The 62,580-nt window shown below is 45.2% G+C and overlaps 1 protein-coding gene across 1 annotated transcript; it reads left to right on the top strand.

Moving 5' to 3' along the window:
- Nucleotides 1-9,496: 9,496 nt before the first annotated feature.
- Nucleotides 9,497-47,887, top strand: LOC127238068 (alpha-2,8-sialyltransferase 8B-like). The gene is given in 8 exon segments (XM_051206525.1): nucleotides 9,497-9,513; nucleotides 9,873-9,935; nucleotides 14,100-14,136; nucleotides 14,138-14,229; nucleotides 18,368-18,625; nucleotides 23,955-24,132; nucleotides 24,134-24,249; nucleotides 47,445-47,887. Coding segments are annotated over 8 exon segments (1,047 nt in total). The 3' UTR covers nucleotides 47,731-47,887.
- The last annotated feature ends 14,693 nt before the right edge of the window (nucleotides 47,888-62,580 follow it).

The raw sequence follows: 62,580 nt of genomic DNA, 5'->3' as shown, positions 1-62,580 counted from the left end.
ATGTCTCATGCTGTGCTCTACATCCTGAAATGGTTTCATGACCAATCTAAAGGGGATCAGACAGACTATGAGCTAACCTCGCTTGACACCTATGCTAGATCTGTAATATAAGCTAGTCCTAAGGCACAAACATGTTCCCAGACGATAAGGAACATCATATCTAAAAAATAGGTCAATACAATAATGGGAATATTCTATAGCCAGCAGGTCATATCTGGCCAGCTCCCTGGTACCAATTTCTGTCTTAGTCACTATTCTATTGATTGAAGAGACACCATAAACAAGGCAACTCTCACAAAAGAAAGGATTTTAATTTGGGCTGGTTTACAGTTTCAGAGATTATTCATTTGCCCATTGTGTCATCCATAAGCAGACATGGTTCTGAAGCACATATATAGTGAGAATTCTTACCTGATCCTCAGGCACTAGAAAATAGGAAGCACAATGTAATTGGATTGGGCTTTGAAACCTCAAAACCCACCCCCCAGTAACACACTTCTTCTAACAAGGCCACACCTACTCCAACAAGGCCAAATTCCCTAATCATTCTAAAGTACTGCCACTCCCTGATGACTAAGTAACTAAGTATTCAAATATACAAGGTTATTGGGCCATTCTTACTCAAGCCACCACATGGTCCTTAGGTAGAGAATGGGAAGCAGTAAAAAGAAACAATATTCATATTGTATGGTTTATAGTATGCTCTGGTTTTGTGGGGGGGGGATCTTTGCATTAGGTCATGTAACCTTTCGACAACCATACCAACCAGATACTATTTCTCAACCTATCAATATGGAAACACATAGAAGCTTCTAGATAGGTAAATGATAATCTTAAGACTGGAAAGAGAAACCAGACATTAGAGCTTGCTCTCAGCCTGTTCCCCATTACTGTAAGGGCAAAGCCCAAGTTCCAAAAGACAGATTAAGGTGACACATGAGTTCACAGAGGAAAGATAAAGATCTCAGAGGATCAGGAAAGAGTATTAGGAGAATGAGGCCTACTACTCCATCACAAATACAGGAACAATAATATTTAATTGAGCAAAACCTTATCCATCCTTGTCCCCCCACCAAAAGAATTACATTCTTCTCATTAGTAGACTGGTGAAACTTCTAATATAAAACACAAAAAATTTACCAGAATTATTGTTATTTAATGTCATCAATAAAACATGTGTGGAATTTTTTTCTCCTTATTTCTGAAGGATGTGCATATCTTTAATTTTCTCTAGTTCATAAAGCCTAAAATACTTACTGTCTGGCTCTTTAAAGGAAAGCTTAACTGACACATACCCGAGAGGAAATGAAACCTTGAAGTCACTTGGATTGTGATTGGAAGCCAACCACAGTGTGTGGGTCAGACCACTCCTGCACCACAGTGCACTCAGGCAGGTCAAAGGACCATCTAGGGTGTTGGTCCTTGCCTCACATCTTGTTTGAGATAGATTGCCTTGTTCAGTAAGAGCACTGGGGCAGTACTGTATCTGATTCTATGTGTGTTGTGGGATCTGAACTCAGATCCTTATGTCTAAGTGCCAAGAGCTTTCCCACTGAGCCATCTCCCTAGTTCCACATTTAATGTAGTGATGGGCAAGGTCATGAGAACTTGCAAACCTTAGAGTTTGGGAGGGATGACTGAATTTCTTGTCTCCTGATGATCCCAGCAGTTACATCACTGAAGTCTAGCTTGAAGACAAATCCAAATCCTTCATCAAGGATTCTCCAATGCCTGGCGACAACCAAAGATGGCTTGGCCAGGATTCCTGAGATGGGATACTTTAGAGCAAAGTGTCGCCTAGTTCAAGCCACATCCCGAAGTAGAAGCATTCTTCTTGATGTGACCAAACCAGTGGTGGTCCCCAAAGGCAGTGGCACTATTAAGAGTTGTGGCCTTGTTGGAGTAGATGTGGTCTCATTGGAAGAAATGTGTCACAGTAGAGGTGGGTTTTAGGTCTCATATATACTCAAGCTACGTCCAGTGAGGCAGTCTACTTCCTGTTTCCTGCATGCCATCAACATGGAGTCGCCCCTCCGGCACCATGTCTGCCTGCATGTCCCCATGTTCCCAACCGTGATGATAATGCTCACGGTGTCTCTTCACAGCAATAAACCCTAACTAAGACACCACCTCAATCCAAACAAGCACACGTGAACCACCTCCCACTCATATTAAGTAAGCAATGTAGTTATGGTTGCTAACTTTATGTTCAGGAACTGTACTGAATCAGTTAACTGGGTTCCTTGCTCATCTGAGCAAGGATATCCGCCTTTCAGAAGACAGAGACAGGCAACTAATTAAAACAATTTTGGGCAATTGTGTCCCTGAGCCATCACATGTGGGTCACCAGGTGCTCCTGTTCAAACACCAAATGGAGGATGGGGCTGTCCCCTACAAAGCATCTTTGTGATGTGCCCTGCCTCCCAGAACTTCATCATCAAATGCCAGATCTCTATGGCACACTGGTAGATGGATAAACTTTGAAAACATGACATAAAGTCAAAGAAACCAGATGTTGTGTGATTTTATCCACCTGGAATATCTAGAATAGGCAGATCCATAAGTGTTAAAGACAGTGGAATCAAAGTTATGGGCACGATGGAGGAGGATTGCTTAATGGATGTAGTTTTTCTCTTTGGGATGAGATGTTCTGGGATGGATGCTGGTGATGGGTGATAACACCATTAGTGTTTCTTACTATCCCTGTGTTGTTGTTGAAAATGACAAATATGGCCAGTTTATGTATACAGAGGAAAGGGCATCTTAAAATCAAAAACCTTGCTCGACTCTCAGTGGGAACCCGAGGTCTGTTCCTGTGACTAAACCAAATTGCCCCCCATCACCTCTTTCCTGTCATATGCCCATAGGACCATAGATTAGTGCCTATATGGGAATCAGTAGGTAGGAGCTCAGGAGTTTTATGTTTGAATTGGAAAAAAGATATTCAGTATCCTCCCAACAATGTGAAGCATCTACAAATCATGAATTGCTCTGCAGTTTAATCTTCTACTTCAAGATTAATCAACTGTTTAAGTTGGGTCCAGACTCTTAATTAAAGCTGTCAGCACCTGAAAGCTCATTTTCCGGGCCCAACTCTCTGGTGAGAAACTGTAAATATGGGAAATTTAACATAGACACTGGGCATGACCTGGAGTGTAAGGAGCCTGATGTTCAATTATCAGAATAGCATATTGTACCTCACTAATGTATACATTAGTGACTTATCTGCTGAAATAAAAAAAAACAGTTAACATGAAACTTAAACGCATGCTGGGATTGCAGCTTCTTCTCTTATGGGCAGAGTATTTGCTAACATGCATGAGGCCCTAGGTGCATCATTAGCACTACAGAAACTGGGTATGTGGGGGTACATCTGAAATCCCAGCACTCCAGAAGCAGAAAGAGGAGGATAAGGAGTTCAAAAAACCTAGGGTTACATAATGAGTTCAGGGCGAATTTCTAGACTATGTGAGACTCTGACTCAAAAGAAATACATAATTTTACATAATTGAGTTCTGATGCAGAAGCTGAAGCAGATCCAACGTGTGTGGTTTTGTAGTGTTTTGTTAACATGCCATTCTCTTGTCTTAGTTACTATACCTCTCCTAGAAGAGAACATCACTGGCTGTTGCAGGGAAACACTTCTTTTAAAAGCTGTTTATTTTATTCATTTTCCTTATTTTACATATTGATCCCAGTTCCCTCTCCGGTCCCTCCTCCCTTCCTCTCTTTCACCCCCCCCCCATGTTCCAACCACCCTCCCATCGCATTCCCCCAACACTCCACATGTAAGGTGATGCCTTCCAGGAGGGGTCATCTAAATCTGTCAAGTCGTTTGGAGTAGGGACTAGGCCTCCCTCCTGTCTCTAGGCTAAGGGAGTATCCCTCCAAGGAGAATGTGCTCCCAAGTCCTTCATACATCCGGTTCCACTGTCAGAGGTCCTTTGACTGCCCAGGCCTCTAACTGAGGACCCATGTTCAGGGGCTCTGAGCCTGTCCAAGCTGGATTCCCACCCATCAGTGTGGGGCCCATTAGGTCCTCCTTGTTCAGGGTCAGCCGGTTCTGGGTTTCTGGGTAGCCTGGTCTTTGTCCTCCCTCTCTGCATCTGGATTCTAGTCGCCTCAGCATTCAGCTGTGGATGTCTGCAGGAGGCACTCCTAAATTGAAACAAACTTTCAAATGCCCAAATCCTTTGTCAACATTCTAGCCAAGAATATGGTAGGAAAGATCAAAGGGCATGAGTATTGCCTGATATTAGGACTTGTTTTAGAGGCTTTATGATATGCAAGCTCAGAGGGTTGTTGCTGTTGGTGGTGGGTGATGATTTGGGTAGTCTCAAGCATCTGTGGTTTTATAGTTCAAGTCTGTGAATTATTTCTTCAGCAAAAATTTTCATCCGATCATATTCTTCCCTCAACACAAGGCATTAGTTTATTTTAATAACATTTGAGGCAAATGTAATCATAAACTAAAACAAACCCCTCATCAGTTTGTCTGCTTCCTTCTCAAAGTCAAATTACATTCCAACTCCCTTGGGTAATTGGAGAGTAATGCCCTGCCCTAGGTATTATGGCAACACGGTGTCTTGAATGGGTGTAATAGAGGTGTAGGATCAGCGGCAGAATTCCTGGATGAGACTCTCATCATTCAAAGTCTAACTCAGTTCACTAAGCTCTGGAGCCAGGCACTCTGTGAGCTGCAGGAGTGAACAGGACAGCTCCCCTCACCCCATGTGGCTTATCATGTAATAGTCCCACAGGGAGAGTGCCACACCAGGGTGGGCACTCAAGGAAAGACCGGGGCAGGTCAGGAGACAGAGTGAGAGGAATAGATTGACAAGAGCCTTTAGTGTGGCTTCTGTAAGAAGGCAACGGGCAAGGCTGGTGAGCAGGCTAGCTTGAATAATTTCTGTAGGCTGTGGAGTATAGGATATGGTCCTGGTATTCTCATATCTGGGGTTAGGGTGTTATTGTACAAAGGAAGAATGGCCTGTAGTGGGACCTCCATAAACCAGGTGATGGATGTAGGCTGTCATGGCTGGCTGGTACTTGAAGGGCACATACCAATGCAAGCCTTGATTATCTGTAGGGTTAGTTAACCCTAGGAGGGGAAGATATCTGAGACAGCAAGACTCAAATGTCAAAACACATAATATGGAAAATAAACTACAAGGGTTACCATTCATCCTTGAGAGATGCACACTGCAGTGGGTCCAGAAGGCAAGGAAGATGAAACTGGAACAAAACCTCAGAACCTGTCCTCTCAGCTGTGAGATGATGGAGTGAGGAAAACAAGCTGAGAAAGAAGCAGCTGCTCTCTGAGGAGAAGCCAAGAGTGCCTAAGAATGGAAATCCCAGGTAGTTCTGAGGGAGGTCCAGGTGTTGGGCTTGGGGGTTAGCATGCACGCACAATAAGAATGATAGGGTTGACTAAATTTGCTGGGAGGCACTAGGCTGCAAACAATAGTCACAACACAGGTGATAGGTAGCAGCAAGTGCCTGCCCCACAACCCAGGTGATGCTGGCAACAGTTAGAGACATTTTTTAATTGCCACAACTTGGAGGTGAGGAAGAATTATACAGTTAGAGTGCAGTAGACAGAACTCAGAGGTGCAGCTGGACATAATGGTGCACGCCTTAATCCCAGAAGGGAACTAAGGCAGAGATAGGCAGATCTCTGTTTGTTCAAGGCTAGCCTGGTCTACATAATGAGTCTTAGGACAGCCAGGGCTACATAGTAAGACTCTGTCTCAAAAAAAAAAAAAAAAAAAATCAGAGGTACTATAATATAGAGATAGATGTCCCACTCCTAGCCTCACCAACAATGAGATGTCTGACTGAATGTCAGGAGTGCCAACAAGGGAGCCCCAAGTTAGAGGAGGGATTGACAAGGGAAAGTACAGGGATGTAATTGCTGAAGTCTTCAAGATTCCATGTTCTCTGCAACCTGGCTTGAGGCAGAAAAGGAGAAAGGTGGCATCTGGTATTGGTAAAGAATCTGATCCCTCTAAACTTGTCAATTAGGGGCTGGGAACAGAGGAGGGAGATGTTGGTCTAAGGGCACAAAGATAAGTTAGGCAATTTTGAAGTCTCCGTTTTGTAGCCCAGCTACTACCAGTTAACACCATATGTAGTCAAATGCAATGCATTATGCCTATAGCCCCAGCTATTCAGGAGGCTGATGCAGAAGGATCACAAATCCAAGTCCACCAGGGCAGCATGGCAATACTTTGCTCAAATAATATAACAACAGTAGTAATGTATACTTGAAAATTGCTATCAGATTGGTATTCTATGTTCTTATCAAAAAAAGACAACTATAAGAGGTACAAGATATGTGGATTTATCTTAATCATTCCACAATGAACACATATCTCAAGGCATCACAATAGACATGATGGACACACACAGCCTTCAGTAATTGTGGGTAATTGACTGCAGAACTCTCCCACAGATACCAAATCCACAAGTGCTTGAGTCCTTTATATAAAGTGGTGCAGTATTTGCCTGTGATCTATGCACATCCTTCCATATACTTTGAGTTCATTACTGCTAATTTCTAATATACGTGTAATGGTGTACTATTTGGGTACCAACAAGAAAAATATCTGTTCAGCTTCACTAAACACACACACAAAAAAAATTTCTGTTGTTTTACTAGACAGGGTTTCTCTGTGTAAGAGTCCTGATTGTTCTGGAACTCACTCTGTAGACCAAGCTGGTCTCAAACTCCAGAGATCCACTGGCCCCTGCCTCCAGAGTAGAGAGTTTAAAGGCATGTGCCACCATTGCCCACATAAAATTTTTAAAGCATATTCTTATCCTAAATCGGTTGAACCCACAGATGTAGAAGCCATGAACACAACGTGTGTTTATATATATTTGCGTGTGTGTGTGTGTGTGTGTGTGTGTGTGTGTGTGTGAGAGAGAGAGAGAGAGAGAGAGAGAGAGAGAGAGTGAGAAAGAGAGAAAGAGAGAGAATCTTGTGGTGTCCCTGAAACACTGTACTTTAGAGAGGGCAGGAACTGTATGTGTTCAGCTTTTCCAACAACCCAGCTATTACATCATGCAAAATTTTTGTTGAATGGTTTTTTTTAGATTTTTAAATGTTAAATTAGATGCAGCATCCTCCTCACCTGAAGCCCTTGTAAGTTTGATGGAAGCCTCTCCTCCCCCCACCCATGAACTGGGTTTGCCTTTTGAATAAACAGTATTTTAGATTGTGATGAAGGCAGAGCATTCTCCTGAATCTGTTATCTCATCTTACCCTTCACATATACTCCTGGGCTCCCACCAAACACTTCATGAATACACCGTTTTTTAACCCATTTCTTACATTTCTTTAACTTTGTATTTATATGTTGGTACTTTCATATGGATGCAATATATTCAAATCATGCCCAGCCACACTCTGCTCCCTGTTCCAACTCCTGGTGGGACCCCCGCCTGCCACACATCCTCCCAACTTCATGTTTGCTTTCTCTTCTAAGTATTTTCCTCTTTTATCTGGTCTTTTCTAGAAGGAGATGCAAGTATCCCCCGCTATTCTCCGTGGAGATGTGGGATGATTTGAGGAATTCTTCTGATAAATATTTCCTCATGATGGTTTCGTGTGTTTTGTAATTAAGTACATGGCCCTGTTTCCTGGATGGTCTTGTTTAGGACAAAGGTGCATTTTTAAAGATGGGTCATTTTAAAGTTTAAATAAATGATAGTAGTCATAGATGATAAAGGAAATTGGTTATAGAGATTTAAGAATACTGGTTTGGGGAACGTTAGCATGCTGGCTAATGTTTTGCCAACTTAATACAAACTAGAGTTATCAGGAAGAGGGAACACTGATAGAGAAGACCTTCTATCAGGTTGACCTGTGGGAAAGGTTGTGGTAATTTCTTGATCAATGATTGATGGGAGGGCCCAGGACATTGTGCATAGTGCTACCTCTGGAAAGGTAGGTGGTCCTGGGTTACATAAGAAAGCAGGCTGAGTGAGACACAGAGAGCAAGCCAGGAGACAAGTTCCTCCATGTGTCTGCTTCAGTTCCTGCCTTGACATTCCTCTACTTACCTGAGACCTATAAGAAGAAATAAATCCCTTTTCCCACCTAGTTGGTTTGGGTCTATGTTTCCTCGCAGCATCAAACTAGGGATAACCATTTAAACCCATTTGAAATTCGTTTTACTATCCACAGTAAGGTGTTCAAGTTATTTCTTCCAAGATTGTTAGCCAACCATTCTAAACCATTTACTTAATTACCCTTTGATAATGCTTTTAAAAATCATTTATTAATTCTTACACATGCAGTATTTCTAGACAATCTCTTTTGTCTCGTTAACCTTTGTTAGTCTTGTACTACTGCATTTTAAAATACCATGTCTGACTTACTACCTGGCCCAACAGCTCTTCCCTCCCTATGAGAAGAGCAGCTTTGACGACTGGGAACTGAATGAGGGATGTGAATGGACAGTTATAGGTGGGAATACCACAGCAAATGAAACTCTTGGGGTCAACCAGACTGTGGATCAGAACTGCGACCTGTGAGATGTTACGAGAATCCCGATCGGAAGGTCCAAGAGGCTCTGCCTTCCAAGGAAAATGGAAAGACAATAAACCTAATTAATTAATTAAATACTAGGCATTAAATGAGAATAAGTTCAGTGTTACTTTGTGTCATGAAGAACTTAGGCTTGGAGGGGTAAAACTTGATGGTGGGAAAATCTTAAAGGCCCTCGTGCCTCCTACAATTATCTGGCCAAGGAATAGGATTATTGGCTGTCAATAAGTAATGCTGAAACTGCATATCAACAGATCAGAAAAATACATACATACATAATACATACATGCATATATATATATGCACATACAATAATATCTGTAGAAACCCAGTGTGCTGCTTTGCTATAACTTCTTCACAAAGAACTCTCATTTAATGACAGTTTCCCCAAATATATAGCTTCCTGGGGATACCTGTTTCTTTGCTGTACGCTAACCCCCTGCTCTAAAGGGCTCCAGTAGAACTTTAAAATACAAGTAAAACTCAAAAATGCCTTCTTAGTTGCATAGCCTATAAATCAAGGAAGAAACTTAATGAGTAAAAATATTTAGTCTCCTGTATGACTTTTTTTCCAGCACAGGCACATAGTGGGGAGCCAAGAGCATGCACTTGTGCTTTCCTGGGCAAATACAGTAACAAAGCAGGATGACGCTGTGTGGGTCAGACAATGGGATCTGACAACTGAATAGGAAATGGACTAAAGTCCGGAGCTTTTCAAGAGCCTGTTCTCCAGGACAAAGGATCCCTTTCATTTCCCACTTGCCTCCTGTCTCCTCCATACTACACGAGTAACACTATTAATGTTATGCATCATGCCACTAAAAGTAAACTGTCACCACATTTGCTTAGGGGCACTGCTGAGTTAGTTCATCTTGATGCCTCTGTTGAATTTCTGGTGTCTTCAGTTTAGGGTGACTGTGATAAACAACAATCTCACTACCCATGAATGAAAGGAAGAGGTGAGAGTGAGTGATGCTAAGTTATACTGGTGCAAATGCCCCATTGTGCTGAATTGTGCCATCGTGTGGATTAGTAAAGAGTCTTTCCAGAGTGGTCTATTAGCAGTCTAAAATGGGTGTCTCAACTTGAAGTGTTCAACTGGGAGATGGATGGGAGGATCTGAAAGACACAAATTTTCGTAAAAATTCCTGGGCTGTGCCTAAGACCAAGACAAGGCCCATTATGGAAAGCACAGAGTCAAACATTGTCATCTTCCTGTGGTTCCCCCAGGTGAGCCTCCTAGGGTCTCCTGGTGATTGAAGAGGACTTTAAAGAAAGAGCTGCATTGATAAATAATGCATTTCCTTTGTCTTGCTAGGAATTCTGGAGGCAGAGGTACAATCAGATCAGCTGTGAACAGCTTACATAGCAAATCTAATAGGTTTGTAAGATTAGATTTTGTGTTCATTTGTTTTTGCTGTAAGGCAGCTATTAATCTGCCTCTCCTCTTTGCTGGGTGGTGCTCTTCTTACTTAGCAAATAGATCTGTTTTTCATTTTTGCATTTCACTTTGGTTTTACATTTCCTTAATCACTTTTGAGGGGAGCTGTCAGTGGGAGATCACATGAAATGGTCCAGGGGCTAGGGAGGCTGCAGAGATGGAAAACACAGGTGGGTAAAAGTTACCTTCTGGAAAAGAGTCCACCCACTTTGTAGAGCTTGAACCACCACCAACTTTCTTGTAACCTGCATTTTTGCTGGGAGCAGTGGAGCCCCTGGAAGCCCAAGCCAGGACTTTAATCCAATTTCATTGTAGTTGATGGCTGGTCTGGAGAGGTTGAGATGGGGATAAAAACATTCAAGAACTTTGCTGGAGACATCTTGTAGAAAGTCAACTAAATAATGTGAACTCTAATTATTGGATGTGCACTCTAAATTCTGGAAGTGCACTCTTACATTGTGTGACTGAAAGCCTTTGGGACAGCAGAGAGATGGGTCAGGGAATAGTGCAAATGCTTTGCAAGGCAACAAACCCAGATGCACTGCAGAGACCTCATGCTTCTTTTCTCCATTCTCCATTAAAAGATGAGTACACAAAAGCTCACTCCTCTGTCTCAAAGTCCAAGCTTAAGGAGGAGCAAGGAGACAGTACCAAGACCCTTGATATGAACCAAGGCTACTGTTCAATTGAAGTTCTTGTTTTACCTCCTCAGTGTCTCCTATTTTGGTACTGTTGGGAATGAAAGGTCCTCAACATCCAGAAACCACCACATTCAGTTTTGTTATTTACTCTTTCCATTTTTCTCTATTTAGGTCTTTTGACCAGACCTGACCTGTAAAGTATGTCTGTTCTGGACCTTGCATAACTGGCTTGAAAAACTGTCCCCTCTTTGTCCTTGACATCATCGCCTCTACAGCTCTAGTGGCCTCAATCATATGGCACTTCAAAGGAAACTTATCTTTTGCCTAAAATGCAAATACAGCAGAAATAAAAAGTCACATGCCCTATACTTCTCTCTGTTCTTCTATGAAAAAATGCCCCCTTTTGGAGAAAGGTGACCCTATCCCCAAGGCCCAGGTTTCCATGGTAACATGAGTGGAGGCACTGCCAGATTGAGTCTAAGAACTGAGCAGAGTCTTGGGAACCAAGCAGCCCTGGATTCAACCCTGAGTTTTCTAGGTAGGGCTTTGGGCGGGGCAACATTCTTAGTCTTAGTAACCCATTCAATTACAGTGATCAAGCAGCAACTTTGAACTGCTGGCAATAATACGGCTCTATATAGTCTACTTTCTGAGATGATCAAGGTAGTCAGTGGATGCTTCCTGCTGTCACTGGATGTATTGAGTAGCATCAGAGGTTGGTAACTGTAAGCAAGTTCCTGGCAGTTGAAAGGGGATGCAACTCAATCCAAAAATGTACCTGTAGTGTTTGGAAGGTCACCGGGACCTGAAGAGCACATTAACAGAAGAGAAACGAATCTCCCTTGTTCTTGCTGGGTTGGATAGCACGGAACGTTATAAAACAGCAAACAGAGGCTGTCCCCTTTATTGTATCGATGAAGGCAAAGGCCAGACACCTGAAGGGCTTCCCATGCCTCCCTAGCCAGATAGTCGTCAGAGCCAAGATTGAAGTTCAGCACCAAGGTTGTCTATGCAAGATCTCCCTGATAGCTAGGAACTAGGGTCGAGTGACACATTACCATTATCAGCGCCTGAATCCTTCACTTACTTCTTTTACCATCTTGTGCCTAGGAGAATCCGAGAGACCCCATCTAGAGATTTCTGAGCAGGTTCCCACTACATGCCTCCATGAGTCCATAGGCTCTGCAGATGTTTTCTTCCTGAGTGTGCCTGATGCCATGCAAAATGCCCAGTTTCGGGGAGCATCACCAGGGACCAAATCTACCCTAAAACTACAAGATGCCAGCCACAATGCTTTTAGGAAAACCATACCAGTAAAATAATTCCATCCCTCACCCCTACTAATGTAGTTTGCTGTGAATATTGGAGGTCTTGGGGTGTGACTGCTGTACTCATGGTCCTGAGTTTACTGCCCTTTTACCTCTAGCCACACATAAGTAGGCAGTGGGTACCAGGTCTGGGAAGATAGCTCAGTGGAGAAAGTGTGTGCTGCACAAGCATGAGGAGATGTGTTCAATCTGAAGAACCCACATTACACAACAACCAAATTACAGCCACTTACGAGGTAACTGAAATCCTAGTCCTTGGAAGGCAGGTCTCTGGAATGGCTGGCTAATGAGTTCAGATGAACTGGGTTCAGTGAGAGACACTGTCTCAAAAAGTAAGATAGGGAATAATTGAGGGAAGATACCTGGCATCCTTCTTTTACACACACACACCACACCCCCCCGAAGGGATGTGGTCCTTACCAGCCTTACTGAAATCCCTTGGGAAGAAACACAACAATCTTTGAAGAACTCTGGAACCTCTAGAGCTTGGTGTGTTCCTCTTTAGATCCCTTCTTCCTGTGAATATCTAGACCCTACGTCTTAGAGGGCTAAGGTGATTTGCCCACAGATGGCCAGTTTCAGAAATAACTCTATGACATATCCTACTTCCCCATGAAACTATAAAAATTCCAAAGTTTGGGCTTTCTGTTTTCTCATATAAGATCCCTTAAGCCCAAGTGATAGATAAAGTACATTAATGCACTCTGAACGCTTTCATGGTCTGTCCTCTGCAAAGCTACAAGACAAGTGCTGAGAGCCAGAGGAGTAAGGAATGTGGAGGGATGGAGGTGAGCAGACGGGGCAAATTACCATACAGTGTAAACCCCTAAAAAGAATTACTTCTCTGCCTACATAAAGCAAAACAGAGTATTCAGTTCAGGGGCTTTGCTATCGGGATCTCAACTTTTTGAACTTGACTGTTCCAAAGATAAATGTAGATGACAGAGTTGTTTGGTTTGAACTCTCAAAAAGCTCTAGAATTCAGCATTGCAGACCCACTTATTCTAACCGGGAGAATGTGCTGCCAGCTAGACAAAGGAACTTGGGACGTGACCCATATGTATCTGTGTGTTTGGCAGGGAAGCAGGCTGGCTTCAGACTGCCTTCACAGCTATCAGTGAAGCCTTGTTTCTTAGAAACCTCCTAAGCATAGATTTCAAGTAAGTACCTGAGTTCAAAAGTCCTCCCATGCCTGCTGCCCCTGAGTTGGACAGGAAGATGGTTTATATCCAGCATAGTGATCTGCCTCAGCAGGAATACAAAACCAGACAGCTCCTTCCTCCATGTCAGGGTTCTCAGAACCAACTTCAATGTCAAATTCAACAAGTGGTTATTTATTGAAACCTACTATGCTGAACCAGTTATGAAATGGAAACATGAGTGAGCAAAATCCCACACTTAAAGTCTGGTAAGACAACCAGATACAAGACTAACAAACTCAATCACATAGATGGGTATTTTTTTCTATGAGCAAGGAAAAGGGATGGGGTGAAGGGCCAATGAGATAGCACAGTAATCAAAGGGACACTCCACAGACTGACAATCTGAGTTCAATCCCAGAACCCACATGATAGAAAAAGAACCGTGACACCCCCCCACACACACACACACACGGTGGGGGAGGGAGGGAAGGAAGGAGAGAGAGAGAAATGTAATTTGAAAATGTTTTAAAAAGAAGACAGTGATAGGAATTGAGGGGAGGAAGTGGGGAAGCCACAGGCTACAAGGACATATTGTCCTGTGTGGGATTTAGCTATCTCTTTTAAGTTTGTGGGCCATCATGTGATAGTCTGCACTGTACCCTTGTGAGCTTCCTTTCTCTGTAGCTTAGGAAGGGAAACTGTGCTTTCCCTGGCAGAGACTGCCGTTCCCCTGGAAGCCCAGAGATGGAGAGGAGGGAAGCATACTTGCAGGGCCCCACTACCTGCTTCCAAGAACCAAATGTCCACAGGCTATTCCTGAGAGAGAGAGTTCATGCATTCTAGAAGATAAATAGACTTCCCTTCTCAGGTAATAACAGCAATTTTGCTCTTGTGAAGTTTACATTCAAGCCTGTGCAAAAACAAAACCATTAGACTTGTCATGGGCAGACTCACAGATCCTGTCTACCTTCATGTTTTTTCTCCCCCGTCCAGAGCTGAGGTTGTAATAAATGGCTCTTCGCTGCCAGCCTGTCGTTGACAGAAGTCATGAAAGCATTAAGCACAGCATCCAGCCAGCTTCATCCAGATGGAGACACAACCAGACACTCTCTCTGAGAATCAGGTACTGGTCATTACCCATAGGGCAAGAGAGAGGCTGGCCTGGCTCTCTTTACCATGAGCCACCAAATGGCTACTCTCAATCATCTAAAGAAGTCAGGATACAAATAAATGTTTCCCTCCTGAGGAAACAGGTTTCATCTATTACATGCTCAATTAAAAAAATCAAAACCTGGGACAAGTCCAGGCACCTGACCCATGTGGATATACAGCCATTTGGGCAAGTGACCAACCCCCCTAGGGTCCTCAGGGTTCAACTCCCAGGAGCTGTGCTTCTTCTGGGCATTGCAAGTCACAGGTTTCTTTCTCTAGCATAAAGAGTTGTCTCTTGTTTACCTTTACCTGGTACTTATGCCTCCATTCTGTGACAGTCCTTGTCTACCACCTCCCAAGGCAACTGTAGAATGAAAGGCTGTCTCCCTACTGCCACTCACATGAAAATACAGAACTATAAACTGAGAGACACAGGAACTGTCCAGACATCTGGTCGACCCACCAAGAGAATGTCTAACCAGAGAGGAAAGTTTTTGTTCTGGCCTTGGTACCCTCATACAGCAGTCATTCTTGGGTGGGGTGGACATGGAGGGAAGTTACAACTTTGGCACTTGGGACTTTGGGCTCAGATGCAGTCATGACTAACACATCAACGGCTGGATGTTCATACCAGATGGTACTATGTTTGCAAATAGGTGTAGCTAAGGAGGATTGTACTGAAGGGACTCATTCATTTTCTAAGTTGTCCAAGAGGGCTACCAGAAAAGGCTGGCTTACAACAATATGTTTTGAGGGATAAGCAGGAGTTTATCAGGGTGTGCCATGCTGCATCCTGCACACACATGGTCTGAATGGTCTTTGTGACCAGGGCTGAAAGAGTATTGAACTGAAGATGGGAATGGGGGATGGGAGTAAGGCACCCAGGACCATGTAAGGAAAGGCTTAATTCCCCAGGCTATCAGCATGGTGAAGGTAAAGAGCCACATAGAATATAGCACAAAGCAGGATGTTACCCCCTCCAGTGGCTCTACCCTTAGCTCAGATGCTTCATGGGGGTGTGGAACTAAAACTGTTGACATCTGGGAGCCTGGTGCCTGAGAGGCCACCTGAAGGAGCTGCTACCAGGCCCTCTCAGTGCCTCTTCTGGGGCCACCTAAGTGAGACCCACCCTTGTTGCACTGCCCCAACAGCCATGCTCTTTCCTCTGGAGCACAATGGAACTGACAAGACTGCTACACAGCAATCACCCCTATCAACCTGTGGCTGAAGGCATAACAGTTATTATTCTCTTCCAGATGGTTCTAGAAGCCAGCGTTCTGGGTGCTGTCTCAGCAGCTCCAGGAGAACCCATCTTATAGATTCTGCAGGGTTCTGGCAGCCCCAGGTGTCCGGCGTGGCTGTATCACCCCGACATCCATCTATTCTGACCCCTTGTCTGAGTTGGTGTAACATCATCCTCCATCTCTCACAGGACACTGTCACTGGATTTACAGCTCACGGGGAACTCAAGATGATCTCATCTCAAGATCCTTAATCACAACTGCCAGGACACTGTTTCTAAGTAAAATCACATTCACAGGTTCCAGGGATTCAGAGTTGGCCATATATTTTGGGTGGCCACCATATTCCATGTTTCCTGCTACAGCACTTGACAGTAAAATTCTACCCAGCCATTTCAGCTCCTTCTGGCCCTTTTCTGTAGGAACTCAGAAGGTGGGGAGTGGAGAGACATACACATGCATGCACACATGTGCACACACACACACACACACACACACACACACACACACACGGGTATGCGGACACAGACACATATATCCTATTTGTGTAGAAGAAGATACCATGGCTGCTATAAGGAGCCTGTAGACACCAGCCACTGTAGAAGGAACAATAATATGCCTCCACCCAGAGGGAAAAGGAATTTCCTCCTCTCAATTAGTTACCAAAATTATTCACAATAAAAGATTCTATGAGTGATTTGGAATGATATTTAATAATTGATTGTAATTTCTCATAATTAGTTAGAAATTAATTCCCCTCACAGAGGTATTTATTTATGAGCTTTCTGGGGGCTCTCTTTGCTTTTAAATACTTTGGGGTAAGTAATTGCAAGGGATATTAGCAATTTCCAAAGTATATTAGCGTGTCAAGTTGTATAATCTTTAGTGAAGTGGAGTAAATAAAACGCTTTTGTTTCCTGCTAAGAAGTAAGAAGTGCTCAGCCAAGGTGGCTTCTCCTTGCACAATAACTAGAGACTGCAACCACTAATTTACAGTGGCTAGTGGATGGAGTGTGACATACTCAAGGGATGCTGGCTACCCTGTGGCTGTCTCAGAACACTCTAAACCCAGATGTATGTCAATCACCTGACCCAGGCCCCCAGAGAATAAGGTTTCCTCAGGTATCAGCCACAGCTTCTAGATTCTTCCTAGTTTCCCCTGTTTCCAAGTATACGCAGGCTCATGGCTCAGTGTGACCCTAGACACATCCAGGAAGAGTTACACATTTGCAAACCACATGAGCATTCTGCGGGTGGGAGAAGACAAGCTTCCCTGGGTTGGTTCTCAATGGTGGCTTGCTGCAAGCTATACAATTAGATCAGCTGACCTGAGTACCCAGCTCCTTCCTCTGCATGACCACAATCACCACCATGTCTTAAAAAAATGATAACTTAGTCATTTCATGGGTTTGTCTGTCTGTCATCTATGGGTGCATGTGCATACGTAGGCTTGTGCATGTGGAGGGCAGTGGTCAACCTCTGGCAACGTTCCTCACGAGCTGTCCACATTGGTTTTTGAGACAGTCTCTCATTAGCCTGGAACCTGCTGAGTAGGCTAGACTGCCTAGCAATTGATCCCTGGGGATCTGTGTGTCTTCCCCTCTCCAGCACCATAATGACAGGCACCCTGACACTGTGCCTGGCTTAAAAATGTGGGTTCCTAAGATGAGACTTGAGCCCTCAAGCTTGCATAACAAGCACTTCACCAACTTAACTCTCTCTCCTAGCCCCTTAAGCAGTTCTTTTAAAAATTTAATTAAAATATAATTGCATCGTTTTTCCCCCTTCCCCTTTTTTCCCTCATGTATCTGCCACTATTTCATGCTCATGGCATTGTTGTGTGTGTGTGTGTGTGTGTGTGTGTGTGTGTGTGTGTGTGTGTGTGTGTGCGTGTCTATATGTGTATGTATATACTCCTAAATATATAAACACAACCTGCTCAGCCTGAATGTTATGTACATTGTGTGTATGATTTCAGGGCTGACCACTGGGTATTGGATAACCAGTTGGGCACTTTCAGCACTCCTTAAGTGTTTGTAGTTGAGAATTCTCCCTTCCCTATTAGCATGCTTATGGGTGTCATTCTTGTTCAAGTCCTCATGTTCTATAAGTAGAGCTCCAAGCTTATGCTCAGGCTACTAGGGACAGGATGTGTATGGTCTGCTGGTGATTTCATGAAGAACCTATTCCAGTGTCTTCCATCCTTTCCCTGTGTTGTTCTGGAACTTGCCCTCTAAATCTAACTTACCCTGGAACCTAGAGAACTGTATTTTGATCACTTTGTTCTGGAACAGACCCAGACGAACTGGTCTCTGTAGGACCAAGAAGATGTCATGATTCACAAACCCTGCTAGACAACAACTAAAGGAATAAGATGCAGTCCACAAAATGGACCAGGTGCACAGGCCAGGAGGCCACACTCACAGGATCTTACAGGTGGAAGTAGTAGTTTCCCATCACAGTCCCACAGACCCATTTAAACCACGCCAGCCCACCCCTGTGGTCACCATACCTGAAGAAGCCTTCCTGGAAAAGCAGAGGCCAGTGGGGAATCAGGGTACACATTGTTCTGACTCCTCTTTTTAGGATATCCCGGTTAGAGGATAGTTCTCCTAAGACTGGCAGTTTAATCCAGGGAGAGCCAAAGGGCTGGGTTTGCCAAGTACTGATGGATTCCTGACATTGGCACACCAACCTTCCATCTAGGGCCATCTGTAAAGTCACAGAGCATCCTTGAGGGCATCTGAGCTCTGGGTGTGCTCACCTGTTTGCTGAGTGGTATGTCCTTGCAGGGTGACATGGACTAGAACATCTAAGCCAGTAAAGAACATTTAGCAACATGGAGACTTCCTTTTTTGGTTTTCACAGGAAGCAGATTTTAAAGTTCTTGGATGCAGAGAAGGATATTTCTGTCCTTAAGGGGACCCTGAAGCCTGGAGACATTATTCATTATATCTTCGATCGAGACAGCACAATGAACGTGTCCCGGAACCTCTATGAACTCCTCCCCAGAACCTCACCCTTGAAGAATAAGCATTTCCAGACTTGTGCTATCGTGGGCAACTCGGGAGTCTTACTGAACAGTGGCTGTGGGCAGGAGATTGATACCCACAGCTTTGTCATAAGGTAACCTAACACCCCACAGCAAGGGTTTGGGCCCTAAGTGGCAGGTATATTGAAGTGACTAAAACAAGGCACATGAGTTGGGTGTGTCCTGTTCTCAACCTTCATTGCGTGTCATAATTGCTATGGGGGAAACATTGGTTATTTGTCTCATTGCTGTACCCAAACATCTGACAAGAGCAACTTAAAGGAGGGTTTGTTTACGCACATGGTCTGAGGGTCCATCACAAAAGAGAAGGGAGGAAGAGTATGAGGCAGCTGGTGAGATTGCATCTGCAGTTAAGAAAAAGAGCTAAATGTTTTGGCTCATCTCTTTTTTCTCCCCATCCTTATTCCACTTGGAAACCCAGCCCATTGGAGGGGCAGGGCTTCCTTCTTCAGTCAAACCTCTCTGGAAATTTCCTCAAAGGCATATCCAAATAGTGTCACCCAAGGGGATTGACAATGAAGATTATGTCACAATGACAAGAAGATTGGTGTCACAGGGACCCTTATCTCCAATCAGAATGTACATCTAATCAGTTAAGTCACCTTGGGGACAGGACAGGGGCATTGTGTGACCCAGACGGCTCATGTGATTCTGAATTATATCTAAGGTTAGGAATCACAGGGAAAGATTGTAGTGATAGGCAGACTGGCCCTTAGCATGTTTTGTAAATAAAACTTTATTATAACACAGTCACTCAGGCCCACCCTCACACTGTTAATAGCTTTCTGGGCAAAGCTGGGATATTTTTGCTAAAGCATACAGCCTGCAAAGCTAGAAATATTTATTGTCTGGTCCCTTACAGAAAGAGCCTGTTCTCTGAACACTAGACAGAGCCTGCTACAAAAGGGATAAAGAAAATCTAGATGGGTAGTTCCTGTGCCAGGACTGTAAAAGTCTTGTCAGTATTCCGGAAGGTGGTATGCCACCTGTAACGTTAGTATCCTGGAGTCAAAATCTAGCAATACAAAAAAACTCAATGGTCATTTTCTCTGATATCAGTTCTTATTTCACCATCACTGGGGACATTGGGACAGTTACCCATGGCCCTGATACCTGACCCTCAAGCCATACAAACTTAGAAACAAGGCATTGCTGTCTCCTGAACAAAAGTAGGACACAGAGTGCTTCGAGTTTCATCCCAAAGCACTCCCAGCCCTGGCAGAAGAAATGTGTGTCATGTCTCACATTTCTGTTAGGACTGCCTTGTGCAAAGAGAATCTCAGTCTAGGGCTTTGGGAGCATCACCACCAGAGAGTTCCCTGAACCTGAGGTCAAGGAAAGAAACGAGTATAATTACTCCTGCATCACCTGAGATTGGAGGTGCTACAACAGCCTGGGTACCAGTTACTTCCTCTTCATTCCCCTTGACCAGGTTTCTCTGTGACTGGCAGAGCCAATAGCTCTGTTCTTACATTTCCAAGCCCTCCGGTCTAAAGAGAGGGTCTGGGTAGGAAAAGAAAGGGAAATGTGTGGGAACTTGTCTGATTGGAAGCCAGGGGGCAAAGCTCCTCCTTGGGTCAGCTCACCTCCAGAGTGTAGGCTTCAGTGAGGAAGTTTCTCTGACCTAGTATAACCCTTGCAAGACTTGCAGGAGTTATGAGTTATGGGTTTCAACAGTCAGCTTCCCATGCCACACTAAGCCCCACACTAAGATTCACCCTGAATATGCCTGACATTATCCTATGAGCCAGGGTCACCCCATAGTTTCCAGTGTGGGTTCTGAAACTCAGTCCTGACTCTAATGGTCTTTTGTCATGTGACTTGAAGTAGATCACTCCTCTTTCCTGGACTTTGGTTTCATCTGTAAAATGTTTGGGTTGCGTTGGCTGATTCTAAGGGCCTCCCATGAAGGCTTTCCCGATGCTAACCCAGATTTCTCCACACTTTAATGTGGATACATCTTTACTGGCTTATTGAAATACAGAGGCAGCAGATATGAAGTGAGCCTGAGACTCTGGATTTCCCACAAGACCACAAGGGAGGTGTGATGCCAGATGCACTTAGAGAAGCTAGGCTACAGTCTATCCCACTGACTCCTGTATCCACTCACACATACAATCAAAAAGAACGTGATGTCACGCATGTTAGGTGAAATGACATGTGTGAGCATGCCCTGTGCCCCCCACATGATGGTACACTGAGTATCCATTCTCTATAAACCCTGCATCTCCACTGAACTGCCTCACCCACGGACATGGAGCTCCTGAAACAACAGTAGTTTTTGTGTCTGTGTCTTGATCTCCAGGCAAAGACGGTGTGCCTAGCACACAGGAGGACCCCACAGGGCTGAACTCTGATATCAAACACTGACAAATGGATGCCTGCCACCATCTGTCAAAGTCTTCAAAATTAGTTTTCCTTATGTATGTTTCTGCCCCCCTCCATGTAAGAGACACTCAGGTCTCTGCCACCCCCTCAGAAAACTACTGGGGAACAGGACCCCCCAAGAGTCCTAGTAGGTCACAGCACACACAGAACACAATGAGTTTGCAACGTACAGTACCTCCCACAATGAAGAGCAGACCACAATGGGAAGGATGAGGAAAGAAGTTCAGGAGGCTCTATTAACCAGATGCTGGTTGCACACTGGCTTCTGGGAACCAAGATGGATGGGACACATAGGCCTGAGAGGGTAACATAAGACTGCAACACCAGCTTCATTCTTCTGAACAACACACACACACACACACACACACACACACAACACACACACGGGTAAATCACCATCAGCATAGTCCCTTAGCATGATATGAATAGCATGTTCATGGCATTTGGTGATAGCCTGTGCACATCTCCTGGTGTATTTAACTCTCACCACTCTCCTTTATAGTGAGGAAACTGAGGAATGGATGGCCAAGATCCAGGTGACTAGCTACAACCAGGGTTAGGCTGAGGAGCTGGCAGTCTGGCTTCTGAGCCACAACTGCCCCCTCATCCCAAGGACTACTTACTCTTCCTATACCTGTGGATACAGTTATTTCTGGAAGGGCCAGCTCCCTTCCTGCCAGATGCCAGGCCTATAGGCAATGCAGCTCCTTCCCCTAGAATTTTCTGTGAATAAGAGAGCCTGGATCCACCAGAACCAATGTCAGAAAGGACTGCCCCACGCCAGAAAAAAATTCATGTATTCTATGTCAGTGGGAAGGAACATGTTCAGAGTCCACACATGGCTCAGCTATTTGCCCCACCCCCACCCCATCACACACACACACACACACACACACACACACACACACACACACACACACGCCTAGCAGGAATGTCCTCTCTAAGACATATCACCGGGCAAGCTTGAGCCCCACAGACCCCATTCCCACCCTGTCCCCATGCAGGTATGAAGCCCCTGCTGTGAGTGGGCCTACCCTCAAGGGCACAAACACCCTGATGTCCCTTCTGGTGGAGGCCTTTCAGATGCACCTGATAGCAATCAGTCAGTATGTCCCGCCCCATCACCTGACTAGAACTCAAATCTGCAGGACACCTGCTAAACCTTCTTTGCCCCACCATGGTTACTGGTGGTCTTCAGTGAGCCTGACAGGGTCAAATGCTCCTAGCTCTGTTCTCAGGGCTGGGAAGTCAATCCACAAGCAGTCAATGCTCAGGAAAGTTTTGGAAGTTTGGCTCAGCTGGCCTCAGAGTAAGAGGGAGACATGGATGGCCCCAGACAGGCCACTGTGCATCAAAGTCGCCTCCCACTCTCTGTGGCCTGGAGCAGGGCCATCTGAAGAGATTCCCCTGCATTCCTCCTCCCAATAATGTTTAGCCACAGTCAAGATTGCAAAGCCGGGGCATGGGATGGAGACATGAGGTATACGGGGAAGACTCTGAAGAGTTCATGAGCTTCTGAATCCTTCCTGAACCAGGGAATTTGGGCAAGTCAGTTGGAGACTGAGGACTTCCTTTGTCTCTAAAACTGGATCATGAATTCAGGTTCACAGTAAAAAATAAGCTGACCTGTGGGAAAAAATATGAGCCAAGTGGCCAGTGTAGCCCAGGGCTCAGTGATGCCAGTATGCTACTCACTTAACTGACTTTCCCAGACAACGAAGAAGAAAAATTGTTGCTTTAAGGCAGGGGCAGACGGTGTCTGTGTTACACTATGAAGTGATGGCACCTGGCCCCTCACTTACATGTAGTCAGCCTCTATACTGTACATACTTGCTCTGAGCTCTCCATTTATTCCCATTGATCTGAACATTTTTCTTACCATCCAGTTTTCCAGGGAAGGCAGTACTTCCTGGCTGCAGACTTAGTCCCAGGGGCCCTCAGACACTATAACCATTGAGGGAGGGACCCAAGGCAGTCCTTCAATAGACAGGCAGGCTGATGGGTTCAGCAAGAGAAAACAGTGAACAGGTCTGCCCATTTCCTCTTTCCCTCAAGACCCTTCCAATCACTCCCTCCTGTCTTCAGAGCCGAGTCTTTGCATGTCCAACCTCTGATATCTCATCTGGCTTCACCCTGTTCCAGGTCTCATCTATGTAATACCCATTAGTCAGACCAATTCACATACCTCTGCTAAACACCCATGCTGCCTCACAATCGCTGTCCTCAGGCAAATTCCTTTGTCTAAAACTCCCTAGCATGGTGTTTCTTTCATAAGCTGCTAGGAACCCAAGGAGGAAGAGACTTTCAGAAAGTATATATATGCACATGCATATGCATATATACATATAAATTCTTCATGTCTGAGGCATGCTACATCGGGACCGGAGTCCTGTTTTTAACAAGTCTCTGTGGGATCCTTCTGACGTTACAAACTGGAAACAAGCTTTTCTCCTGTAGCTGTCCACCAGCGCTCTTCTGCTCATGCATCTATGCATTCTTCAGATTTCCCTCCCGGCTCTGACACCTGACAATCATTCACCCCATAGAAAGATGACATCAATTAACACGGGCTACGCTTTCACTACAGTTCAGTAGCATTCTAAGTACCCACTGTTCTTGTGGTCTCCGCCACAAGCCAAAGTCATGGAAGCTCTCTTGGAAAGCACAGAGAGGCTGAGAACGCTACACAGGACCACACAGGTAGAGCATATCATCTGAGTACTGAACCTGGAAGTCCGTCTTCTGAGCCTTCACTCTGAGGGGGTCACCTAATGAGCCAGGCATACCTGCTGAGAGCAACGTCATTGTGGGGCTCCTCTTTTAGAAGCTGGCCTCCAGAGAGTGGCATTTTGTGTTTAAGGATATGACAGGGGCTCAGTAAACATTTGAGGCATGAAGGAAGATATAGGAAATGATACATCTGTGGCGACAAAGAGAAAGAAACAAGAAGCAGAGATAAAGTTCAATGTAAGAAGGACCATCTTCCCTAAGACCATGTTGACTTTTATCCCTCAGGTGCAATCTGGCTCCAGTACAGGAGTATGCTCGGGATGTGGGCCTCAAGACAGACCTAGTGACTATGAACCCCTCTGTCATCCAGCGGGCTTTTGAGGACCTGGTGAACGCCACATGGCGGGAGAAGCTGCTGCAGCGGCTGCATGGCCTCAATGGCAGCATCCTATGGATACCCGCCCTTCATGGCGCGGGGTGGCAAAGAGCGTGTGGAGTGGGTCAATGCTCTTATCCTGAAGCACCATGTCAACGTACGCACGGCTTACCCTTCCCTGCGCCTGCTGCACGCAGTCCGAGGGTGAGTGTACCATCATCACTGAGGATTGCCATGTGGCAAACAGGGTGGCCTCTCAGATGCACTTCTGTCTCCACCACCATTAGCTGTGAGGACGGAAGTTTCTGTTACGCCTCGCCCATCGCTATTTACACCCAAATGAACGCACAGAGGCTCCTATTAATTATAAACTGTTTGGCCGATGGCTCGGGCATCTTATTGGCTAGCTTGCTCTTAATTATTAACCCATTTTGATAAATCTATGTATGTCCATGTAGTCTTGGCTTACCAGACAATGCCAGGGTCTCTTCCTTCCTTGTCAGCTATGTGGCATCTCTGGTGGCTCCTCTTTCCATTCCTCTTCCCAGAAGTCTCCTAGTCTGGTAGGCCCGCCTGTACTTCCCTGCCTGGCTACTGACCAATCAGCAGTTATTCATCAACCAATAAGAAAAGCATATATTCACAGCCTACAGAAGGACCTTCCCCCATCATAGCTGATTGCTCTTAGCAAGCTATCTGGCCCTTCTTAACCTCCATCAGCAATGAGAGTGGTTTGCAAATCGGTTTCATCTGGGTGAGCTGCCTACTTCCTGTGCTCTTAAGAAAGTAATCGAAGGTTGCATTGAGGCTCAATGGAAACAGATGATCTGTTCCTTCCTTAGGAAGGAAGGTGACTGATAAGTCACATACCTGCCATCTCGGTGGCTGATTTCCACCAGGGACAAATGGCCTTGGCTTCAACATGTCACCTTACGCTCTGTAGACCTTAGCTTCCCCATCAGTAAGCAGATGTGGGAAGGGGAGCATTGCTGGATGTAAAGAGTAAATGGAGTGATGTCTGGACAACAGCTAACACGGGTGTCCTGTTGTTGTCACGTCATCTTTGATTCTTCACTAAGCCCTGGGTCCAGTCCCTAGCACTACACAACCAGGGCGTGGTACCTGAAAGCTCAGGTAGTGGAGGCAGGAAGTTCAAGGTCATCCTCAGCAACATAGTGAGTTCCAGGCCAGCATGAAACCAAACCCTGTCTCAAAAAAACTAAAATTTTAAAGAGAAGAAAAAAAAAAATCAGTGAAGTCCACACTGATCCAGTTGGACTTTTCAACAGCCCAGCCTAACTGGTAATTCCTAAATTCCTGCTTATTTTGTCCCAACTGTGAAACCATCCACAAGCCCACCCACAAGGGTCTGGGCTAGGAAACTACCTGGGATCACAACAGCCAATAGAGCTTGATGTTGAGCACTCAATCACTTGGTTCCAGTTACCTATTACAGGGCAAGAAATCACCCCCAAACCTGAGGCTCCCGAAAAAACAGTAAGAGTGTTCTTCCAAATTGCTGTTAATCAGAAATTCGGTAACAGCTTGGCTGGGTGGTTCTGGGCAAAGGTGTACCACACAGTTACAGTAAGATGTGGCTGGTGATAGGACACTGGGGGCAGATGGCATTGAGTGCACCTCTCTTCACATCATTTTGGGATTAGAGCTTAAGCAAATGGGTGGACTGTGGTACTAGAGGGAGTGTGCAGAAGCCTGGGGGTGGGGCCGGAGCAGCTACTGAGGAACTGAGGACCTTCTTAGGCATAAATCTGACCTGGCTGTAACAAATCTGCCATCACCCACTGATCTACCCAACTACCCACTCAATCAAGGGCCAATCAGAGCCACAGTGGAAGCTCCCCAGGACAGACTCCGCCAGCTGAGGCACATGGGGATGCTCTTTGGTGGAGCCTCAGGGTAATAACTGGGAAGCCATCTGAGTCACCCACATAGGACCAGTACTCCTGAAAGTTAAGGTGACCCTAAGACAGTTATAACTCTGACCAAAATTGGTATGTGTTATCTCAGGGAATACACTGGCCCCAAGACAGATCTAAAGAAACAAACTACAAGAGCAACCACTTTTGAGACTGGTGGAACAGAGTGGTCCCTGTTCTGGAGGGACACGAGGCCCCAGAGAAACTCTTCAGTATTTGATCACATCATTCTGTCAGAGTGGGTCAGTCAGAGGAACCTTGCTCCCCAGGACTCAAGCCACAAGCCTTCAAGTCATTTATTCCTGGAAGGAGGGCATCAGTTGATTTGGAGATCTGAGAAAATAACCGAGGGCAGAGAACTGCCCTTTGGCAACAAGAGCAAAAGTCCTTTGGATGGGGAGCAGGCAGCCACCTGGAAGAAACCTCTGCAGCCAGAGCTATTTTTAGCCATAATTGACTCACTTTCATCTGTCAAAATAGCATTAAGCAGCAGTAATGAGCCCTTTAAACAAACAGGCTGTTGATCCTGGGAAGAAGGCAGCTCTCTTTGCAAGCTCTCCAGGAGGGAATACTGCAGGAGCAACAGGTGGGCTGCCCCACCTCAAGCTTCCAGCTAGGAAAGGAGGTGCCTTGGGATGGATTTTCAAACTTACATAGGCCCCTTGGTCTTGTGGAGTACTTAGTCCAGTGAGAAGCCTGTGTCCTTGGGAAAGGACTTGCCTCCATCTCTGGCCTTACCTGGTGTTGTAACATGGCACAAGAGTTGTTGGTGGGCTGGAGCCAAGAGGGCCCATGTAGGCAGAGCTCACATGGAGAGTTTTATTGGGGATAAGAGAAAGAGGGGAGAGAGAAAGGGAGAACAGAGTAGCCTCATGGGAAGAGAGACCGAGAGGTAGAAAGAGAAACAGAGAGACAGAGGGGGCAGGGAGCAGGGCCCCACCTTTTAAAGGGGGTGTAGCTATATAAATATGCATAGCTGATGACACACTGTCAGGACCCTGAGCTGGTCAGAGTACTGCCTGAGTACTGGCAAGCACTTCCGGCCAGGTGACAGGGGCAGGCCAGCATAATACCTGAATGCATACATTCTCCCTTTTGTTTGCTACGAAAAGGTGAGGAGTTTGGGTGGCAGGGTTAGGAGAATGAGGGCCCCAAGTTCTCGAGACTGCTGGCTGCTGATCTGGGGGCATCAAAATCTTAGAGGGACTTAAAAAAAGCCAGGAGTAGGTGGCTTTTTGACTGCTGTCCAGGCTCTGTGAGGCCATATGGTGTCTCTGGGACATGGCAAGATGCTTTGTCTAGACAACTCACTGGAGGCAGTCAATTCCCCAATGGTCTGAATAGGATCTTTGCAGCAGTTGAGATGAAAGGCAGGTTTGTTCAGTGGCCAATGCTGCTACTCTTGAAGTAAGTTCTGGGTAGAGATTCTTCTGTGCTAGCATGTCCCTGTATTCCTAAGAGCTTTTTAATTAAACATTTTAAATGCCATATTCTCAGGTCTGAACATTTGAGGACTGGCTGTCTATTAGGTATATATGAATAGACAAACTTTGTTTCTACCTATCTGTTTTAAGCTTAATTCTGAACACATATAGGGGACTAGGTGAGGCTTATGCCTGTAATTAATCACATCAGTACTCAGCATGACTACAGTTCAAGAGCTTGATCGTTTGTAAGATGACTATTAACTTGTATTTCTTAACGGTCTATAATAGATTAGCAGCCCCTCATAAGTCTAGGACTTTACATTCCTGTCCAATTTAGCCTTAAAAATAATGATTTTGAATTGAAGCTCTTCTAGTATCAAAATCATAGATAATGGGCTCAGAAAAAAATTTAAAAAAAAACATAGCTATTCTGTGGGTAAAAAACAGAACAAGTTTGTACCAAGCTGTTAAGGCAGACTCAAGGAAAGGTGACAAGGAAAATATCCCAGGTTGACATGAAAACAGGAGAAAGGCAGCCTGTGAGCTGGGGTGGGGCCCATGAGCAGGGCCTCGGGAGTTCGGAGGCCAGCACTGCCCTTGACAGGCCAGGGGGGCCTCTGCCCAAATGCCCAACTTTGGGAAAAGGACCCTCTCAGGGAGCAGGCATTCCATTGTAGAATACATATCTTATTTATCAACATATGTTGACATTTATCAAAGTTCTCTATAAGCTTGATGTTGAACACTTGGCAAAAGCATAAGTACTTAGGTATAAATCCCTAGGTAAGCTTTTGTTAATCTTAATAGATCTTTATAACCTTAAGTTTTTATCATCATATAGAATATATTTTAAAGCAGAGCTGACTCACATAAACAGCATGTTGTAACAAATGTAACCATATACTTATTTCATCATCCAAAAGTACAGACTAATCTAAAATATTTGAGACTTGTTGCTTTCCTTAGTCTAGAAGGAGATGCAATGAACACAGCTCATTAGGACTAAGTTTACTCTTTAACCTTAGTAGAAGATGCCTGATAGTCATGTGCCTGCCTACATCCTGATGTGGTCACCAGCCAAGATGGAGAAGAGCCACGTGATAGCTCATTAAAATATGTCTTAATAAACAATGGTTTACATATATGCACAGTTGAATCCAACTTACACACAGAGTTAAATCTAGCTTACATTCACGCACATAGTTAAATCCAAGTCACACACACACACACACACACACACACAATCACAAATAGGAATTTAGCAAATTAAAAGAAAGGGAAAACCGGTGGGTTCTGAGCAAGGCAAAGGTGGCTTCTCCAACTCCTAATCCCACACTGAAGCAGACCTAGACAGAACATTTAGAGAGGGAGAGCAAACAGACATGAGCAGGTTTTGGAAGAAAGAAGATGAAAGTGGAGAATTGTTTCCTCTGTTCCTGACTGTATGGTCAAGGACTATTGAGGCAGAGGTGGGTAGCCCCCGCCAGAGCCCCAATTGCTGGTGTTGAATGAAAGGCAAAGCCATCTGTGAATGAGAGAAGATCTGCTGCGGGTGGAAGAGGACAGATCTGTTGTGGGTGTGACAGGCAAGTAGAATTCCTGTGTGACATGGGTGCCTTTGGCCAGCCCTGCCAAAGTATGCCACTAAACAAACATTGCTAGAGGAAAGAAAGGAAGGAAAGGCAAGAGACCAGAGACCAGGCAAAGAGAAGGAGCTCTGCTGGCAGGCACTTTTAAAGGATGTACATGTTGCATAGTTAGTAGGGGAAAGGCACCCAACCATATGTAACTGCTTTGGCAGCAGAGGATGGGCTGTGCAGGGGGCATCATCGAGGTGGCCACGGATTGGAGGACGGAAGCATCCTCGGGTCACACCAATACCCAGAGCGGAGTCAGGGGCATTGCAGCACCCCCAAGCTGCAGCAAGCCCTAGATATGCCAAGGGGGAGGCTCAGATCCAGAACACCAACTGCACACCTGCTCCAGACTCACTGTTCACCCGCAGCCAGCACAGGGAGAAAGAACAGAGAGAGGGCTTTAGTGAAGATAAAGGTTGAAAATAGGGTGTCTCCTTCCATCTATTGGATCACTGGCAGAATGTTATAAAGGTCCCATAAAATATAAGGATACAGGGTGCTGGAAAGCAGCCATTTGGATTGAGATGTTGGGCTTATATTGCTGGTAGGCTTATTCCCCATGAGTGGGTTAGAAAAGGAAAAAATGAGGACCCAATGGCTTTTTATCAAGTGAGGATAGTGAGAAAGGAACAAGCTTCCCAGTGAGTTATTAGTCAAAGAGCAGGGGCTGAGGGGGCTAAGCCTGAGGGATGAGTCTGAGAGACAAACAAAGCATCACTCATGGGGGATGGCCAGAGATGGAGAAGGGGGTGTGTGGCTTACCGATTATGATGGTGTTGGATGAAGGGGCCCAGCAATCCTTTAGTTAGAAAAGTGACAGAGCTGAAGGTTCCAGGGTCCTGGAGTACCTCAGACCGATTGTGGGTGGGAGGGACCCCCAGGAGAGGCTGCCAGAGTCTTGGCACCAATGTTGTAAAATGGTTCAAGAGAGACCTTGATGGGTTGGAGCCTAGGGGCCTCATTGTGGGTGAGAGAGACATGCCATGCACACAGTGCTCACGTGGAGAGTTTTACTGGTGGGGGGGGAGGGGCCCGAGCAGCCTCCTGAAAAGAGAGAGAGATACAGAGAGACAGAGATGCAGAAAGACAGACACCTAGAGACAGAGAGAAAGAGGGTGGGTCCAGCCTTTTAAAACGGTATGGCTGTAGTGACTTAGCTCATGCGTAGCTAATGCTCAGAAGTCTGAGCAGGTCAGAGTACTGCCTGAGTACTGGCAAATGCATCCTGCCAGGTGCCAGGGGGCAGGCCAGCATAATGCCTGATTACTAACACCTGGTGTTCACTCACAATGAAGGAACAGGTTTGCAGAGTGAAATCATGAGAGAAATGTTCAAGGGTGGTAGAAAAGGCAGGGGACCAACTATGTATAAAGGATGATCTATCAGTCTATCAGAGAAGTGAAAAAAGAAAACCTACAGAATAGGCAGAAATATTTACAAGTAGTATGTTTGGTGAGGGGCCAGCATCCAGGATCTGTAAAGAACTCCCCCCATAGCTAGTGGTACACTGGTTTCTTAAAACCTCATCCCTGAGTGAGATAGGTTTGTCTTTCCTGATTTGCTTAACTGTTTCTTTGCATGTGAAATATTCTTCAGAACAAAAGCACACATGCTTAGATGTCAACTGTTCGATCACATATTCTGAGTGCTATGTGGAGGAACTGAAATGAAAATGGGGAAAACAGATGTGGGGCACATGATATCACAGCTATTGCTTATAGGCCAGACAACATGCTGAGCCTCATCCCATGTAACCACCAGATTAGACTTAGTCCCATTATCCCCACTTTAAAGATAGAAAAACTGAGCCCTGCAGGGTAACTCATTTGCACAAGGCCACCTAGTAAGGGCAAGTTCAGTACTCTTGCATTGCTCCTCATCAGCTTCTATTTGCCTCGAGTGTGCATGGTCCGGAAATGGTGAAGGAACTCTAGAAGAATAATATCAACACTACCAAAACCAAAATGGGCTTGAGCATATAGAAGTAGTAAGAAAAACAATAACAGCACCAAAAGCTGCATTAGCTTTCGGGCAAACAACAAAACAAAAAATCAAAAACAAAACAACAAAAAAAGCAAAACAAAACACAGAGGTGGATGGTACTTAGGCTACAAAAGACAAAGATAGGCTGGGACTGTACTTCTCTTTGCATACCTGAAACTCTGGGTTATCACCACCCCTACCAAAATAAATAAATAAATAAATAAAAATAAGAACAAAATACAGAGGCAAAACAAAATCCTCAACTCCTGTTTTCTCTGCAAAGAGGGTGGAGGTGGGTCTATGTGTATATGCCCTGGACCAAATGGATGACCTTGGATACCTTACCTGCAGCTGCATTTGCTACGGTAGGCAGTGGTTCTCAACATAGACCCTGAATGAGCAACATGAGCATCACCTGGGAGTCTGTTAGAAATGCAGATCCTCAGACCACCACAGGCATACAGAACCACAAGGCTTAGGAAATGTCCAGCAATCTGTGTTTGAATGGGTCCTCTACCCGATTCTGGGGTATGGCATAAACTTCAGGGCCATTGCCATCAATAAATGGAGTCCGGTTGACACCACAGTTAGACCCTCTGAGCAGCTGGCTATAGCCTCTTCTAAACTGAGCTTCCATGGAAGGACAATGGGGGCAGCCATCTTGGCTCTGATTTTATTTTAAAACATGGGAAACTACAGACACCAGTGAGCCTGAGTTTAGGAAGGTTATCCATCCAGGGATTCATACTGGAAGGTAGGAAGAAACATTAAAAATAGGTGTGCTCACCAGAAAACAGCAGGGCATGCTGCCCCAGAGTCCCTGACTAAAGGGACAAAGCAGACAGGGTCTGAGGTCAGTGAACACAGGTGTAAGTCAGCTATGGTGATGAGGTACTTTGTAGCAACTTAAAAAGCTGTGGCCTGATTGACAATCAAGAAAATAAAAGGGGACAAGTGATAGCTTTCTTCTGGACCAGCCTTGTAGATAGAATAAAAGTTTAGTTCCCCTTTTACCTGTAATGAAACTAAGACTCAAAGATGTTAAGAGTCCTGATCTTACAAATGAGAAGAGAGGAGCTAGAATTAAACTCTGCCTATTTAATACTGAGATGTCTCTACATATCCTACCACCACCTCCTCAGATCCACAAACCGGCCAACCATTCTCTAATGACCACCGCCCTTCAAGGATGCTAATTCATCACATATGTTTATGTTGACCTTATTGAGACCTCTGTGACCCTGTCACCAGGCTCAGACCCTGTCTCCCATTTTGCCAATGGCTGAAATAGAGTCATTGTTGGTTCACTTAGCAAAAGGTTTTAGTGGAAGTTTCAGTATTCAGCCTCAGAGCAAAACCTTAGTCAATCCAAGGGAAGACTGAGAATTCTGACAAATCCAAAACTCTCCAGTTAGGCTGAAAACAATGGTGGCTTGAGACTGAGTGGATGGCTACCCCAAAGATTTCCATGCTCTCGAGACACAGCTGAGGCTGTTTGTAACACCCTTTAGGTGTTAGGGAGGCCAGGAATCGCTTTGTTACTCTGCTTGGCCAGATCCCATGGGAAGAGTCGCTTTTGGGGTACCAGACTGTAAAAAGACCACAGCAACAGAAAAACGGAGGACTTGAAATATTTGGGGAGAGAAGACACTAGGGAGCATGAGAACATCTTCCTTCAGTCAGTGGTTCTCACCACACACTTAAAAGCTCCCCGGGCGCTTTAGACTGGTGAAATAGAGCCCTTTAGGGACTACTAGATTGAGCCAGTGAGGCTCCTGGGTAGGTGGAGGGAAGGGGTTGGGGGAGGAAACTATCTGGCAAATGGTGAGAATACCCCAACACCTGAGAGCCTTGGCAAGAAGGTGGCTCCTTTAGGATGTGATGAATTCAGCATCTTTTGAAATGTCTGGGCAGAGCAAGTTCCCTTACCGGGGCTGTGAAGAGGGGAATCCATGTCATTTACACAGAGTTGCCACATGGTTTAGTAAAGGCTGCCTGAGCAAAGTACCAGCCTGAGATGGTTAAACTGTAGAAATGGGTTGTCTCGAAGCTCTAGAGGCTAGGTACCCAAAAATTAAAGTGTAGGCAGAGTTGGTCCTCTGTGAGGGCTATGAAACATCTATCTCAGTCTCTCTTTGTCTGAGGATGGCTGTCTTCACACTCACATAGCGAGAACATTCCCATTTACAAGGATTTAATATACCTTGGATGAAAGCCAATCTTAATGACTAATTTTAATTTGGATACTTCTATGAGATCTTGTAGTCAAGTAAGGTCACATGCCAAGGTATTGAGAGTTAGATAGGACAGACTTCAACCAATGAATCTGAGGAATACAATTCAACCCCTAACAGTTATACCCCACTCCAGAATTCTTTGATTCAATGAATCAATGCACTTAGCAGGTTCCAGCCCAGCTGAGACAGTGACCTGGGCATTGCATGAAGCAGACAGCACTGTGCAAAGCCTGCAACTGGCAGAGCTCTGCCTCGAGTGCCAACAAGGACTCACCATGAGCAGTTCACCCAAGGGCTTTGCCAGCCAGAAGAGTGGCCCAGTGCCCTGGCTGGCTGTTGGCCAGGAAGGAGAGTAGAAGAGTGGTCGAACAGCCAGGCAGTGAAATGTGGCACAGTCAGTGGGAAACCAGTCAGCATTTGGTCATAAATGGTTCTAATTCAATTACAACAACTGGGGAGGCTGTGACCCACAGAGAGGGCCACCCCTTGAGCAGGGCAGCAGCCTGCTGGCCCTGAGCAAACACCCTGTGAATTGGTGCCAAATTAAGTACCAGGAATGCTGAGCCTGGTCTTGGGATGGCACTGAGTCAGGTCCCCTCCCTGCCAGGGCTTAGAAGGGTTGGATCAGTGGAGAGGCCCTCCCATCTGTCACTGTGAACAGAAGCCTGGAGGCCAGAGAACAGGCTGGGTGAGAGGATGGAAGGTGCAGAGAACAAAGGGACAGCTCAGCACTGGCAGGGATGCTCTGACAGACGACATCCCAGGCCAAAGTGTGCATCCCTAATCCACACCCTTCTCTTTGCTGGTCCCACTGTGCTCCACTGGGCAGGTAGTCAAGACACTAGAATTACCTGTCTGGAAGTACATTCTATAGAAAAGAAAGACTGCTTGTTAGTATGTGCTTGTGTGGTGGTAATGATGGTGGTGGTAGGGTGTGTGTGTGTGTGTGAGAGAGAGAGAGAGAAGAGAGAGAGAGAGAGAGAGAGAGAGAGAGAGAGAGAGAGAGAGGGGGGGGGGGAAGGTCATTCCTCAAGAGCCATCCACATTTTCCCCAATATGCCAATTAAGCTAGACTGGTTGAGCAGCAAACCCCAGGGATCTGTCTGTCTCTGCCTGCCAGCACTGGGATTACAAACCTGTGCCACCACACCTGACTTTCTATTTTTTTTATGATAATACTTTTTATTTAAATTTGAAACAAGCATGTTTTACATGTCAATCCAGTTTCCTTACCCTCCCCTCCTCCCCATCCTGCATCCAACCCCCATCCCATCCCCCTTTCTGCTCCCCAGGGAGGGTAGGTAAGGCCTTCCACAGGGGGAATCTTCATAGTCTGTCATATCATTTGGGGGCAGGGCCTAAGCCCTAGCCTGAGAGAGTATCCTCTATGTGGAATGGGCTCCCAAAGTCCATTCATATTATAGGGATAAATACTGATCCACTACCAGAGGCCCCATACTGCCCAGTCCTCCTGACATCCACGTGCAGGGGGGCTGGTTCTGTACTATGCTGGTTTCCAAGTTGTCAATCTAAGGTCCTTGAGCTCCCCCTTGTTCAGGTCATCTGTTTCTGGGGGTTTCCCCAGCATGGTCTTGACCCTTTTGCTCATCACTACTCCCTCTCTCCATCTGGATTCCAGAAATTCAGCTCACTGTTTAGCTGTGGGTCTCTTCTTCTGCTTCCATCAGCAACTGGATGAAGGCTCTAGGATGGCATATAAGGTAGTCATCAATCTCATTATAGGGGAAGGACATTTAAGGTAGTCTCTCCACTATTACTTGGATGGTTAGTTGGGGTCATCCTTGTGGATCTCTGAACATTTCCCTAGTGCCAGATTTCTCTTAAAACCTGTAATGGCTCCCCTCTATTATGGTATCTCTTTTCTTGCTCTCCTCTATTCTTCCCCCTACCCAATCTTCCTGCTCCCTCATGTCCTCCTCTCCCTTCTCTTTCTCCTAACTCCCTGTCCCCTCCCACTATGCTCCCAATTTGCTAGAGAGATTTTTTTTTCCCTTTCCTTTTTTTGTGGGGGATTATATATGTCTCTCTTAGGATCCTCCTTGTTTCCTACTTTTCTGGCAGTGTTGATTGTAGGCTGGTGATCTTTTGCTCTATGCCTAAAATCCATACATGAGTAAATAATACCATGTTTGTCTTTTTGTGACTGGGTTACCTCACTCAGGATGGTTTCTTCTAGTTCCATCCATTTGCCTAAGCATTTTGATTCCGTTGTTTGTTTCCGCTGTGTAAATGTACCACATTTTCTCCATCCATTCTCCAGTAGAGGGGCATTTTAGGTTGCTTACAGTTCTTGGCTATTACAAACAATGCTGCTATGAAAATAGCTGAACAGATGTCTTTGTTGTATGAATGTTCGTTTTTGGGGGTATATGCCTAAGAGTGGAGTTGCTGGTTCTTGAGGTAGACTGATTCCTATTTTCCTGAGGAACCATACTGATTTCCAAAGTGACTGTACAAGTTTGCACACCCACCAGCAGTGGAGGAATGTTCCCCTTTCTCCACATCCTCTCCAACATAAACTGTCTTTGGTGTTTTTTTTTTTTTTTAATTTGGCCATTCTGACAGGAGTACAATAATATCTCAGAGTTATTTTGATTTGCATTTCCCTGATAGCTAAGGATATTCAGCACTTTCTTAAGTGTCTTTCAGCCATTTTAGATTGTTCTATTGAGAATTTTCTATTTAGTTGTGTACCCCACATTTTAATTGGATTATTTGGTGTTTTGGTAACTAGCTTCTGGAGTTCTTTGTATATTTTGGAAATCAGTCCTCTGTCAAATGTGGGGTTGGTGAAGATCTTTTCCCATTCTGTGGGCTGCCATTTTGTCTTGTTGATTGTGTCCTTTACCTTACCAAAAGCTTTTCATTTTCACAAGGTCCCATTTATTAATTGTTGATCTCAGTGTCTGTACTACTGATGTTACGTTCATGAAGCTGTCTCCTGTACCAATTTCTTCAAGGACACCTCCCACATTCTCTTCTAAGATTTAAGCTGGATTTAAGTTGAGGACTTTGATCCATTTGAACTTAAGTTTTGTGCATGGTGATAGATATGGATCTATAACGCGGTAAAATAAGGATCAGGATAAACAAATAGGCCGAATAGATGTTTATTCAGGGAGAAATAACTTACAACCTAGAAAGATGAACACCAGGAAATTCAACCCGATCCTCTCCTGTCCGAGTCACGCCAGAAAGAGAGCGCCTTTCCTGGCCCCCTCCGACCTCCTACCACAGGTCACTCCGCCCATGGTTCCACCCCCAATGGGCGTGGTCAGTGCCACAGAACTATCTCACTACAGATCTATCTGTAGTCGTCTACACACCAGTATCCAGTTATGCCAGCACTATTTGTTGAAGATGCTTTCTTTTTTCCATTCTATAATTGTAGCTTCTTTGTAAAAACTCAGGTCTTCATAGGTATGTGGGTTAATATAAGAGTCTTCAATTCAATTCCATTGGTATACCTCTCTATTTTTGCACCAATACAAAACTATTTGCAGGATTATAGCTCTATAGTAGAGCTTGAAGTCAGGGATGGTGATCCCTCTGGAAGTTCCTCTTTTGTACAGGGTTGTTTTGGCTATCCTGGGTCTTTTGTTTTTCTATATAAAGTTGAACTTCTTTCAAGGTCTGTGAAGACTTGTGCTGGGATTTTGACAGGGATTGCATTGAATCTGTAGATTGCTTTTGGCAAGATTGCCACTCTTACTTAGTTGATCCTACCTATCCAAAAGCAGGGGAGATCTTTCCATTTTCTGTTACCTTCTTTAATTTCTTTCTTTAAAGACTCAAAGTTCTTATTATATAGGTCTTTCACTTGTTTGGTAAGTGTTACCCCAAGATATTTTATTTTGCTTTTGGCTATTGTAAAGGATGATGTTTTTCTGATTTCTTTCTCAACCCCTTTATCTTCTGTGTATAGTAGGGCCACTGATTTTTTTTTTTTTTTTTCTTAGTCAATCTTGTATCCTGGCATTTTCCTGTAGGAGTTCCCTGGTAGAGTGTTTTGGGTCACTTATGTAAACTATCATATCATCTGCAAATAGTGAAAGTTTGACTTCTTCCTTTTCAGTTTTATATACCCTTGATCTCCTTTTGTCTTCTTATTACTCTGTCTAGTACTTCAAGTACAGTATTGAAGAGATATGGAGATAGTGGAAAGCCTTGTCTTGTTCCTGATTTTAGAGGAATCACATTGAGTTTCTCTCCATTTAGTTTGATGTTGGCTGTTGGTTTACTGTATATTGCTTTTATTATGTTTAGGTATGTTCTGGTTATTCCTGATCTCTCCAATACCTTAATCATGAAGGGGTGTTGGATTTTATCAAAGGCTTTTTCAGCATCTAGTGAGGTGATCATGTGGTTTTTCTTTTTCAGTTTGTTTATATGGTGGATTACATTGATGAATTTTCATATGTTGAACCATCCCTGAATCTCTACTTTGTCATGGTGGATGATTTCTCTGATGTGTTCTTGGATTCAATTTGTCAGTATTTTTGCATCAATGTTCATGATGGATATTGGTCTGAAGTTCTCTTCCTTAGTTTCTTTCACACCTGCCTTCTTAAACACAGGTCCTGGAAATCAAGCTTGCATCTCTGTGCTAAGCACTTTATCAACTGAGCTATCTCCCAGCCTCGTATATTTTTAATGGTGTATGTGTTTGCAGATGCATGCATGTGCTTGAGCATGTTAAATATCAGTGCACATAGTAAAAAGGAAAATCCAAATTATATGAGAGAAGCTTAGGAGAAAGAGAAGTTAAACTCCTCATCCTCCTCCAGGAGGCAAGCAGTGAAGCTGGCTTCCTGTGTCTATGTTTCCTTTTATACATGGGGAAACTGTGTTCCCTCACACCTTTCTAAACTCTGAAAATTATTCCATATGGATGCACACCACCTTGTGGTCCTGCAAAGCTGCCAGGCCATGCATGCTGCATCTAGCTCATCACCTGTGTAGGCAGAGGCATTGTTCCCAGTCTTTGCTGTAGGAATCAGGGATTCATCCATCACTTATTATGAGAGCTGCTAGCACATATACATCTGCGGGCTTGCCCTTTAGAAGTGTCTTTGGTAAAAACAGATATGGATATATGCCTTGTTGATTTTTATGGATATTACCAAATTGTCCTCCCTAGAGGCTGGTGCCAATTTTCTTTCACCTACAATTATTGAAAATACCTGCTTTCTCATAACCTCTCCAAAATAGGTATTATCAATGTTTGTCATCCTTACCAAGCCAATGAAAAATGACATTTGATTATTGTCTGAAACTGGACTTTTTGGTTATGGACATGGTTGAATAAAATCTGTTTGTTCCTATATGGCATTAATTTAAACTCTAGAATCTGACAGCAAGGTTTAACCTCCCAACAAATTGTCTTTCTGGAACCTACCTGGCCTCTAGAGTCATGGGTGATACTGAAGTGTGAAAAACTGTCTCTATACACCCAAGGCACCCACTCTGTACCAGGAGGGACCTCTCAAATAATCAGCATCGTGTGTTTTACTCCTTTTATTGAAGTAATGTGCTGTCTATACTGGTGTTGACCTGTCACATGCACATTCCTGGTCTACCTGGATGGGTTGGATCAAGCTGGGGAAGCCCACATACCTCTCCTGGCAGTGCCCCCACAGTGACCCATGAGCTCAGCTGCCCAGTCACCACTGGAGATGTGTGAAGTATGCACGGAAACAGGAAGTCAATCAACTCCCTTACAGGATTTAGGAGGGCAATTTAGGAGGACATGATAGGTAAACAAGTAATTACAGTGTAATGTGGGAGGTGTTGTGATAGGGAAATCAGCACATAGGACCAAAACCATCCAGGGAGGTTCTGAAGGCTTCATCAGGAAATGGAATGGCAACTGAAAACATTCAAGAGTGGCTGACCAAAAACAAAGGACAGGGCTTTAGAGGAAATGAAGATGCCGTGGTGGCAGTTGGGTAGTCCAGAGTCATGATGATGATGGTTTGTAGGCCCAGATCCCTGGTGTATCCAGCCTGACTGGGGCTATTGCTTTTGTGCAGTGTACTCACAGGATGACTGAAACTCTTGGTAGCTTGATCATGTATGAGGTATACTTGAGCTTAGATAAAACATTGGTGTAGGTAAGCCTAGAGACCTAGACACCTAGAGACCAGAAGCTTCTCAGGTTCCCATGGCTTCAGGTGTGTGTGTGGGTGTGTGTGTGTGTGTGTGTGTGTGTGTGTGTGTGTGTGTGTGTTGGTATATGCACGTGTAAGTATGCATCCATATGTGTATATGTGGAAGCCAGAAGTCAACTGTGGGTGCCTTTTCTCAGTTGCCAACCACCTTCTTGTGTTTTTTTTGAGAAAATGCCTCAGTACAGGACTCAAGACTCAAAGATTAGGCTACCCACCCCCATCCCACCCCCAGCTTTTGGTGGGTTTAAGCTCAGGTCCTCATGTTTACAAGGTAGACACTTTATCAACTGAGCTTTTTATCAACTCTTGACAACAGCCCCAGATTCTAAAATAAAAGCCAGATCTTATCTGTCATGTAAAAATGGGAGATTCATCTTGAAATAAACCAGCGGTACCAGACACCTGAGTGTACAGCCAAGGAAAGGGCAGCAATAGACTGTGAGACCTTTGGGTCAGGGCTGAAGGTGCTGATACGGAAGATAGGGAAGCCGTAGCTTAGCTGGTGAGTTCCTTTCCACTCTCTGCTGCCAATCTTGTACAAATCATCACCAAGTGCCCTTCACATCTCCCTGTGAAACATTCCTACCCCATAAGGATTTTATGAGCTCTGTCCCACAATGTTACTAGCTTTTTGGAGAAAGCCCTCTTTGTTCCAACTAGGGGATAGCCACTATTGGTAGTCACTATTCTCACCACATACTGTACCCAAGAATCTGGGGAAGGAAGGAAGGAAGGAAGGAAGGAAGGAAGGAAGGAAGGAAGGAAGGAAGGAAGGACTTTGAAGATTAAGGATGTTGGCAATCCTCATTGATTACTGCCCATACTCATAAAATACAGTACTTAACTGTCACAGTCATTGGGATGGCCAATTTGAAAAATAATTACTGCCGTCTTTGAGATTACTTTGCCTTCTAATTAAAATCTCAAAACTAGGATATTAAAGGTGCATTGTCAATACAACTCTCTGGATGCACCCAGCTAACCTCATTTGGGAAGGGGAAATTAATTAGTTTGTGTTCTAACACCCAGCTGTTATCCCAAGGAAAGGAATCATCTAGAAGTCAGCCACGCAGTCTCTAAATTGGCCAGAGCGACAGAAGAGACAGAAAGGATATCTAGAATGATCTGTTCCTACACAACACAGTCAGCTTCTATTACAAGCTGCTCATTAAATGGAGCTCCCATGTCCCTGTCAGACATGGCTCAGATTACCCTGGAGGCAGAGCCCGGAGTATGTGGGTCCCTCCACCAAGAACCATCACACTTGCAATTTATACTGGAACCTTGTGGGCCATTACCACCTTTCCCAGTTAGTGATTCTGGGTGAAAAATCTGGCACTAGATCTGAAGAGCTGTGTGTCCTGTTCCTGTCTCCAGGGTCCACAGTTCCAAAGCTGTGCATGATGCTAGCTTTCCCCTTTTATCTGCCCCCCCCATCCTTCCATTTTTCAGTTTCAGTTGAGTAGAAGGTATTTGGCACACAGCAGATTTTAGGACCACCATTTCCAGACCTGCTCCATCGGCAACACCTCAAGTCCCAGCGGTTTTACACAATAGATGTTTGTGTCTCACTTTTATCAAATGTGATGGGTGTTGTTGGAGGCTCTCTTCCAGTCAGTGGTTTGGAGATCTGGACACATCCTGTTTTAGCCAACCCATCTCCAGATCAGGAGAAGGGAAAGCATAAGAAGCCTCTCTTGTTTTAGAACTGGTGATATGACCCAGCTTAATCACAAGGGTACTGGGATGTGTTGGGAGCCCAGTGCTGCTTAGAGAAGTGCCTCTGCCTAGGGCTTCAGGTACAGCATGTAGGGAGTTGGATCCTACAAAGGAATATAAGCCATGGCCCCAGTTGCTAAGCACCAAAAAAGGAGTAGGGGGGAAGCTCATGGTGATTAACAGGTTGAGCCAGGGAGGAGTTAGAGGAACAAAGGAAACAGAGAACCATTTCCAGGAAGGTGGGGTGCGTGGCTTAATTTGGGAAAAGAGAAAAAGAGAGTTCACTCAGGGAGGAGGTGGAGAAAGGCATGGAGTGGGGAGGACTGCAGCGTGTGTGTCCCCACACACACCCACAGCTAGCTGCTTGTCTGTCCCATTGGTTAGATTCACCTCCCCTTTCTGGGCATAGCACTACTGACCTGAAAAGAAATCCATTTCTGAAAGCCTTCCCCTGCTAAGGCCCTACATTCAGAAAGTACACAAAGTACAAATCCCTATGATGGCATCTGGTGGTGTTTGCTCAGGGAGTGAGCATCAGTGAGTCCACGCACAGGGTACCACCAGTGGCTCGTGTGCCCTTGGAAAATGTCAGGGGCAACTCGATGGTCTCTGAATAACACTAGTTGGAGCTATAGTCATGTCACCCTGACTCTGACCCATATGGAATCACCAATGATAAATGCCCCAGAGGCCAAACCCTGTCTGATCTAATCGTATGCATACGAGGCTTGCTTCTGCTCAGGAAAATCTCGTTGGCCCACCAGGTTTTTCCTTTGTTCACCAAAAGAAGAAGCCAAGATCAGTTCAGGAGGCTGGTACTCTAACCACAGACCCACTCTGTCTGACCCATCCAATAAGGTTTCACATGATATCAAAAATAAATTTTTGATAATGTTGGGAATTAAACCCAGAGCCTCATGCATGCTGGGCAAGTGTTCTACCACTGAACACCCTCAGTGTTCTAAAACAAAAATGTAATTAGTTACCAACATTTTAAAATTTGGATAATTTATACTGAAAATTATACAATTTCTAGTGCTTTAAAAAAAAAATGAGAAAACCTTAGTGTCAACCTTCAGAGCAACAGTAACATTGGTCATTCCTGGAGATGCCACTGTAGCCACTGGGCCACTGCACCCCTATGTGTAACAACACTGAGGCTGGACACCACTTTTCCTTATATACACCCTGACTCTCAGTTTATTCCATTTTACCTCTGCCAGGCTGCCTAGCTGGCTGAGTTCTCATCTGTCCTTACATTTACTCTGTTCCCCTTTCCCTTCCAAATGTAACCAGTATTTAGGCTCTTTCTAGAGATCCACCTCCTCCTGGTCAGAGCAGGAGTTAGTGGAGAACATTATCAGAATCTCAATGTGCCGGTTACTGGAAGTGGGCCCTAGGCATCTCCCAAAGCTCCTGGTATTGTAGTGGGCAACTAAACTAAGAAACTTTGCATTAGGGTTGAAATGTAATCAGCTAACTTAGCAAAGGGCAAGATGCCCACTACTGAATGTGTGCCAGTTGATGGAGATGAACATTTCCCAGGATGTGTGGGAGGACCTGCCATCATTGGCTGTCCTTCTGAGAGTCATCTGTAAAAAAAAAAAAAAAAAAAAAAAAAAAAAAAGCAAAACAGAAACACAACAACAAAAACTCTTTATTGATGTATAATCAGTACCTATTAATTCACATACTATGACTACAGTTTGGTGAGTTGTAAACATACCATTGTGAAATCATCAGCACAACACCACTTCAAATACTTTTGTCGCCACCAAAATCCCTTTTATACCCATTTGCAGTCCCATTGGAAGTTGTCTCTTTACCGTCTCCCCAGCCTTTGTTCTCCAGGGTCCTCCCAAGTCTATCTCATAGCCCTATTGAGCACAAAGAATGTCATAGTGGCCAAGAAGCCCCAACCTCAGCATCAAGCATCCCCAGGCCATCACTGTGAATCCTTCCTGTTAGCTGGTCAATAAATAGATAGACCCAATGGGCAGACCCACATCCTAGCAGCAGCCACCTCCCCAGCCACCCATGTACTGTTAGAGCTAGACCACAAAGGACAAAGAACATGGATATGCAATCAGAGGACCTGACCTTTATGGGAGCCCCAGTTCAACTCCTTACCAAGTAAGATCTTGCCTACTCCTTGAGACCTACCTAGTGCTTTAGTCTGTGATATGGCCACTATGCAAAACCCTAGATGAGGAGTAGGGTACAAGAAAGCTACTAAAGTCAGGGCCAGACTTAAGTTACAGTGGAGGGGCATGGCTGTGGAATGTGGGTAGAATGATTAGTGTATTAATCAGAATCTCTAGAGTAACACAACTTATGGAATGAATCTCTCTCTCTGTGTGTGTGTGTGTGTGTGTGTGTGTGTGTGTGTCATTGAGAGAGAGAACTTGTTATTAGAATGACTTACGGGCTGTGGTCCAGCCAATACAACAATGACTATGAATGGAAGATCCAAAAACTTAGTAGTTGTTCAGTCCATGGGGCTGGATATCTCAGCTAGTCTTCAGTATATACCAGAATCCTGAGGAAGTAGGCTCTAATGCCATTGAAGGAATTGAGTTGTTAGCAAAGTTGAAAGCAGGCAAGCAAAGAGTAAAATTGTCTTTCTTCCATGTCCTTATATAGGCTTCCAGAAGAAGGTGTGGCCCTTATTGGAGGCGGGTCTTCTGTATTCAAAGTATATCTTCCCACCTCAGAGATCCATATTAAAGGTGTGTCTTCTCACCTCAAAGATCCACATTAGAAATGGATCTTTTTGCTTCGAATTAAGCAAAAATCCCTCACAAATGTGCCCCATTGGGGAGGGGTTAGTTAATTCCAGTGTAATCAAGTTGACAACCAAAAACAGTCATCATAGTTGAGGAAGGATAAGAGTTATAAGATGGGCACTTATCAAAGCATGAAATTCTTCTCAAGAGCTCAGAATAGCATCGCAACGTGGGGTAGTTGGAAAGAAACATCATTAAATACAGCCTAAAAATTTCTGAAACACCCAAGCCACTGCAATAAGTAGTTCTGGTATCCTGTGGATTCTTGGAATAGTGACATTAATTCCCCATTTGACTTAGGGTCTCCAGCATCATGGTCCTCCAGGGAGTTCTCTCATCTACAGGAAGCCTGGCTGATGTTACCTGCCCCATCAATACAGAACCAGATATGCCCAGGACCACATGGTAGGGGTCCTATGTGAATCCAGCCTGGCTCGTCCCTCCTCCTACTCAGGAGAACTAGGGAGAAACCCCCCTTAGAATTCCAGGCCCATTTGCATTGTGGGAAGCAAAGCAGACACAAGAGGCAGACATGGTGCTCCTGTGTTCAATCTCCCCAGGCCTCCTGTGACCAGAGGAAAGAAGTTTCCAGCCACTTAGGGACATCAGTTAACCCTGAACCCTAGACACATAGGCTGCCCCTCACATTCTCAGTATGTTTTCTCTCAGACCAGTGGCACCCCAACTTCTGCCCCTACCTAACCCACAGAAAGTAGGCATAGCTCTGTGGATTGTCAGTGTAAACACAGCCCCCCATTCTGAAATCAGCCTTCCCTCCTCCTGAGTGATAATCCACTGCTCCACAGTCCTGGCTCCCCAGTGCAGAGGTGGCAAGCCAGGTGACCCACCAAGAGCCCAGAGTGTAAGAGAAAGGCACACATGTGCACTGCAGTTCCATGAGACTTCAGCAGCCTAGGAGAGAAATCATTACACAGGTGACCTCATGTATAGTCCAGAGACCAGAGCAAGAGAGCTACAGAGTCTTGATGGGGGGATGCACTATGAGACAGCCTAGGGCCTTGGAGGGCAGCTGTGGCCATTCATACTGGGAAGGCTGTTGCAATGAGGGAAAGGCGAAGCTGGGGAGTACAACCAGGGAAGGTCTTGCAGAGAATCCACTGTGGAATTTGGACGGCAGAGAGAGAGGCTTCTGAGAGGGAGTTGGAGGACAATGGTCGACCATGGACCATCACCATAGGAACTTCAGCAGTATGGAGAAGAAAGGGCAGGTCTGCACTGTGTCCACAGACTTGCTCCATGCTGATTTTCAATTGCGTTGGGGCCGCAGTTACCAGAGTCACTGTGCTGTTCTCTTTGTCACTCCATCTGAATCCCTGTTAGAAAATCCAATTGCTAGGAATTTTCTAGGTTCAGACAAGATAAAATAGGAAGTGGCACAAGGAAGAGGGTCTCCAAGTGACAGACTTACAGAACAGCCATGGTTGTCCAAAGGAACCACCCAGCTACTGCTGTGGCCTGGCTGAGACCATCTGGGCTCACAGCCTCCTATCTCAAGGTCCAAAGTGACATTCATATCACACCAGACAGATAGTGCTGTTGGAGGGGTTGATTGTGGGGGGTCCCCAAAATACCTTTTATTTGATCAAATCTTACAAATATGACTTGCTTTGCTGTAATTACAGGGGTTTTTAGGCATCTGTGACTTCATCTGATCCAGAAGTTAATGCTTCCTCCAAACAAAGAAACAAGGAAGTCCTCCAGAGTTGACTCTGGAATCTTCCAATTTCCTTAGTTGAGCTGCAGAAGGAGCCATTGTGGGTAAAGGGGTTTCTTGGGCTTCTAGGAAGCCTTTCTCTCCTCACCAACTAAAATCACAAAGAACAGTCTTACCCTTAAACAATAAGTAAACGCCTTGGTCTGGTGGCCTTTCACTTCCAGCATGAATTTCATTGGCTCACTTATGAATACAATCGTTAGCATAGCTGTGCTGTGGTGCCATCAGAAACAGCACTGGCCTTCTCTTCAATGGGAGTGGCAAGCGGGAGCCTATGGGATGTGTTCCCATGGAGGTTTTTGTTTAGAGACAGAAAATCATTGTCTGTGCCTGGTTTAAAGATGCATTGGCCCAGCCCAGTGGTCAGAAATTCTGCCTTTGGAACAGAAACCTGCCAGGCACAAACAGATCCTTAACTACAAATAAAGAAGTAGGTACCACTTGGAGTGAGCTCCAGATCCATAAAGCACAAGGGTTCTCATTTGTAGAGAATTTTCTAGGTTCTCTTGAAATGAGGTCCATCAGTGAGAAGTGACTTTCTCGAAGACACAGATAACTAACAACAGAACCATCCAAGTTATATGCCTCCATCCTCTGGGCATGGGTCCTCATCCAGAGTACAGACGGCCCCTTCTTTGCTCTGGTTCTAGCTAAGATACACAGAGACACACAGTACCCCACTCACCTGGGATGCCTCATCTAATGCCCTGCTCTCTATACTTCTCTGTGGTTTCTCCCATAACTCTTTAACAGAGTCCCAAAGGCAGGAAACACTGACTCCCTACTCTAGATGGATAATAAGACTGGGTGACAGATCTTTGGAAGAAATGTGTAGACAGAATTCAGCCTCTCAGCCAAGAGCCCCTGGCTCTGTAGAGAATTTACAAGTTACACACTTGGTCAGGGAAGGTCAGCTGCCTCAGAGAATGGGTTTCTGGGAACACTGATAAGAAAGAAGTCTATCTATACAATATGCGTGTGGAGTAGACTAATGGAAACTGTCTATAAGGCAGTGGGTACTATGGAAACTAACATGCTTTAAGAGGGGTCAAGGCCAAACCTGGACATATCCATGCATGTTGTTGGTGGCTTTTTCATACTTTAACTACAGTGTAGTTGCATAGTCATAATTGAAGCCATGTGGTTGCAAATCCAAAAGTATTTACCACCCAGCCCATTGCAAAAAAATTGCTAACCCTGCTTCAGTTGTTAATGGGTCTACATTCAAGACATGGTACTGCCCCTTCCCATATGGGTAACCTTGGGGTACCAGGTTTTATCTTGGTGCCCCAGACCTTATAGACTCATGTACAGGAAATCACCAATTCAAGGTATAGTTCAGGTACTTAATCAGCGGCAGTTGTCAATCTCCTGAGAGAAAGCCTAGGATCTGTGACTGGCTCTTAGCGTGGCAGGTGGTGGGCTGCTGGGCAGAATAGAATTTCTTTCTTCTTGGAAAGCATTCAAAAACACATTTCTTCATTGTTTTGGTATGTGCTTGTTTATAATTATAATTTTAGTGGATGCGTATGTATGTATGTGCACGTTTGTGCATATATGTGCACGTTTGTGCATTTGTGAAAGAGTACATGCATGCATGCATTTGCCAGGTTACCATGCCTGGCCTTCACATGGGTGCTGAGGAATCCAAACAGGTTCTCATGCTTGCAAGGCAGGCATCTCACCAACTGAGCCATCTTCCCAGAATTTACTGTTTCTCTTTCAACTTTTTTTTTTTCTTATCCAGATATTGGCTGACCAACAAAGTCCACATAAAAAGACCAACAACTGGCCTCTTGATGTATACCCTAGCCACACGTTTCTGCAATCAGATCTACCTTTATGGCTTCTGGCCCTTTCCACTGGATCAGAATCAGAACCCTGTCAAATATCACTATTATGACAGCCTCAAGTATGGCTACACCTCCCAGGCCAGCCCCCACACCATGCCCTTGGAATTCAAGGCCCTCAAGAGCCTGCATGAACAGGGGGCATTGAAACTGACTGTCGGCCAGTGTGATGGGGCTACGTAAGGATGGCAGCCCATGAGACTCAAGTGGCTCACTTTCCTGCCAGCTACACCAGAGGCAGATGGGAGTCGGGGTGGCACAAACAATAGAACAAGCAGGCTAGTGGTTTTCTTTGTTAAAGTGTAAAACAGTGACCAGAATATATATATCTATACCTGCATATATATATTGACCTGAGTATTTATAACTGTGTGGTGTTCATCTAGCATTAGGCAGATAAGCCACAGGAAGAAGATGTGGAGAATCCACCTGGACCAGATGGTGACTCAGTCCATCTTTGGGGGCAGAAGGACTTGACATGCAAAGAAGCCAGTCCCATGACTTTGGATGACAACCGCCTCCTGGGTTGGATGGATCTCTGGGCTTATGGATGAATGGAGAGCCACCTGTTGTCAGCTTTCCCAAACCTCTGAGTGATGTGGATACTGGGTAGCCCAGACCCAGAAAGGACAGTTTGAACCAGTCTAAAGAGGTACAGCTCATAGAGGAAAGACTTGAAGTGTTCCACTGGGCAATGAGGCACAAGGAGACCAAACATCAGAGGTCACAACAGAGCTGAGGGCCTTGTTCATGAACTTGAAAGTGCAACTGCCCAAAGTACAAGCATGGGCAGCACCTGTGTCCCAGATAGGCATTCCCAGGTATGGAGAGAGGCTAGAGAAAACTCAGTGGACAGCCCCATATTCTGACTAGACAAAGACCACCCAGGACTTAGTAGGGTAGAGCAGCAGATGGTCCTAAAGAGGGAGAGGTTTTCTAAATCATGGTTTTAGAAACTTGAGACCTTCCAGGGGTTTGCTCTGCCTCAGAAAAGGACTAAAGGGGTGTGCAAATATGGTCATTTTGTTGGGTGTGCTCTAAAGCAACTGAGAAAGAAGTGACCCTGGAACTTCAACTTGCAGGTTAGCCTTCATCCCATCCTCTAAGAACATCACATGAGGGAACTCAACTGTCCTGTCTACCACCAGAAAGACACAGCGATGCTTGGAAGGGCACAGTCACAACAGGCATCATCCCATCACCTTTCTAGGCCCCTCACAGAGCCCCAGACCTGGACATCTGGAAGACTGCCACGGCCCTGGCTCTGGGTCTCTACAGTCACTCTCTGTTTGCTTTCCTCATCCTGAACTCTGAGGGTCCCCTGCAGCCAGACCGCTGTGTCAGTGTCACCTTCTTGTCACTTTCCCATCTTGACAGTCATACCTGCCCACACCAAGCTCTACCATGGAGATTGTCAACTGTTCTGGGAGAGGTTCCTATGTCCACACTACACACCTGCCCACCCTCCCCCCCCCACACACACACACAAGCAACAACTGCAGCATTTTTGCAAAATCCTTTCCCTGTCTATTATGATTCACACTTAAGACTTGTTTTTATTGTCAAAGCCCAAAGCCAAACACAGTTCCTAACACTAGACATAATCTCCAGGGGAAATCTGGGCTCACTGCCAGTAACTTAGGGGGTAGGACTTACAGGTCACACACAGCAAACCCTTATCCAGCTTGATTTGTTAGATGCAGTCCCTTGCCTGATAAATAATGGTTTTTAAAAGCATATTTGAAAGATAAGAAAAAAACTATTATCTTGAAGGTGAAGAGAGTTAAGAAATGTAATCAAGATCTGCTCCCAAGCACATGAGGTCTGACGTAATTAATCAGCAGCCATTCAGAACACAACATTTGCTCTAAATTAATGGTTGACAGGAAATGAGCAGTAAGATGGAGGGACACCCTAGAGTGCATTAGCCCCATGCACAGCCCCTCCAGCCCCAAACCAGAAGGAGGATTGTACATCTCCGTATTTCTCTCTCTTCATTCTTGTTGCAGTATGAAGCGTGTGGTTTGGGATTTGCATCATAAAATGAATATTTAAAAAAGCAACAGCCCTAACAGCCTCCCTGGGAACTGAGTGTTTCAGCCTCCTCATGAGTGGTGGAAATAATTAGTACCATATTTTACATGTCTCCAGAGCCTTTCATCTTAAGGATCTCAAAGGCTCTAGAAGACATTTAATTTCTAAAGTTTGCAGCACCCTGGAGGGATAGGTAAAATCACCATCAGGACCTTGCATTTTAAAGCCCTTGGAGGTCAGAACATCCCTTATGGAATCATGAAGACAACCCAGAGGTCAGGTTCTGGAGGTGACCCTGAGCTCCACCCAGCACCCTCTCCCTGCAGAGAAGTTAGAAGGCCCCTTATCTAACAGGACTTAAGCAGGCTATAACCCCAGGACTACCTGTATATGCCCTTTCCATAACTCAGTTGGGCCTAGGCTATCAAAATGATCTGGACATATAACAGCAAGAACTCTATGGGCCTTAGCACTCACTCTCCTTGTTCTTCTCCAACCAAACTCACAGTCAACAGCCAAGTGTCCTTGACTTCCTACTGAGAACTCACTTGGGCCTGGGTTCCATTGAAGTCTTTAACATAGGCTGGTTGACCTTGGCTGGCCCCCAGAAGGCACAGATTGCACTCTTAACATGATTGTTGCCACTACAGTCAATCATAGCATCCCATCAGCCTCAGTCAGTCCCCTCTACTTTTGGCTATCAGCCACCTCCTCAGTACACCCACCTAAGCCTGCCAGACCTCCATTTACTTTGATCGCCTGGTGACTTCATCCTTAGTCTTTGCCTTCACCAAAAAAACCTAGGCGTTTGACATGAGACCTTTCCTCAGAACCTCTTGGCCTTTGCCTCCCACTTAACCTTCATTCTCCCATTTCTGAGGGAGTGAGGTCCCTCCTCTGGCCAGGGAGTTTGTCCTCTCATACCCTCAGTCTCTTCACTGGCCCTCTTGTGTTCACCCTGATTCCCATAGCCTCTTCACTTAATCCCTCCATTACCAGTCCTTGGCAGGGTCTCCAGTCCCTATTGCCACCAATTCCCCTGACCACACCTTACTGTCCCCTCATAGCCTACCCTCAGGACCAGCATCTCAGTGCCCTCCATGCACTTTCTCAAAGGACCTCCCTCACTGCAGAACTTGACAATGAATTCTCCTAGGAGAGAGACTCTGTTCTTAAGATTTTACCCCTGCCATCCCAGCCTCCATGACCATTTGTTTATATACTTATTTATGTATTTATGAGTATTTATTGGCACTCCTACCTTGAGCTGAAAAGGGAGCTAAGGAAGATCTGCCCATTTTTCCCTCGCTTCTCCCTGTACCACAGAGTAGCCATTCCTTCCTATAAGACCCTCTCCACAGGCCCATCAGCAGTTCCATGTGCTCCTACAGACCTAGCTACCACCACCCAAAGAACAGCTGCCCCTCCCCATAGCTGCTTAGCCCCACTGGATGCTCCCTCCCCAGGATTAACACGCTGTGTGTCATGCATACTGTTCTGACACCTTGAACTCAACACATCTGAAGCTAAGCAGACCATCTGTCTTCCCCGCATGCTCCCTTATCTTCCCATTGTGACACCAGTGATTCTTTCAACATAGTCTGGGACCCTACGATGACCACTGACTCTTCCATGCATTCCCTCATCACTCTTTCCATCTAGTCCCAACCTCGCCACTACTTGTCCCCTCAGACCCTCCCCCCTTCATAGTGGTCTCCTCTCCCAGACCTCCCCGAGCATGCACAATGGTCTGTACCTCCAGTTCTTCAAAATCTTTGATAAGATCCCCTGGCCCACAAAAAGAAAAAAAGAAAAAAAAAAAAAAAAGGAGCCCGTCTTTATCCTACTATTACAGCACCCAATCAGGTCCCTTCATACCCTGCACTGGCCAATCCAGAAGAGTTGTCATTACTGGAAAAGGTGCCATGCTTCCTGGCTCTATGCCCTTGGCCTTATAGTCTTCATCTTCTGGATCACTCTTGAGTTCTTCCAAGACCCATGCAGAGACTACATCCTCCACGAAGCCCTCCATGATCCACCAATGCTGGGATCTCTCCCTCCACAGAACCACCACAGCACTTTATTTGTACCTTTCTCATGGCACTTACCACATTCTGCCTTGTATTATAGCTACTTGTGCACTTGTCCTATGTCTGTTCCTAGACTGTAAGCTTGCTAAGGGCAGGCACTGTTTTATTCATCTGTATCCATCACAGCACTAGCGTGGTGCATAGCACATAAGAGTTGCTCAATAAATGTTTGTTGGATTAAATGCTGGTTGTCTACAGAGGCCTTTATAGTGAACAAAGCCATTTTGCATCTATCATGTCACAAAGAACCTTCCAAAAAGTCATGTGGGTTGGATCCAAGAAGAATAAATAGGTCATTAAACTGAAACAAAGGCCTGCATGGAATTTTCACCAACGTTCCACCCTCGCTCTAGGGATTTTTCTATAAATCCATGTGGTTGGAGCATTCGTTGTAAAGCTAAAAATCGACTTTAGCTAGATGTGAGCTTGGCTGCCCCAGGTCACTATTACATCTTCCTAGGGTGAACCTTAGTATGAACTCCAGCACATGTGCAAATTTCACTGTTTCTGGGAAGGACAGACACCATTTGGGTTTTCTCAGACCCCAGAGGGTAGAGCTGTGGGACCTCATTCATCATTCCTACTGCTGTTGTTGCAGAGTGGGAAACCATCCATCCAGATGGCAGAGAAACCAATGGCTCCAGAGGCTGCTGTTTGATAAATCTCTTCATGCCTAATTAAGGCTTTCCTTCCAGGATGGAGCAGAGACGTTTATTGATGCCAGTCAGATGGTACTCCAGACATGAATTCTGTCTCATAAATGCCCTCAACAGCATCTCCAATGACACCGACAGCCCATTCCCACCTGCCATCTTTCACCAGCCCTCTGGATGTCGTCTTTGCCATCTTCATCCCCATGCTTTGCCCTCCCTTCTCCTGCTATTTTTCTCAGTTGTATAGGTCTGTTTCATGAATGTGGAAGGAGTCACCCTCTGAGGGCATAGCTAATGCCTCTGTCACTGGTGTGACCATTCCCTGAGTATCATCTCTTACTCTTGGGTACCTGAACCCTAACCCAGGTATTGTGAGATAGCAGTGAGGAAATGAGGAGGCAAAGCACTTAATACCATCCCTCAGGGAGGCAGAAACCAAATGACTGTTCTGGTGGTGGGCTGTTCACAATAATGGGAGGTTTCCATGGTTACCATCTAGAACCAATATTAGTTGCCTTTGGGCATTATAAGGATAGTTGAGTTTTCCTTCTCACCAGTCCAGGTGGTGATGGGATCTCCATACATAGTGAATATCCAATCTCTAGACTTAGTTATTTTAGTTGCCTTTAGCCAGAGCCCAGGTGAGTCACCCAACCAGGACACTAAAGTGCTTTTGTGGCCTGTCCCATCTTGTCTTCCTGAGCCGTTACACTTTTTCATGCAAGGGAAATGGGCAACACTCTGATGTTCAGGCTTCCACCATCCCCCAGTCATGCCCCTGCCTGTCCCACCAGGTTCTCCTCCACCCTAGGAAGAAAATCTCAAGCAACTCTTGAGCTCTCCTACTCCCACACTCACCCTTCTCAACACCCAACCTATTTTTATTTTCCTCTTACTTTTCTGAATTATTCTGGTCTCGGGGCTTTTTCATCTGCTATTCCTACTGCATGGAAAGCTGGTTCCTCCACACCTTTGGCCACCTCCTCACCTTTTAGGACTGAAACTGGATGTCACATGCTGGGGAGTCCTGGTCTTTCTCAGATAATCGCTTTCCATTACATATCACACTGTCCTGGTAGGTGGCTTTCCAAAATCACAGTAAGTGCACCCATGTCCCTGTGAGACACATGATAACACATCCAGTAAATGCCTAAAATCACAGATATACCAAACTCTACATGTACTAGTTTTTCTATACATACTAATCTATGATAAACATTAATTTACAAGTTAAACATAATAAGAAATAAACATAGAGGGAGGGAGGGAGGATATCAGAGAAAATAAGTCTGTGAATGGTTGCCAAATTTTTTTGTCTTCTGTCACTTGACAAAAAGGTAGAAGTATAATTGTATTGAGATATGTGGGCTTTTTAAGAGCTTTTCAGGTCAAGCATCCCATCCTTGAGAATGGGCTGGTCCTGTTATCACAGAAGTGCAATCATTGTCTCAGGGTCAGCCCCATGGACGCCCTCCCTGTCTCTCTTGCTCTTCCCTCCCTCTTTATTTCACACACACACACACACCCCTAACCATTTCCTAGCTCTCAAGAAGAGCCACAGGCAAGCAATGGATTTCTCACCAATCATGTTTTCCCCACTCAGGCCCGAAGCTGTAGTTTGGAATCTCAGGTTCACCCTCACTCTCACCAGAACCCACTACTCAGGGCTGCCCCCTGCCATCTTGTGACCTCTTCTGTGGTGTCCCCTTGGTCCTGGCTTGAGGGCTTTCCTCTATTTCTGGTTACTGGGCTTCTCCTCCCTTGGTTTGTGTGGTCATTTTATTGCTGCTGCTGCCACCGCCACTGTTGCTGCCACCGCCAGACTGAATTTTGTGTGGTCGTTTTATTGTTGTTGTTGTTGCTTCTGCTACTTAGCTTTTGTTTTTGTAATGTGTAAGGATGTTTTGTCTAAAGGTATGTCTGTGCAGCATGGAAGTGCCTGGTGCCTGTGGAGGCCGGAAGAGGGTGCAGGATGGTTGTGAGTTACAATTTGAGTGCTATGAATTAAGCCTAGGTCCTCTAGAAGGGCAGCCAGTTCTCTGAACCACTGAGCCATCCCTCCAACCCTGCTGCTTGGATTAATTCTAGCTTACACTGGGAAGAAAGGACTAATATGTTGCCTGCCTCTCTGTGAGGACAAAGGTCTTGACTGGCATGATCACTAAGGGGTCTCTAGCCACTAGAACTATGCTTGGCACACAGTGTTTCCCAGACTCCTGCTGTATGAACAAAATTACACGAAAGCAGAATGTGTTATATGGATATGTTGGTACTTTGAAAAAAGATATGGACCTAATTGATCCCTGGAATGGAGGAGAAGGAAGCCTACTGGCTTAGTTAGAGTTTCTATGGCTGTGAAGAGATATCATGGCCACTTCAACTCTCACAAAGGAAAACATTTTCCTGGAAATAACTTACAGTTCAGAGGTTTAGTTCATTGTCTTAATGGTGGCATGCAGGCAGAAATGGGGCTGGAGAAGGAGCTGAGAATTCTATATCTTGATCTGAAAGCAAAAGAAGCAGTCTATGTGCTACTCTGAGAGTAGCTTGAGCAAAGGAGGCCTCAGATCCCTGCTCCACATTGGCACACTTCCTTCAATAAGGCCACACCTACTCCAACAAGGCTATACCTCCTAACAGTGCCACTCCTTAAGGGGGCCATTTTCCTTCAAACCACCACACTTACCTTTAGAAAAGTACCAGAGCTTCTTCACAAGGAGAAAAAATTCCTCCTACTTTTTCACAAAATACCTGAGATAACTTATGAAGGGCAAAAGTTAGGCTGGGACCATAGTCCAATGGGTAAATTGTTTTTCTTGCAAACACGAGGACCAGAGTCTGATAGCCAGAATCCATAATAAAAAGAAAAAACAAAAAAAGAGATATGTGGGTTTGCATTGCATTGCCTATCTGGAGACAACAATGGGTGAACCCCAGAAGTTCACTAGCTAGCCATCCTAACCCACTCAGCCAGCTCTGAGCCAATGAGAGATCTGTAAAAAAAAAAAAAAAAAAAAAAAGTGTACGGTGCCTAAAGAATGACACCTAAGATTGTCTTCTGCCCCCCCCCACATATATCTCTTGCACACATGTGTATACACACAAGCATGAGCTTATACATATGCACACCAAACAACATCAAAAAGCCCAAAGTTTATTTGGGCTCACAATTTCCAGTTTGAGTCTATGGAAACTTGACCAAAGCATTGCTGGGCCTAATAAAAAAGAAGAAAAACAATGTTGCACATGGCAGAGGAAACCGCTCCTTTGTGGGGGACGGTAGGAGGGGCAGGGTTAGCATCCCACATCCATTCAAGAGCATACTCTAATGACTTAACTTCCTCCCATTAAGCCCCATCCCCTAAAGGTTCCATCACCTCCCAAAAGGGCCATAGGCTGATAACCAAGCCTTTAATACCCAGGTCTTTGGGGACATTTAAGACCCAAATCACAGAACTTCCCACAGTGTTCAGCCTTATCAATGGCTCTGTGTGCTATAACTGTATTGGATTACCAAAGTCCTCTGAGATGAAAAATGTGTCCAAGATATCAAAGTTCATAAGCATGAGCACATAGTCTGAGCACCAACCCTGCTCATACAATCTGCCAGTACTGTTCACACCATCTGCCAACACTGCTCACACCATCTGCCAACACTGCTCACACCATCTGCCAACACTGCTCACACCATCTGCCAACACTGTTCACACCACCCCACCAGCACTGCTCACACCATCTGCCAACACTGTTCACACCATCTGCCAACACTGTTCACACCATCTGCCAACACTGTGCACATCAGGTCACCCAAAGCCATCGAGGGCCACCTAATCTTATCACCTCTCAAACATTTGATCATTCCATGAACCCACACCAGAGAGGGGAGGAAGATGGGACCCCACCACTCAGACCCTGCCCCTAAAGCTCTATTCTGCTCTCATTCTTCCCACTAATGCGATGGGTATAGATTCAGAACACACATGCACAGCAGTGTGTGTTAAAGTGTTTCCTAGGCTCCAGCACTGCAGACATGGTCTGTTCTGATATCCAGGGCCCTACTGGGGTGCCAAATATGTTATGCATCCCTCAGGCCCTATAGGCAAGTTGGGAGGCAGCAGGGGTGTTTGAGTGTTTGAACAGTGGGAGAGGACACCAGCGAGGCCCCCCACAGTGTTTCTGTGATAGAAATGCCTGGAGAAGGAAGTGGCCTTCCTCTTTCTTGTTTTGCATGGACACATCCTTGACCCATAGCAGATGTTCTGGTTAGCTCATGTGTGTACAGATTACAAATTCAATTAGGAGAGCATTTTGAGAGGTGAGAGAGAGAGAGAGAGAGAGAGAGAGAGAGAGAGAAGTGTCTTCTGACAGTGTGTCAGGACTGATAACTAACCAGTGAGTGGCTGCCTTAGATTATACCTGAAGCACACAGAGGAGTGACAGAGAGTAACTAGAAGCTGAAGGAGTAGCTGGAGATCAGGAATAGGTGACAGTTCTTGTGTACTGGCTAGATGTGTCCCATAGACTAACTCCAATTTCTCCAAACTACCTCCCAGTTCCATTGAAAAGAAAACCAAGGCAAAGGGGTTGGTTAACTTTCTCCAGGTCCAAACCCTAGGAAGACGTTGAGCTGTAGTTTAAATCCAAATTCTTATGATCCCAGGGTGGTGTAGAAGGCCTCTAAGCTTCACCAGGGCCCCAGGCCTGCATCAGCCTTGGCCATGGAGTGATACAGCTGGTTCCTAAAGTCTTGTTCCCACCCCAGGCTTAGCTTCCAGCTTCCTACTCCTGGCCACTGAGTCAGACCCACCAAGAAGAGATGCTCATTAGTACAGTGTCAGTGACAGCCTCTAGCTGCACTGACTGCAGCTGCTGCCTTTTGAACTCGGCCAGAAGCTGAACATTGCCTTCCCAGCCTCCTCCATGGACAACAGCCATTTGGCTCAGGGTCTGGGGATAAAACAAAGAAGGGGCCTGCAAGCTTCAGACTGGGGAAATGTGGACGTATTCTCTGATTCTACCAGCCTGGAAATGAGTCCCAGAGCCAGGAGACAGGGAATGAGGAAAACAGGCAGATGTCCTGATCAGGACTCTTGCTCCAACAGCCTGCCTCAAAACTTGATGCTTATCCCAGGCCAGATCACAGCAAGGAAAGGTGTCCTCTCCAGCCCTCTTTTGCAGCACCAGGGAAAGCAGTGGGATCTCCGAAGAAACCAAGTGTGGGTCCCTTCTGTGACCATAACATTAAACTGAGAATAAGAAAATCTGCCTAACTAGATCAGTTTGGGGTCTGTGCCAGACTAGGTCCCCTTCATTCTTCACCCATTGTCTCAGCTACTTTCACAGAGTACCTGATACCAGATAATGTATAAAGAGATTATGTTTTAGGACTCCTCTGTTGTGCTGTCCCCAGCAGAGGATGGAAGAGCAAAAAGAAAAAAAAAAAAGGCAGTAGGCAGGAAGAGTTGGGCCTGTTATTTTTTTGCATAACTAACCCACTTCCATGATACTGACACTCACTCATTCAAAGGACACAGTGTGGAATAATGACTTCTTATCAGACCTCACCTCCCAGGATGCTGCTCTGAGAATTGAGTTCCAACATACAAACTGTGGGGCACACATTCAAGCCATAGGACCCACTGAAGGCATCACACACATGAGCCCTCCCTTCCTTCCTCTCTAGGCTCCCCTCTCAGGCCACAGGAGTAAGTGCTCTGTGCTCTCTCAGATGTGCCTAGCTATCCTCTCCACTGTGGCTGACACCAATAAGTAGGGCCTGGCATGCAGTGTTTGCACAGGGATGAATGAGTGAATGAATAAGCAGGTGAATGAATGAATTCCTTCCCAGTTCCTGGAATCATTTCTCTCTGGTCACTCAACAGGTCTGCTTCCTGGGCCTCAGTTGCCACGCCTGATCAAAATCGGTGTAAATTATCCTCAAGGGCCGTGGTTAGGATCATAGTACTCCATCAGGTGGCAGCTCTAATCTCAGGCAGGACCCCTGACAGTCCAGGAGGATTCTTTTTCCCCAAATGGCCTCGTGACCCTTCAGTGCTCTCACTGACTGTGATTGACACTTTGACACGAGTGGCTCTTTCCCCTACCAGCCCTCTGAGGTCATTCTGTTTATCCCCATTGAATGAATGATGGTCGAGGCATGTAATCCATCATATGACTAGTAAGTAGCAAAGTGGGGGGTCAAACTTCATTTGAAATTTCCTCCTAGGAATGCATGTGATAAGACAGCAGATGAGGAAGGGAGGGAGGGACGGAGGGAGCAGGGAGGGAGGGGCCAAAGGGGTCAGAGGGCACAGATAGCATATGTGGGGACTACAAGTGAGAACAAAGTATAATGGCACATACATATGAAGATGCCATACCGGGACATGTTACTGTGTGTGCAATCTCTGTCTCCCTGATCTGCGTGGCAACTGAAACCCACTCATGCCTTCATCTCTGTTAGTCAGTTCAGTGTGCTAAAAAAAACACACACAAATTAAACAAATATCCAGACTTAACAGCTGGAAAGACATTGATGCCTCGGGGTTGTAGAGACGAGAAAACCCCACATCAGGACACAGGCAGATCCAGCACGTGGTAAGGATCCAATTTCTGGTTTGTAGATGACTATCTGTTGCTTGTATAGTGACGGCTTGGTCCCTGGCACAGCACTATTGAGTGATGAGGGTTCTGGATCATGAAGACAGGCCTCAGGAATGGACTAATTGTAGATTTGGAGCTTCGTGGTCTGCGGTGGTTTGAATAAAATTGGGCTCCATGGGCTCATACATTTATATTTGAACACTTGGCTCCCAGTTGGTAGAAGTGTTTGGGAAGGATTAGGAGGTGAGTCCTTGTGAGAGGAGGTGTGTCAAAAGTCCACACCATTCCCAGTTAGTGCTGGCCCCGCTACCACCAAATATTCTCTACTATAGATCTTGATGATGTCTGAGCTGAGGTCACAACATGGGATTCATATGACCCTTGATCTACAGACAGTGATCTCAGCCATTCCAAAAGGGAATGTGTCTGTATGACATGCATGAGAATTGTCACTCTCTGTACATTTTCTTCTGAGACTACCTCTCCTGCCCATGTCCTTCTTCCAATGCACCTTTCCTAGAGGTACAACCAGACCAATTTTTTGCCATTTTTTTTAATTTTTTTATTTCATTTTACATTCTAACCAGTTCTCCCTCCCACACCTCCTCCCTCTCCTCCTTGCCTCTCCCAGCCCAGCCCCAGTCCACTCCTCCTCCTCACATGTCAGGGTTCCCATGAGGAGTCAACATAGCAACCAGACCATTTTAATGCTGCACATTACCTTCCCTTGGTATGCTCATAGCTCTCCTTGCAGCATCAGTCTCCAGGCCTGTCTTTGAGGACATGCTGCAGAGTCCCAGAACTGCAGTCAACTGCCTAATCTGTTGATATACATATCAGTTTTTCTTGGTTTCTCCTGGAAGATGGAAGTTATTTGGTCTTCTCATGGGAACCAACTGTACAGAAGAGGAAATCTGGAGGGGAAAGAGCAGATGCTCCACCAGTTTCTGAGGACCCAGCACTTTCTCTAATGATAGTAACTGGTGCAGGGTGGTTGGGATGCTGGCTCGGGGAGATTTTGGCTGCAGTCTCCACAGTCAGCATGCACCTGTGCTCTTGGATCTCCTCCCCTGTGGCTGTGCTTCATGGCTCCCTCCAATCTCATGCCCTTTTGCTAGTCCTTATTGATCGGGACTTGCTTTCTGGGTTTACCTATATTTTTGATTCTAGCCACATAACAGACAAAATTATGAACACACATAAATAAAAACAGCATTATCTCTTCACAAATCCCTTAAATAGCTACTAAACAGATGCATGTTTGTTACCAATCCTAGGATGAGTGATTCCTCCAACACACCATATTACCTCATCAACTCTCCCCAACAGTAGAGAGCTGGAGTTAAAGATGGAACCTTATATGGTTGCCTGCAGTCTAGTATGGGAATTAAAGGCACAAATAAAAGACATAGAAAAAGTGAGGCCCAGCCCAGCAATAGATCCCTCTGTCTGTCTAGGGTAATCCTTCAGTCTCTCTGAGCTCTGAGCCAACTCTTTCCCAGTTCCTTAGCCTCCACCTCACTATAGCTAGTCTTCAGACGTAAGATCTCCATTTTCCATTTGTCTGCTCCTCCTCTGTTTAATATCATAAACAGGTCTTTGGTTCATTTCAGGTATCCCCAGAGCATTTTCTTCCTGGGTAGCCCAAGAATAGGAATGTCCTGGGTCCCACCTCCTAGTCACTTTATCTTTAAACAGTGTTAGTGCAGAAGAAGGTTTCAAACCTCCGAGGAAAGCAGCAGCTCAGACTTGAGGAACTACCTAAAGTACTTAACACAGACATTGAGTCTCTTTATCCCTATTCAAGTGGCCATCAACAGACAATGGAAGAGATACTTCCCTGTCACCACATAAAGTCTCTCTGTAGTTATTCCCTTATCAAACTGATCTTGTTATTATTATTATTATTATTATTATTATTATTATTAATACACCAGACTCTGTTTAAAGTAAAGCTTTGTGTTTTCCCTAACCCTGAACAAAAGAAACCAGTAAAGGTGGTGCTCATAAGCAGAAGCTGGAAACGTTGAACACCAAAAAATTACAAGCTTTCTGCTATGCCCAGATAGAGTCCAAGACCCTCTCCAAGAAGTGCCTCAGAATCTGCACAGGTACGGGGCTCTATGCGCCTCTGCAGACAAGCAGGAGGCAAATCATACAATTTATCAAAGTCCAAAAAGACCAGTTGAATAGGGTATAGGAGGCATTCACTCCATAAGATCAGGATGTTTATCTGGTAGATAGTAAAGACCTATCATTTCATTGTAATTATCATTTGTATGTGTGCGGGTCAGTCTAGTACAGAGGCAGACTCCTTTTCAATCACCTATTCTTATGTGTATCCAAGTTAAGATTTCTTTTTCTGTTCCTTTTTCCAATTTGTTCTACTTTGGATCACTCTGCTGTTAAGAATCCCTTGTCCAGTGCTGAGAAGAAATGAGAAAGTGGGTAATCTTACCTCCTTACTATATGCCCATCACTTCCCATCCTTGTCTCTCTGGCTCTCCTGGCTAAAGCTGTCTTTATAAGGTCCTGTAGGGGGTAGAGATGTTAGTCATCAGTCTTCTAGAAACTTCCACAGTCATCCAGAAGTGACTAGCAAAGAGAGCAGACTTCCCATGGTCTTTATTAGATGATGAATGTGTCTTACTCCCACCTAGTGGGAGGCAAACTGGACAGGGAAGAGGTGTTCAGGAGGAAAGCAGAGACCATAGATGTCTGTAGGATTAACGGTGCCATTCACCTTTTCTTCTGGCTTGGAGAGAGGGTAAAATGACTTTCCTTTGACCTGTGGATCAGGGCCCACTGCCTCATGGTGTCCTCAGTCATGAACTCACCAAGGTAACTGTAGTTATCTCTAGGATGTTTGGTTTTTCATAAGAAGGAGGGTACAACTCTAACTCTCCTTGACAGTGGAGATGAATAGAGTGTAGCAGGTCTGTAAGTGAGCACTTCCTCTACTAAAGCAAGAGACAAATGTCAGGATGGGAAATGCAGCATGATACACAGGTAAAAATAAGTGGGTGTGGCTTGAGGGATGGCTCAGTGGTTAAGAGCTCTTGTTGCTCTTCCAGAGGACCAAGTTCAATTTCCTGCACCTTTGTCAGGCCATCACAACTGTCTGTAATTGCAGCTCCAGGGCCCTCTCCTGCCTTTGTAGGCCCTTGCCCAAATGTTGCACACACACACACACATATAGATTCATAATTCAACGTTTAGATAAAAAGTAAAAGGAATGAAGGGTAGTAGAGATACTTTTATAGGTAAAGTACTTGGCTCACAAGGGTGAAGTCCTGAGTTTGATCCCCAACACCACACCGCCCAAGCGAGGAGGGAAACTGTGGCAACTCCTGCTTGTGATTTCAGCTGTGGAGTGGAGACTGGCCAGCCTCACCCACTCAGTGAGCTCCAGGCTAGTAAGAGGGGTGAATGGCTCCTGAGGAACAACACCTGAGTATGTCCTTTGTCTTCCATATGCATGTGCATGCTTGTGAGCTCTGTCTTGGTGGCAGTTTTCCAGTGTCATCAAGAGGAACTACAGGCTAGAATTTCATTCCCTCCATGCTATTAGATCAGCTTTTTGACTCTCAAATAACTAAGAGCTAAAGATTTGAGTCTAGCCTATGATTTCCATGGAACACATGATGTCATTT

Source organism: Phodopus roborovskii, unplaced genomic scaffold (assembly GCF_943737965.1).
Source record: "Phodopus roborovskii unplaced genomic scaffold, PHOROB, whole genome shotgun sequence".
Lineage (NCBI taxonomy): Eukaryota > Metazoa > Chordata > Mammalia > Rodentia > Cricetidae > Phodopus > Phodopus roborovskii.
This window is presented reverse-complemented; position numbering and strand designations above follow the sequence as displayed.